This window comes from Ascaphus truei, unplaced genomic scaffold (assembly GCF_040206685.1).
Source record: "Ascaphus truei isolate aAscTru1 unplaced genomic scaffold, aAscTru1.hap1 HAP1_SCAFFOLD_1805, whole genome shotgun sequence".
NCBI classification, from domain to species: domain Eukaryota; kingdom Metazoa; phylum Chordata; class Amphibia; order Anura; family Ascaphidae; genus Ascaphus; species Ascaphus truei.
In genome coordinates, this window is record NW_027454705.1 from 1 (window position 1) to 64,187 (window position 64,187).

General features: G+C 51.2%; 1 protein-coding gene across 1 annotated transcript; it reads right to left on the minus strand.

Moving 5' to 3' along the window:
* Nucleotides 1–785: 785 nt before the first annotated feature.
* LOC142476955 (autophagy-related protein 2 homolog A-like) lies at nucleotides 786–56,066 on the minus strand (the record flags this gene model as incomplete). The annotated part of the gene is made up of 8 exons (XM_075582027.1): nucleotides 786–1,132; nucleotides 1,212–1,362; nucleotides 4,146–4,291; nucleotides 16,945–17,099; nucleotides 18,154–18,296; nucleotides 23,836–23,998; nucleotides 55,237–55,339; nucleotides 55,778–56,066. Coding segments are annotated over 8 exons (1,497 nt in total), but the record flags the coding sequence as incomplete, so codon positions are not given.
* Between the last annotated feature and the right edge of the window lie 8,121 nt (nucleotides 56,067–64,187).

Sequence of the window (64,187 nt, forward strand, 5' to 3'; positions counted from 1 at the left end):
AGACAGAGCAGCGTGGCGTCAGTGTGTCACATTGAGGGTTTCCAATCCACGGAGCAGTTACTGACACTGCCTCTATCCTGCCAGCCACGGAGCAGTTACTGACGCTGCCTGTATCCTGCCAGCCACGGAGCAGTTACTGACGCAGCCTGCATCTTGCCAGCCACGGAGCAGTTACTGACGCAGCCTGCATCTTGCCAGCCACGGAGCAGTTACTGACGCTGCCTGTATTCTGCCAGCCACGGAGCAGTTACTTACGCTGCCTGCATCCTGCCAGCCACGGAGCAGTTACTGACGCTGCCAGTATCCTGCCAGCCACGGAGCAGTTACTGACGCTGCCTGTATCCTGCTAGCCACGGAGCAGTTACTGACGCTGCCTGTATCCTGCTAGCCACGGAGCAGTTACTGACGCTGCCTGTATCCTGCTAGCCACGGAGCAGTTACTGACGCTGCCTGTATCCTGCCAGCCACGGAGCAGTTACTGATGCTGCCACTATCCTGCCAGCCGCGGAGCAGTTTCTGACACTGCCTGTATCCTGCCAGCCACGGAGCAGTTACTGACGCTGCCTGTATCCTGCTAGCCACGGAGCAGTTTCTGACACTGCCTGTATCCTGCCAGCCACGGAGCAGTTACTGATGCTGCCACTATCCTGCCAGAATGAAACGTTTGCTTGACACTGCAATCCATACTAGCTCCCGATCCAGAATGTCACATTAGCTTTACACTGCAATCTAGAATATCGCACCCGCTCCCGATCCAGAACCATGCTCCAGCATCACGCTCTGCTCTAGAATCTAGTTGCTCCGGACACCAGGATCCTACTTTCTCGTGGCCACCCAGTGTCCTGTTGGGTTCTAGATTCCGGCGCATTACGGGGGGGGAGCAGGGGGGTGGAGGTGGCGGTCGGGGGTGAACGGGGAAGGGAGGATGTGGGCAGCACCTTGACATTCCTCTCCAGGTCGAGATCAATTCGGACGGCCAGGGAGAGCATCTTGGGGCTCCTGTCTTTCCGGGCCCCCGAGAGCTGAGCGGAGACCCCCTCCTCAGACGTGTAGATGGTGGGGTCCAGGTGTGTGGGAGCCTGGTGGTCAGGCACTTCCAGTTTAGTGGGAGGCAAGCAGTCTGGTACGGTGGCTGCAAGAGACACAAGCGGGGGTCACATAGTGTGCGACACAGTGACAGGAGTCCCCCACAGGGTGACACACACACACACCTTTGTGGTAGAGGCACACGCCGTCAGACTCCATGCACAGGTAGCTCAGCTCCCCCTGCCCTCTGTATTTGGATACACTGAAGATGCTGCCATTTTCTATGTCCAGAACTATCTCACCGTGATTATCTTCCAGCCTCCTGCTTCCTTCCCCCTGCAGGGGAGAGAAGGAGATGTGAGGGGAGAGAGGAGGAGAGAGCGGTGTGGGGGGGAAGGGGGAGAGGGGGAGAGGAAGAGATGAGAGAGCGGGGGGGGGGGGGGAGTGAGAAGGGGGTGAGAGAGAGAGAAGGGGGAGAGAGAGGTGAGGGAGAGAGAGAGAGAAGGGGGGGGGGAGAGAGAGAGAGAGAGAGAAGGGGGGGAGAGAGAGAGAGAGAGAAGGGGGGGAGAGAGAGAGAGAGAAGGGGGGGGAGAGAGAGAGAGAGAAGGGGGGAGAGAGAGAGAGAGAGAGAGAGAGAGAGAAGGGGGGAGAGAGAAGGGGGGGGGGAGAGAGAAGGGGGGGGAGAGAGAGAGAAGGGGGGGAGAGAGAGAGAGAAGGGGGGGAGAGAGAGAGAGAGAAGGGGGGGAGAGAGAGAGAGAGAGAAGGGGGGAGAGAGAGAAAGAAGGGGGGGAGAGAGAGAGAAGGGGGGAGAGAGAGAGAGAAGGGGGGAGAGAGAGAGAAGGGGGGGGAGAGAGAGAGAAGGGGGGGAGAGGGAGAGAGAGAAGGGGGGGAGAGAGAGAAGGGGGGGAGAGAGAGAGAAGGGGGGAGAGAGAGAAGGGGGGAGAGAGAATGGGGGAGAGAGAGAAGGGGGGGAGAGAGAGAGAGAAGGGGGGAGAGAGAGAGAGAGAGAGAAGGGGGGGAGAGAGAGAGAGAGAAGGGGGAGAGAGAGAGAGAAGGGGGGAGAGAGAGAGAAGGGTGGAGAGAGAGAGAAGGGGGGGAGAGAGAGAGAAGGGGGAGAGAGAGAGAAGGGGGAGAGAGAGAGAGAAGGGGGGGAGAGAGAGAGAAGGGGGGGAGAGAGAGAGAAGGGGGGGAGAGAGAGAAGGGGGGGAGAGAGAGAAGGGGGGAGAGAGAGAGAAGGGGCGGAGGGAGAGAGAAGGGGCGGAGAGAGAGAGAAGGGGCGGAGAGAGGGGGGGGGAGAGAGAGAAAGGGGGGGAGAGAGAGAGAGAGAAGGGGGGAGAGAGAGAAGGGGGGGAGAGAGAGAGAATGGGGGAGAGAAAGAAGGGGGGGAGAGAAGAAGGGGGGAGAGAGAATGGGGGAGAGAGAGAGAGAAGGGGGGGAGAGAGAGAGAGAAGGGGGGAGAGAGAGAGAGAGAGAAGGGGGGGAGAGAGAGAGAGAAGGGGGGAGAGAGAGAGAGAAGGGTGGAGAGAGAGAGAAGGGTGGAGAGAGAGAGAAGGGGGGGAGAGAGAGAGAAGGGGGAGAGAGAGAGAAGGGGGAGAGAGAGAGAAGGGGGGGAGAGAGAGAGAAGGGGGGGAGAGAGAGAAGGGGGGGAGAGAGAGAAGGGGGGGGGGAGAGAAGGGGCGGAGAGAGAGAGAAGGGGCGGAGAGAGAGAGAAGGGGCGGAGAGAGAGAGAAGGGGCGGAGAGAGAGAGAAGGGGCGGAGAGAAGGGAGGGAGAGAGAGAGAAGGGGGGGAGAGAGAGAGAAGGGGGGGAGAGAGAGAAGGGGGGGAGAGAGAGAAGGGGGGAGAGAGAGAGAAGGGGCGGAGAGAGAGAGAAGGGGCGGAGAGAGAGAGAAGGGGCGGAGAGAGAGAGAAGGGGCGGAGAGAGGGGGGGGAGAGAGAGAAAGGGGGGGAGAGAGAGAGAGAGAAGGGGGGGAGAGAGAGAAGGGGGGGGGGAGAGAGAGAAGGGGGGAAGAGAGAGAGAGAGAGAAGGGGGAAGAGAGAGAGAGAAGGGGGGGAGAGAGAGAGAAGGGGGGAAGAGGGAGAGGGCGAGATAGAAGGAAACAGGGAGACGGGGGGAAATGTGCGGGGGGGGGGGGCAGGGGAAGGGGGGAGATAAACTAAGCAATAGAAAGGAAAATAAACTATCCAAAAATATCCAATACAGTGCGTGTGCATGTATGTACAGTGTGCGCATATGTATGTGCAGTGCGTGTGCGCGCATATGTATGTACAGTGCGTGTGCGCGCATATGTATGTACCGTGCGTGTGCGCGCATATGTATGTACCGTGCGTGTGCGCGCATATGTATGTACAGTGCGTGCATATGTACAGTGCGTGTGCGTGCATATGTATGTACAGTGCGTGCATATGTATGTACAGTGCGTGCATATGTATGTACAGTGCGTGCATATGTATGTACAGTGCGTGCATATGTATGTACAGTGCGTGCATATGTATGTACAGTGCGTGCATATGTATGTACAGTGCGTGCATATGTATGTACAGTGCGTGCATATGTATGTACAGTGCGTGCATATGTACAGTGCGTGTGCGTGCATATGTATGTACAGTGCGTGCATATGTATGTACAGTGCGTGCATATGTACAGTGCGTGTGCGTGCATATGTATTTACAGTGCGTGTGCGCGCATATGTATGTACCGTGCGTGTGCGCGCATATGTATGTACCGTGCGTGCATATGTATGTACAGTGCGTGCATATGCATATGTATGTACAGTGCGTGTGCGTGCATATGTATGTACAGTGCGAGTGCGTGCATATGTATGTACAGTGCGTGTGCGTGCATATGTATGTACAGTGCGTGTGCGTGCATATGTATGTAGAGTGCGTGTGCGTGCCATTGTATGTAGTGCGTGTGCGTGCATATGAATGTACAGTGCGTGTGCGTGCATATGTATGTACAGTGCGTGTGCGTGCATATGTATGTACAGTGCGTGAATATGTATGTAGAGAGCGTGTGCATGCATATGTATGTACAGTGCGTGTATATGTATGTACAGTACATGTGCGTGTATATGTACAGTGTGAACAGTATGTGTGCGTGCATATGCGCGCGCGTGACCTTTGCCTCGGTCCAGGCTGTGATCCGTCCCTGCAGGATGGTGACAGAGGCAGAGAGGAAGCTGTGACATCCCCGCGTCCCCTTCCTGTGCGTCCCAGCGTCATCCACAGAGTAGAAATGAGAATCTTCTTCCTCAGAATCCGAGTCTGGCAGAGAGGGGGGGACGTGAGAGACAGAGGGGGGAGGGGGGGGAAGTGAGAGAGAGGGGGGGGAAGTGAGAGAGGGGGGAGGGGCGGGGGGAGTGTGAGACAGGGGGGAGGGAGGGGAGTGTGAGACAAGGGGGAGGGGGGGGGAGTGTGAGACAGGGGGGAGGGGGGGGAGTGTGAGACAGGGGGGAGGGGGGGGGGAGTGTGAGACAGGGGGGAGGGGGGGGGGAGTGTGAGACAGGGGGGAGGGGGGGGGGGAGTGTGAGACAGGGGGAGGGGGGGGGGAGTGTGAGACAGGGGGGGGGGGAGTGTGAGACAGGGGGGAGGGGGGGGAGTGTGAGACAGGGGGGAGGGGGGGGGAGTGTGAGACAGAGGGGGGAGGGGGGTGTGAGAGGGGGAGGGGGGGGACTTGAGAGGAGGGAGGGGGGAACGTGAGAAAGGGGGAGAGGGTGGGGACGTGTGAGGGAGGGGGGGACGTGTGAAACAGAGGGGGAGAGAGGGGGGACGTGTGAGACAGAGTGGTGGACGTGAGACACAGAGAGGGGGATTGAGGGGAGGCGTGAGACAAGGAGAGGGGAGAGGGTAGAGGGGGGACATGAGCTACAGAGAGGGGGGGTGGACGTGAGCCACGGAAAGGGTGGACGTGAGCCACGGGGAGGGGGGGTGGCCGTGAGTCACGGAGAGGGGGGGTGGCCGCGAGCCACGGAGAGGAGAGTTGGCCGCGAGCCACGGAGAGGAGCGTTGGCCGCGAGCCACGGAGGGGGAGAGGAGGGTTGGCCGCGAGCCACGGAGAGGGTTGGCCGCGAGCCACGGAGAGGGTTGGCCGCGAGCCACGGAGAGGGGGAGAGGAGGGTTGGCCGTGAGCCACGGAGAGGGGGAGAGGAGAGTTGGCGCAAGCCACGGAGAGGGGGAGAGGAGAGTTGGCCGCAAGCCACGGAGAGGGGGAGAGGAGAGTTGGCCGCAAGCCACGGAGAGGGGGAGAGGAGAGTTGGCCGCGAGCCACGGAGAGGGGGAGAGGCCGCGAGCCACGGAGAGGGGGAGAGGACGCGAGCCACGGAGAGGGGGAGAGGACGCGAGCCACGGAGAGGGGGAGAGGACGCGAGCCACGGAGAGGGGGAGAGGCCGCGAGCCACGGAGAGGGGGAGAGGCCGCGAGCCACGGAGAGGGGGAGAGGCCGCGAGCCACGGAGAGGGGGAGAGGCCGCGAGCCACGGAGAGGGGGAGAGGACGCGAGCCACGGAGAGGGGGAGAGGACGCGAGCCACGGAGAGGACGCGAGCCACGGAGAGTGGGGACACGCAAGACACGGAGAGGGGGGGACACGCGAGACACGGAGAGGGGGGGACATGCGAGACACGGAGAGGGGGGGACACGCGACACGGAGAGGGGGGACACACGACACGGAGAGAGGGGGACACACGACACGGAGAGGGGGGACACGCGACACGGAGAGGGGGGGACACGCGACACGGAGAGGGGGGGACACGCAACACGGAGAGGGGGGGTGGGAGAGGTAGGGAGGAAGGGGGTGTGGGAGAGGGAGGGGGGGAGGGAGGGGGCAAGAGAGGGAGGGGGGGGTGAGGGAGGGAGAGAGGGGAGGGGGGGTGGGAGAGAGAGAGGGGGGTGGGAGAGAGAGAGGGGAGGGGGGTGGGAGAGAGAGAGAGGGGAGGGTGGGAGAGAGAGGGGGGGTGTAGAGGGAGAAAGGGGGTGGCCCGGTATTAAAGGGGTTGCACCCCATATGGCCATCCCCTGACCTCACCAGAGACAAGGGGTTAACTGGACTGCGGTCCAGGGATGTGGTTTGCACCTTGTTGTACCTTGAAAATGTATGTTCCCCTGTTCCCATGTTTCATTATAAGCATGTATTTTAATGTTTTAAAGTGCATTTCTGTATCTCCAGTTCTGGAGGTCGCAGAGAGTTCATATTTGACCAATATGTGGAGTCTCTGTAGGCATTAAAAATTGGCAAAGGTCGACCCACTGAGCCCACCAGAATGGAACTTATTAATATGTGTAGATATTAAAGTGTATATGTATTTTATTTTGGATCTGTTCTGAAAATGCAGACGCCATTTGCTAGGCTAATAAGTCATGAAGGGCAGACGGCCGAGTAGCCTAAGCACGGTGATCAAAAAGTAACTGCCTTGATTGTTTACCCAATGTCTAGGGCCAGGGTGGGCAACCCTGTCGCCATTCGCCACTTGTGGCGAATTGGCTGTTAAACTGTGGCGAACAGGGCCGCCGGGACACTCAACCCCCCCTTTCCCCTTCCGTGGTAAGGAGCGCGCTCCAGCGGTGTGACGCGCTCCTCTCCCTCCAACACCCCAGCCCGCTCCAGCAGGCGCGTGACGAGCGCTCCCTCCCCTGCGAGGCCGCTCTATGACGCGCTCCTCCCCACCCTCGAGCATGCTCCAGCGTGACGCGCTGACGGCCGCCCGCCACCACTGCCCCCCGTCTGCCTGCCACCACTGCTGCCCGCTGCTGCCGCCGCGATCTGGTAGGCATTGGTTGGTTGGGGTGCTTTCAAGGATGCTGGGGGAGATGAGGGGAGATGGTGCTTTCAAGGGTGCTGGGGGGAGATGAGGGGAGATGGTGCTTTCAAGGGTGCTGGGGGGAGATGAGGGGAGATGAAGGGTGCCAAGGGGAGATGAAGGGTGCAGGGGGGAGATCAAGGGTGCAGGGGGGAGATAGTTTGTAGTGTAGAACGTGAAAAGGGTGCAGGGGGGAGATGAAGGGTGCTGAGGGGAGATGAGGGGAGATGAAGGGTGCTGAGGGGAGATGAAGGGTGCAGGGGGAGATGAAGGGCTCGGTGTGTGTATGTGTGGCTCGGTGTGTGTGTGTGTGTGTATGTGTGGCTGGGTGTGTGTGTGTGTATGTGTGGCTGGGTGCGTGTGTGTATGTGTGGCTGGGTGTGTGTGTGTATGTGTGGCTGGGTGTGTGCGTGTGCGTGGCTGGGCATGTGTGTGGCTGGCTGGGCGTGTGTGTGCGGCTGGCTGGGCGTGTGTGTGTGGCTGGCTGGGCGTGTGTGTGGCTGGCTGGACGTGTGTAGCTGGCTGGACGTGTGTGCGGCTGGCTGGACGTGTGTGTGTGGCTGGCTGGGCGTGTGTGTGGCTGGCTGGGCGTGTGTGTGGCTGGCTGGACGTGTGTGTGGCTGGCTGGGCGTGTGTGTGGCTGGCTGGACGTGTGTGTGGCTGGCTGGGCGTATGTGTGGCTGGCTGGACGTGTGTGGCTGGCTGGACGTGTGTGTGTGGCTGGCTGGGCGTGTGTGTGGCTGGCTGGGCGTGTGTGTGGCTGGCTGGGCGTGTGTGTGGCTGGCTGGGCGTGTGTGTGTGTGTGGCTGGCTGGGCGTGTGTGTGGCTGCGTGCGGGCAGCTGGCAATGGCTGCTTGTATCTTTGTTATGTACCCAGTCACGTCCTGGCTGTGCCCCTGATCATGGATTTGGGAGGGAATGAAATGAGGAGGGTGAAATGAGATGATGGGGGGTGGTGGGGACAGAGAATATATAAATAACATACCACCCCACCGACTGTGTGTGTGTGTGTGTGTTTTCATCATTTGCGTCTGACGCAGTTGTTACTGAGTAGTCAAAGTGTTCATGTTTTAAATAAACTTGTTCAAACAATGTGTGTTTTAAATTTTCGCATGCGCAACATAATACCTAAATTCTTACATGGTGTGGCTATTTTCACATCTAATTCGCCACACCTGTGGCTACATTGAAAAATTGGTTGCCCACCCCTGGTCTAGGGATTAAGTATTAGTCAATCAACAAACTCTGCCAGTCTAATTGTTACCTGAGGGCATGGGTTAGTCTGTGTCTCCACATTAGAGAGTGGATACAGATAATTGTTCACCAATAGGCTGTGTTCAATGTTAAGAATAGGGTTGCACAGGTATATAAACTGTGTCAACCCTACAGTTTTTAGTTGTGCTTCTGATACCACCTTGAATGTCACTGGATTTCTGGAGTTGTGCTTCTGATATCATCTTGAATGTCACCGGACTGCTGGAGAATTGCTAGCGGATACTTCTCCATTCCCCAACCCTAAGTAAGTGTTACCTTCTTGTCTGTTAATTGTACTATATTGCTGTGTTCACCTTATTTAAGTAATAAATTATATTTTATTATATCTAAGCCTCGTTCAGTTCAACCCAGATATTTGGTGTTCATTATATCTTGTCATAAGCTACCGTGTATTTATAAAGGGTAATAAAACCGCTCATCCGTGTATATATACGTATGTGTATTGTAAGGGGCAACAGGTGCTCAGAGGGAAAAATCACTTGTATTACAGAGTAGATCCCAAGAGGATCAAAAAAGACTCCCTCATATGTCGAGCACTCAATGTTGGGGTGCAGTAGTAAGACTCACAGTGGTCTATCGGTTTAAATACCGTTGATAGGACAAAATTAGGCCCATCTTGACCGGAAATAGCTAAGAAAAATAATAAAGTTTTATTCAGATAATTTCAAATGGTAAGGTTAAAAACACATATAAAACATTCAAACATTAAAAAAAAAACATTATGAAGTGGTAAGGTGAGCAATAAATCAATTAATATCAATGTAATATATAGGGTTAATTGCTCTCCACAAACGTCTTATTGCAGAATATAAGTATTCCTAGACAAGCAGGTAAGTATCCCTTTAAGCCTATGCAGTGAAAATTCACGATGTGTATAATTTTAGGCAAGGTGGTATCAGAGATATAATGCGTGAACCTCTGTTACCAGGTGTATATTCCAGCTCAGGAATGGTAGGCAAACTGCCACACAGTCTATCATGCAGTACAACGGGTGCAAGGGGCTCTGCTCCAAAGGAGAGGAAGTATGAGATAAAGTATCTTCAATTCTATACTCTCTTGCCGCTGGTATAGTATGTATGCTTCATAGCCACCCAAAAGAGCAGTACGCCCCCACCACGGGCAAAAATAGACTTAGTATCACATTCAAATACACAATCAAATGTATCCTTCATGAATACAAGCCTGGCTGGAATCTCTCTGCTGCTGTCTCTACACGCAGACGCTGCCACTTCAGATGACGTCAATGTACTGCATTTTAGACTGTGTGTCAGTTTGCCTACCATTCCTGAGCTGGAATATACACCTGGTAACAGAGGTTCACGCATTATATCTCTGATACCACCTTGCCTAAAATTATACACATCGTGAATTTTCACTGTATAGGCTTAAAGGGATACTTACCTGCTTGTCTAGGAATATTTATATTCTGCAATAAGACGTTTGTGGAGAGCAATTAACCCTATATATTACATTGATACTAATTGATTGATTGCTCACCTTACCACTTCATAATGTTTTTTTTTTAATGTTTGAATGTTTTATATGTGTTTTTAACCTTACCATTTGAAATTATCTGAATAAAACGTTATTATTTTTCTTAGCTATTTCCGGTCAAGATGGGCCTAATTTTGTCCTATCAACGGTATTTAAACCGATAGACCACTGTGAGTCTTACTACTGCACCCCAACATTGAGTGCTCGACATATGAGGGAGTCTTTTTTGATCCTCTTGGGATCTACTCTGTAATACATAAGCTACCGTGACAAGCTCTATAATTAACTGGTGGCAGCGGCGGGATTGAACTGAACCTGTATTACAGTGTACGGTAATTACCCTGTAATATAGTGGGAACTCAAAGGGAATTGCGAGTTCCTGGGACTAAAGATATTGAACACACAGTAGTGCAACAGTTAACACAAGTTGTAACACCACCTCACTGCTGCGACCGTGAACCATGAGCGAGGCTGAAGGCTCATCCAACATGAGGACCTGAGCACAGCTAAAGGACAAGTGCCGTGAATATGGACTGCCCTATGAGCACCAGGAGGTCGCAGACATGGTTGACGCAATCGGTGACTATGAAGCCCGGCTTGCAGAGCCTCAGGATACAACTCAGCTTGCCCTTTTACAGCCACCCGGAGATCAGGGAAGGAACCCAGTGCCGGGGCGGCGGAATCTCGGGGAGGGAACGAGTGCACCTCCCGGGAGCAGTGCAACAGGAGGGGTACTGGTTGCTGCGGCTACCAGTCCGTTCACCCCTGAAATGTTGGCACTGATTACTGCGTGGGGAGACAGGAGGACACCGGAGGAGCGGCTGCAGTTTATCACTATAGCAGTGAACAGACCCGCTTATTGCCCCCCTGTCCAACCCAACAACAATGAACTTAAGCTGGACCAGCACAGTCTCACCAAGTTCATGGAAGGCACTGACCAGATTGACAGTTTCTTAAAGAACTTTGAAACGCAGTGCCGGCGGTACAAAGTGCTTCCCCAGCATAGGGTTGCACGTTTGGACCCCTTACTGTCCGGCTTGGCTAAGCAGACAATGATGGCGCTTCCAGATGAGTATGCTGATGACTATGACCACCTGAAAGAACTGTTATTGTTTCAGTACGGTTTTACACCTGAAGCCTACCGGGGGTAAATTCCGGCAGGAAGAGAGGCAGCCCCAGGAGTCCTATGTCACCTACGTGACCCGCATGGCTTTGTACGGGATACGCTGGGTGGAGGGCTATGAGGCATGGACTTACCAACGCCTGCTGGACCTCATCTTTCAGGAGCAGCTCATGGAGCAGTGCCCGCCGGCGGTGAGGGCTTGGACAAGAAGCCCAAGACTTACCAGGAGGCGGCGAGGCTTGCAGATGACTATGTGGCCAGCCGAGCCCTGATGACCGCCAAAACAGTAGCCAAGGCGGCGGTGGTGGCGGCACCGGCCAGAATGTCTGCCAATACCCCCCAATGGACTCAGAGGCCGCCTGCGGGCAGCAGTCCACCGAAAGCGGGGGAGCTCCGGCACGAGCGCCGGTGCTACAACTGCAACCGCCCTGGTCACATCAGACCAGATTGCCCGGAACCCCCTGCGTTCCGACGGACCCCATCAGGGGCAACGCACCCCAGCTGCGAAGCCGGTAGCCCGCGTGCGGGTGGCTTCCACCACAGACTCCGGACCCGGTCATGGAACTAACTCCCAGCGAGACGTCCCATGCAGCACCTGCCCGGTTTCATCGGTGCCTACAGCCAGGAGCAGAGGACATCTTAGCGCGGACCTGCAGCAGACGGACGGCCGGAGCAGACATCTCACCCCGGTCACAGTCGGTGACCGGCAAGCAGTCGGCTTGCTGGATTCAGGAGCTGCAGTGACCCTGGTCCGACCTGATATGGTCCGGCCAGAGGAATTGATCCCAGGCCCTGGGATACAGATCACTGTGGCTGACGGAGAGCCACGTTTCCTGCAAGGGGCCAGAATCTTTTTGGATTGGGGGGAGGGCCAGGGTGTGCGGGAGGTGGGGATTTTACCCGGTTTGGATGCCGATGTTCTTCTTGGCAACGATCTGGGACCGATGACCTGCACCTATGACCGAGTGCCCAAGCCCGCTGCAGTGGCGGCGGTTACCCGGAGCCAGACCGCGGCAATGGCGGCGGCGCCAGTCCCCCAGCCTTTGGGACCAACGTTAGATGAGGGCGCAGAGGAGCCCGGGGAGGTAAGCCAGGATCAGTTGCAACCACAGACTGACTTACTTTTCCCCCTCACCCTTCCCCTTTCTCCGGACAATGACATGACTGGAGGGTGGCCAGAATTAGGAGCCCAGTTTAGGGAGGCAGTGAAGACAGACCCTACCCTGGCTGGCGTGAGACTTCGGGCGTCCGAATCTCAGGCAGGGGAAGGCACTGAGCACTGCCTATGGCATAAGGGACTCCTGTATAGAGAAGAAGGGAACCCAGGGATAGAGGAGGGATTGACCGGTAAGCGACAGCTAGTAGTGCCCCAGGGGTACCGACAGCAACTGTTACGGGTAGCTCACTCTATTCCGTTAGCGGGACATCAGGGGGTCAGGAGAACGCGAGCCCGGTTATTACAGCGTTACTACTGGCCGGAGGCATCTCGAGATGTGGGCACTTTCTGCCGCTCTTGTGATGCCTGCCAGCGAGTGGGTAAGGCGGGCGACCGTGTGAAGGCACCCCTGAAACCCCTACCGATAATAGGGGAAACCTTCCAGAAAGTAGCGATGGACCTTGTAGGACCCCTTATGATTCCTAGCAGGTCAGGGAAGCGCTACATCCTCACGGTGGTGGATTTTGCCACCCGGTACCCTGAGGCAGTAGCGCTTGGCACCATAGATGCAAAGACAGTGGCAGCAGCTTTGCTGAACATTTTTTCTAGGGTAGGTTTCCCTAGTGAGATCCTAACCGATCAGGGGTCGCAGTTCATGAGTGAACTGTTACATTGTCTCTGGGATGCATGCGGTGTACAGCACCGGCGCACTTCCCCTTACCATCCCCAGACAAACGGATTATGTGAGCGGTTTAATGGTACCCTGAAGCAGATGCTTCGGACCTTTATAGAGGCGGAGGGGAAAGACTGGGAGATTCACCTGCAGCACTTGCTGTTTGCCTACCGAGAGGTACCGCAAGAATCTACAGGCTTTTCCCCCTTCGAGCTACTATATGGCCGCAGGGTACGTGGACCTCTGGACCTATTCCGTGAGGGATGGGAAGGGGAGGCTACTGCTACTGATGCTTCAGTGATCCAGTATGTGGTAGATCTCCGAGACCGGTTAGAGATGCTCATGGGGGTGGCCCAGGACCACCTCAGGGCCGCTCAGACCAGGCAAAAGCGATGGTATGACCAGCAGGCCCGTAGCAGAGAATTCATCCCAGGACAGCAGGTGCTTGTTCTCAAACCCACTCGGGAGAATAAGTTAATGGCTGCCTGGTCGAGACCGTACCCGGTCATCCGAAAGGTGAATGAGTGCAACTATGTTGTACAGGTAGCGCCTGAGAGGCACAAGACATATCACATTAACATGTTGAAAGAGTACAGAGCACCGAGTATGGGAGCAGTAATGGCCATTTGTTGCCCCCTGCTGGAGGATCCGGCGAGCAATGCTCTGCCTGATCTCCTAGGGGAGGCTAGGCAGGGACACACTGTGGAACAGGTGGAGATAGGGGCACAGTTGAGTGCTAGGCAGAAGGGAGAAGCCAGGGACATGATAGCTAAGTATGGGGCCCTCTTCACTGACATGCCAGGGACCACACATCTCACAAAACACCCAGTGCTCACAGGGGACCTGCGGCCTCTGCATAAGCACGCTTATAGAGTGTGAGCAGAGGTCAAGACCAGTATGGAAAGGGAGATAGAGGAGATGCTGACCCTAGGGGTAATTACTCCATCCCAGAGTCCTTGGGCAAGCCCGGTAGTCCTAGTTCCTAAGAAGGACAAGACCACCCGGTTTTGTGTGGACTACCGCTTGCTCAACGCTGGGACGGTGTCAGATGCCTACCCCATGCCCCGCATCGATGAGTTACTGGATGAACTCGCGGGGGCAAAGTATCTGACCACTATGGATTTGAGCAAAGGCTATTGGCAAATCCCTTTGACCCTGGAGGCTAGGGAGAAGTCAGCATTCATCACTCCAAGTGGCCTCTATGAGTTTTTAGTGATGCCATTTGGGATGAAGAATGCCCCGGCTACCTTCCAACGCCTGGTCAATAGGTTACTGGAAGGGATGCAGAGCTATGCCAGGGCTTACTTAGATGACATTGCTGTCTTTAGTAATTCCTGTGACTCCCACTTAGTACATGTAGCTGCGGGGCTAGATAGGATCAGGGAGGCTGGGCTTACCTTGAAATCCACTAAGTGTATGGTAGGGATGGCAGAGGTCCTGTACTTAGGGCACAGGGTGGGTGGAGGGCACCTCAAACCAGAGCAAGCCAAGGTAGAAGCCATAGTTCAGTGGCCTGTTCCAAAGACCAAGAAACAGGTCATGGCATTTTTGGGCACTGCAGGGTACTATAGGAAGTTTGTCCCACAGTACAGCGCCGTGGCCAAACCCCTGACTGATTTGACTAAGAAGCAACTGCCTGTGCTTATCACCTGGACTCCTGCCTGTGAAACTGTTTTCCAGGCACTGAAAACTGCGCTTGCTGGAGCCCCTATACTGGCTGCCCCAGACTATACCAAACATTTCCTCATACAGACTGATGCCTCGGACTATGGCATTGGGGCTGTGTTGAGCCAAGTGGGGGACGACTGTAGAGAGCACCCTGTGGTGTACCTCAGCCGAAAACTACTTCCCAGAGAGGTGGCCTATGCCACCATTGAGAAAGAGTGCTTCGCCATTGTGTGGGCACTCAAAAAACTCCAGCCCTATGTGTATGGAAGGGCTTTCACGGTCCTCACAGACCACAACCCCCTGAGTTGGCTGCAGAGGGCATCAGGGGGAGAATGCCAAGTTGCTAAGGTGGAGCTTGGCCTTGCAAGAGTTTGAGTTTACTATTCAGCACAAAAAGGGTAGTGAAAACAGCAATGCTGATGGACTTTCACGTCAGGACTATCCCTCTGAGACTGAGTTCGTTAAGGGTGCCAGCAGTGCCCCACTCCCCGTTAGAGCCAGTGGGCCACAGGTCACCCATTAAGAAGGGGAGGTGTAGAGGGAGAAAGGGGGTGGCCCGGTATTAAAGGGGTTGCACCCCATATGGCCATCCCGACCTCACCAGAGAGACAAGAGGTTAACTGGACTGCGGTCCAGGGATGTGGTTTGCACCTTGTTGTACCTTGAAAATGTATGTTCCCCTGTTCCCATGTTTCATTATAAGCATGTATATTAATGTTTTAAAGTGCATTTCTGTATCTCCAGTTCTGGAGGTCGCAGAGAGTTCATATTTGGCCAATATGTGGAGTCACTGTAGGCATTAAAAACTGGCAAAGGTCGACCCACTGAGCCCACCAGAATGGAACTTATTAATATGTGTAGATATTAAAGTGTATATGTATTTTATTTTGGATCTGTTCTGAAAATGCAGACGCCATTTGCTAGGCCAATAGGTCATGAAGGCCAGACGGCTCAGTAGCCTAAGCACGGTGATCAAAAAGTAACTGCCTTGATTGTTTACCCAATGTCTAGGGATTAAATATTACTCAATCAAAAAACTCTGCCAGTTTAATTGTTACCTGAGGGCATGGGTTAGTCTGTGTCTCCACATTGAGAGTGGATACAGATAATTGTTCACCAATAGGCTGTGCTCAATGTTACGAATAGGGTTGCACAGGTATATAAACTGTGTCAACCCTACAGTTTTTAGTTGTGCTTCTGATACCATCTTGAATGTCACTGGACTGCTGGAGAATTGCTAGTGGATACTTCTCCATCCCCCAACCCTAAGTAAGTGTTACCTTCTTGTCTGTTAATTGTACTATATTGCTGTGTTCACCTTATTTAAGGAATAAATTATATTTTAGTATATCTAAGCCTCGTTCAGTTCAACCCAGATATTTGGTGTTCATTATATCTTGTCATAAGCTACCGTGACAGGGGGTGGGAGAGAGAGAGAGGGGAGGGGGGGTGGGAGAGAGAGAGAGGGGAGGGGGGGGTGGGAGAGAGAGAGAGGGGAGGGGGGGGTGGGAGAGAGAAAGAGGGGGGGTGGGAGAGAGAGAGAGGGGAGGGGGGGGTGGGAGAGAGAGGGGAGGGGGGGGGGTGGGAGAGAAAGAGGGGAGGGGGGGTGGGAGAGAGAGAGAGAAGGGAGGGGGGGTGGGAGAGAGAGAGAAGGGAGGGGGGGTTGGAGAGAGAGAGAAGGGAGGGGGGTGGGAGAGAGAGAGAGGGGAGGAGGGGTGGGGAGAGAGAGAGAGGGGAGGGGGGGTGGGAGAGAGAGAGAGGGGAGGGGGGGTGGGAGAGAGAGAGGGGGGTGGGAGAGAGGGGGTGGGTGGGAGAGAGAGAGGGGGGGGAGGGAGGGGGGAGGGGGGTGGGAGGGGGGAGAGGGGGTGGGAGAGAGAGGGAGGGGGAAACGGAGGGCGGGGGGGGGGGGAAAGGAGGGAGGGGGGGGAAAGGAGGGTGGGGGGGGAAAGGAGGGCGGGGGGGGAAAGGAGGGTGGGGGGGGGAAAGGAGGGCGGGGGGGGAAAGGAGGGCGGGGGGGGGAAAGGAGGGCGGGGGGGGGAAAAGAGGGCGGGGGGGGAAAGAGGGCGGGGGGGGGGGAAACGGAGGGCGGGGGGGGGGGGGAAACGGAGGGCGGGGGGAAACGGAGGGCGGGGGGGGATAAACGGAGGGTGGGGGGGGATAAACGGAGGGCGGGGGGGGATAAACGGAGGGCGGGGGGGATAAACGGAGGGCGGGGGGATAAACGGAGGGCGGGGGGGGATAAACGGAGGGCGGGGGGGGATAAACGGAGGGCGGGGGGGGATAAACGGAGGGCGGGGGGGGATAAACGGAGGGCGGGGGGGGATAAACGGAGGGCGGGGGGGGATAAACGGAGGGCGGGGGGGGATAAACGGAGGGCGGGGGGGGATAAACGGAGGGCGGGGGGGGGAAACGGAGGGCGGGGGGGGAAACGGAGGGCGGGGGGGGGAAACGGAGGGCGGGGGGGGAAACGGAGGGCGGGGGGGGGAAACGGAGGGCGGGGGGGGGAAACGGAGGGCTGGGGGAGGAAACGGAGGGCGGGGGGGAAACGGGGGGGGGGAAACGGAGGGCGGGGGGGAAGCGGAAGGGCGGGGAAGCGGAAGGGGGGGAAGCGGAAGGGGGGGAGGTTATAGGAAGAGAGGAGGGTGAGTGAAAGGAGGAGGGGGAGAGGTTGGAGGGAGATGTTATAGGAAGAGAGGAGGGGAGAGTTGAGGGAGAGACACAGAACACACACTCACCCAGCCTGAATGCTGACTTGCACATGCGGAAGGCGTCCTGCTGATATGGAGGACGGATGAGCGACTCTCCAGGGCACATGGAGTCAGTGAGGAAGGAACCGCACACAGACCCCTCGCCGCTCACTGACTCCCACATCAAGAGGTCGTTACACACTCTGTGGGGAGCAAACGGACTCAGGCGAGGGCGAGGCGGGTGGCGAGGGGCCGGGCGAGGGGTGGGGCCGGGCGAGGGGACGGGCGAGGACGGGCGAGTGGTGGGGTCGGGCAAGTGGTGGGGTCGGGCGAGGGGTCAGGCACAAGCGGAGGGGTCAGTCGAAAGGGCGAGAGAAGGGGTCAGTCGAAAGGGCGAGAGAGAAGACGAGAAAGAGCAGAGAGAGCAGAGAGAGAGAGAAAGAGAAAGGCCTGGGACATAGTAAGTACTTTTGTGCTGCTGCTCGCTGTTGCTTGCTGCCCCCGCTCTACCAGGAGCTTTTTGCTGTCCTGGCAGAGGAGACAGCAAGCACGCTTGGGAGGCGGGTATCACTGTGTGTGTGTGTGTCACTTGGTAGCTGTCTGTGTGTGTGTGTGTGTGTGTCACTTTGAAATGGTCTGTGTGTCACTGGGGAACCTGTGTGTGTGTGTGTGTGTGTGTGTGTGTGTGTGTGTGTGTGTGTGTGTGTGTGTGTGTGTGTGTGTGTGTGTGTGTGTGTGTGTATATGTGTGTATGTGTGTGTGTATATTATATAATATTTTAAAAATTAAAAAAAAGACATGTGAGAATAAATTATTTATTAACATTGTGCAACTTTGATTGATACACACACACACACACACACACACACACACACACACACACACACACACACACACACACACACACACACACACACACACACACACAGCTCTGTGCTGCCTCTGTCTTGTCTGGTAGTTACAATGCCGGTCCGGCTGCATCCCCATTGGATGGGAGCGGTCACGTGACCGCTCCTCCGCTTCCCCGAGCGGCAAATTTCAAACTTGCCTGTCTCAGGGGAAGTTTCTCAGCCTCCGCACGCATCAGCAAGCATGCGGAGGGAGAAACTATAGCTGCGCTGGTAACAGATGAAGGGGCTTTGTGCATCTGTTCAGTGCGGCTCAGCCTGGCTCAGTGATGCTGAGTTCACTATGTCCTGGGCCAAAGAGAGAGCGAGAGAGAAAGCGAGAGAGAGAGAGAGCGCGCGCACTGGTTACCTGTTGTACAGACTCTCGTACATGTCCTTGCTGGGGAGAAAGATGTGAGCTCGAGGCAGTGTCACCTCCAGTGTATACTGTGAGGACGCAAGTGTCACCCGCTGGAAATCTGCCATCTCATCAGGATCAGCAGGGATCACCATCTGATAAGGGGAGAGGCCAGGAGAGAGTGAGAGGCAGAGAGTGAGAAGAGAGGCCAGGAGAGAAGAGAGGCCAGGAGAGAAGAGAGGCCAGGAGAGAAGAGAGGCCAGGAGAGAGGACGAGGCCAGGAGAGAGGAGAGGCCAGGAGAGAGGAGAGGCCAGGAGAGAGGAGAGGCCAGGAGAGTGGAGAGGCCAGGAGAGGAGAGGCCAGGAGAGCGCACAGAGAGGGCGAGGCGCAGAGAAGGCGAGGCGCAGAGAGGGCGAGGCGCAGAGAGGGCGAGGCGCAGAGATGCAGTGAGCGCAAGTGAGAGAGGCAGTGAGCGCGAGAGAGAGAGAGAGAGAGGCAGTGAGCGCGAGAGAGAGAGAGAGGCAGTGAGCGCGAGAGAGAGAGAGAGAGGCAGTGAGCGCGAGAGAGAGGCAGTGAGCGCGAGAGAGAGAGAGAGGCAGTGAGCGTGAGAGCGAGGCAGAGAGCGAGAGAGCGAGGCAGAGTGAGAGAGAGCGAGGCAGAGTGAGAGAGAGCGAGGCAGAGTGAGAGAGCGAGGCAGAGAGCGAGAGAGTGAGGCAAAGAGCGAGGCAGAGAGCGAGAGAGCGAGGCAGAGAGCGAGGCAGAGAGCGAGGCAGAGAGCGAGGCAGAGAGCGAGAGAGAGCGAGGCAGAGAGCGAGAGAGCGAGGCAGAGAGCGAGAGCGAGGCAGAGAGCGAGGCAGAGAGCGAGAGAGCGAGGCAAAGAGCGAGAGAGCGAGGCAGAGAGCGAGGCAGAGAGCGAGGCAGAGAGCGAGAGAGCGAGGCAGAGAGCGAGAGAGCAAGGCAGAGAGCGAGAGAGCGAGGCAGAGAGCGAGAGAGCGAGGCAGAGAGCGAAAGAGCGAGGCAGAAAGCGAGAGAGCGAGGCAGAGAGCGAGAGAGCGAGGCATAGAGCGAGAGAGCGAGGCAGAGAGCGAAGAGAGCGAGGCAGAGAGCGAGGCAGAGAGCGAGAGAGCGAGGCAGAGAGCGAGAGAGCGAGGCAGAGAGCGAGAGAGAGAGGCAGAGAGGGAGAGAGAGAGGCAGTGAGCGAGAGAGAGAGGCAGTGAGCGAGAGAGAGGCAGTGAGCGAGAGAGAGAGGCAGTGAGCGAGAGAGAGAGGCAGTGAGCGAGAGAGAGAGGCAGTGAGCGAGAGAGAGAGGCAGTGAGCGAGAGAGCGAGGCAGAGAGCGAGAGAGCGAAGCAGAGAGCGAGAGAGAGAGGCAGAGAGGGAGAGAGAGAGGCAGTGAGCGAGAGAGAGAGGCAGTGAGCGAGAGAGAGAGGCAGTGAGCGAGAGAGAGAGGCAGAGAGCGAGAGAGAGGCAGAGAGGGAGAGAGAGAGGCAGTGAGCGAGAGAGAGAGGTAGTGAGCGAGAGAGAGAGGCAGTGAGCGAGAGAGAGAGGCAGTGAGCGAGAGAGAGAGGCAGTGAGCGAGAGAGAGAGGCAGTGAGCGAGAGAGAGAGGCAGTGAGCGAGAGAGAGAGGCAGTGAGCGCGAGAGAGAGAGAGGCAGTGAGCGCGAGAGAGAGAGAGGCAGTGAGCACGAGAGAGAGAGAGGCAGTGAGCGCGAAAGAGAGAGAGAGAGGCAGTGAGCGTGAGAGCGAGGCAGAGAGCGAGAGAGCGAGGCAGAGTGAGAGAGAGCGAGGCAGAGTGAGAGAGAGCGAGGCAGAGTGAGAGAGAGCGAGGCAGAGAGCGAGAGAGCGAGGCAGAGAGCGAAGAGAGCGAGGCAGAGAGCGAGAGAGCGAGGCAGAGAGCGAGGCAAAGAGCGAGGCAGAGAGCGAGAGAGCGAGGCAGAGAGCGAGAGAGCGAGGCAGAGAGCGAGAGAGCGAGGCAAAGAGCGAGGCAGAGAGCGAGAGAGCGAGGCAGAGAGCGAGGCAGAGAGCAAGGCAGAGAGCGAGGCAGAGAGCGAGAGAGCGAGACAGAGAGCGAGAGAGCAAGGTAGAGAGCGAGAGAGCGAGGCAGAGAGCGAGGCAGAGAGCGAGAGAGCGAGGCAGAGAGGGAGAGAGAGAGGCAGTGAGCGAGAGAGAGAGGCAGTGAGCGAGAGAGAGAGGCAGTGAGCGAGAGAGAGGCAGTGAGCGAGAGAGAGAGGCAGTGAGCGAGAGAGAGAGAGGCAGTGAGCGAGAGAGGCAGTGAGCGAGAGAGAGAGGCAGTGAGCGAGAGAGGCAGTGAGCGAGAGAGAGAGGCGGTGAGCGAGAGAGAGAGGCAGTGAGCGAGAGAGGCAGTGAGCGAGAGAGGCAGTGAGCGAGAGAGAGAGACAGTGAGCGAGAGAGGCAGTGAGCGAGAGGCAGTCAGCGAGAGGCAGAGAGCGAGAGGCAGAGAGCGAGAGGCAGAGAGCGAGAGGCAGAGAGCGAGAGGCAGAGAGCGAGAGGCAGAGAGCGAGGCAGAGAGCGAGGCAGAGAGCGAGAGGCAGAGAGCGAGGCAGAGAGCGAGGCAGAGAGCGAGGCAGAGAGCGAGAGAGCGAGGCAGAGAGTGAGAGAGAGAGAAGCAGAGAGCGAGAGAGAGGCAGAGAGCGAGAGATATTTTGTTTTTCTATTTAAAAGAAAACACTGAGAACAACACTCGCGTCCTCTGTATATATAGAGAAGGTGTGCAAACACAAACACTGAGAACAACACTCGCTTCCTCTGTATATAGAGACGGTGTGCAAACACAAACACTGAGAACACTCGCTTCCTCTGTATATAGAGGTGTGCAAACACAAACACTGAGAACAACACACGCTTCCTCTGTATATAGAGAAGGTGTGCAAACACAAACACTGAGAACAACACTCGCTTCCTCTGTATATAGAGACGGCGTGCAAACACAAACACTGAGAACAACACTCGCGTCCTCTGTATATAGAGAAGATGTGCAAACACAAACACTGAGAACAACACTCGCTTCCTCTGTATATATAGAGAAGGTGTGCAAACACTGAGAACAACACTCGCTTCCTCTGTATATAGAGAAGGTGTGCAAACACAAACACTGAGAACAACACTCGCTTCCTCTGTATATAGAGAAGATGTGCAAACACAAACACTGAGAACAACACTCGCTTCCTCTGTGTATATATAGAGAAGGTGTGCAAACACTGAGAACAACACTCGCTTCCTCTGTATATAGAGAAGGTGTGCAAACACAAACACTGAGAACAACACTCGCTTCCTCATTATATAGAGAAGGTGTGCAAACACAAACACTGAGAACAACACTCGCTTCCTCTGTATATAGAGGTGTGCAAACACAAACACTGAGAACAACACACGCTTCCTCTGTATATAGAGAAGGTGTGCAAACACAAACACTGAGAACAACACTCGCTTCCTCTGTATATAGAGACGGCGTGCAAACACAAACACTGAGAACAACACTCGCGTCCTCTGTATATAGAGAAGTTGTGCAAACACAAACACTGAGAACAACACTCGCGTCCTCTGTATATAGAGAAGGTGTGCAAACACAAACACTGAGAACACTCGCTTCCTCTGTATATATAGAGAAGGTGTGCAAACACAAACACTGAGAACAACACTCGCTTCCTCTGTATATAGAGAAGGTGTGCAAACACAAACACTGAGAACAACACTCGCTTCCTCTGTATATAGAGAAGGTGTGCAAACACAAACACTGAGAACAACACTCGCTTCCTCTGTATATAGAGAAGGTGTGCAAACACAAAAACTGAGAACAACACTCGCTTCCTCTGAATATAGAGGTGTGTAAACACAAACACTGAGAAAAACACTCGCTTCCTCTGTATATATAGAGGTGTGTAAACACAAACACTGAGAACACTCGCTTCCTCTGTATATAGAGAAGGTGTGCAAACACAAAAACTGAGAACAACACTCGCTTCCTCTGTATATAGAGAAGGTGTGCAAACACAAACACTGAGAACAACACTCGCTTCCTCTGTATATAGAGAAGGTGTGTAAACACAAACACTGAGAACAACACTCGCTTCCTCTGTATATATAGAGAAGGTGTGCAAACACAAACACTGAGAACAACACTCGCTTCCTCTGTATATATAGAGAAGGTGTGCAAACACAAACACTGAGAACAACACTCGCTTCCTCTGTATATAGAGAAGGTGTGCAAACACAAACACTGAGAACAACACTCGCTTCCTCTGTATATAGAGGTGTGTAAACACAAATACTGAGAACAACACTCGCTTCCTCTGTATATAGAGAAGGTGTGTAAACACAAATACTGAGAACAACACTCGCTTCCACTGTATATAGAGGTGTGCAAACACAAACACTGAGAACAACACTCGCGTCCTCTGTATATAGAGGTGTGCAAACACAAACACTGAGAACAACACTCGCGTCCTCTGTATATAGAGGTGTGCAAACACAAACACTGAGAACAACACTCGCGTCCTCTGTATATAGAGGTGTGCAAACACAAACACTGAGAACAACACTCGCTTCCTCTGTATATAGAGAAGGTGTGCAAACACAAACACCGAGAACAACACTCGCTTCCTCTGTATATAGAGAAGGTGTGCAAACACAAACACTGAGAACAACACTCGCTTCCACTGTATATAGAGGTGTGCAAACACAAACACTGAGAACAACACTCGCTTCCTCTGTATATAGAGGTGTGCAAACACAAACACTGAGAACAACACTCGCTTCCTCTGTATATAGAGGTGTGCAAACACAAACACTGAGAACAACACTCGCGTCCTCTGTATATAGAGGTGTGCAAACACAAACACTGAGAACAACACTCGCTTCCTCTGTATATAGAGAAGGTGTGCAAACAAAAACACTGAGAACAACACTCGCTTCCACTGTATATAGAGGTGTGCAAACACAAACACTGAGAACAACACACGCTTCCTCTGTATATAGAGGTGTGCAAACACAAACACTGAGAACAACACTCGCTTCCTCTGTATATAGAGGTGTGCAAACACAAACACTGAGAACAACACTCGCGTCCTCTGTATATAGAGGTGTGCAAACACAAACACTGAGAACAACACTCGCTTCCTCTGTATATAGAGAAGGTGTGCAAACACAAACACTGAGAACAACACTCGCTTCCTCTGTATATAGAGAAGGTGTGCAAACACAAACACTGAGAACACTCGCTTCCTCTGTATATAGAGGTGTGCAAACACAAACACTGAGAACAACACTCGCTTCCTCTGTATATAGAGGTGTGTAAACACAAATACTGAGAACAACACTCGCTTCCTCTGTATATAGAGGTGTGCAAACACAAACACTGAGAACAACACTCGCTTCCTCTGTATATAGAGAAGGTGTGCAAACACAAACACTGAGAACAACACTCGCGTCCTCTGTATATAGAGGTGTGCAAACACAAACACTGAGAACAACACTCGCTTCCTCTGTATATAGAGAAGGTGTGCAAACACAAACACTGAGAACAACACTCGCTTCCTCTGTATATAGAGAAGGTGTGCAAACACAAACACTGAGAACAACACTCGCTTCCTCTGTATATAGAGGTGTGCAAACACAAACACTGAGAACAACACTCGCTTCCTCTGTATATAGAGGTGTGCATACACAAAGTCCCACCTCTTCTGTCTCATACATGGTCCTCTTGGAGGAGAAGGGGGAGGGCTCTTGCTGCTTCAGTTCGCAGGGACTCTCCACGGAAGGTAGGTGCAGCTCATCCATATTCTCATGGTTCAGGTCCCAGGGGGGCGCTCTATTCTGGGGGAGCAGGGTTACCAGGATGCTGGGGACGGAGAGAGAACGAACGCACTCTGTGAACGGTGTGTGTTCGTGGGGAACACTGCGTATATGTGTATTATACAGTGCGTGAGTGTGAGGCACACTGCGTGTACGTGTATTATACAGTGCGTGAGTGTGAGGCACACTGCATGTATGTGTATTATACAGTGCGTGAGTGTGCGGCACACTGCGTGTATGTGTATTATACAGTGCGTGAGCGTGCGGCACACTGCGTGTACGTGTATTATACAGTGCGTGAGCGTGCGGCACACTGCGTGTACGTGTATTATACAGTGCGCGAGTGTGAGGCACACTGCGTGTACGTGTATTATACAGTGCGTGAGCGTGCGGCACACTGCGTGTACGTGTATTATACAGTGCGTGAGCGTGCGGCACACTGCGTGTACGTGTATTATACAGTGCGCGAGTGTGAGGCACACTGCGTGTACGTGTATTATACAGTGCGTGAGTGTGAGGCACACTGCATGTATGTGTATTATACAGTATGTGAGTGTGAAGCACACTGCGTGTACGTGTATTAAACAGTGCGTGAGTGTGAAGCACACTGCGTGTACGTGTATTAAACAGTGCGAGTGTGAGGCACACTGCGTGTACGTGTATTATACAGTGCGAGTGTGAGGCACACTGCGTGTACGTGTATTATACAGTGCTTGAGTGTGAGGCACACTGCGTGTACGTGTATTATACAGTGCGTGAGCATGCGGCACACTGTGTTTACGTGTATTATAGTGTGTGAGTGTGAAGCACACTGCGTGTACGTGTATTATACAGTGCGAGTGTGAAGCACACTGCGTGTACGTGTATTAAACAGTGCGAGTGTGAAGCACACTGCGTGTACGTTTATTAAACAGTGCGAGTGTGAAGCACACTGCGTGTACGTTTATTAAACAGTGCGAGTGTGAGGCACACTGCGTGTACGTGTATTATACAGTGCGTGAGTGTGAGGCACACTGCGTGTACGTGTATTATACAGTGCGTGAGTGTGAGGCACACTGCGTGTACGTGTATTATACAGTGCGTGAGTGTGAGGCACACTGCGTGTACGTGTATTATACAGTGCGTGAATGTGAGGCACACTGCGTGTACATGTATTATACAGTGTGTGAATGTGGGGCACACTGCGTGTACGTGTATTATACAGTGCGTGAGCATGCGGCCCACTGCGTGTACGTGTATTATACAGTGCGTGAGTGAGGCACACTGCGTGTACGTGTATTATACAGTGCGTGAATGTGAGGCACACTGCGTGTACGTGTATTATACAGTGCGTGAATGTGCGGCACACTGCGTGTACGTGTATTATACAGTGCGTGAGCGTGTGGCACACTGCGTGTACGTGTATTATACAGTGCGTGAATGTGAGGCACACTGCGTGTACGTGTATTATACAGTGCGTGAATGTGAGGCACACTGCGTGTACATGTATTATACAGTGTGTGAATGTGGGGCACACTGCGTGTACGTGTATTATACAGTGCGTGAGCATGCGGCCCACTGCGTGTACGTGTATTATACAGTGCGTGAGTGAGGCACACTGCGTGTACGTGTATTATACAGTGCGTGAATGTGAGGCACACTGCGTGTACGTGTATTATACAGTGCGTGAATGTGCGGCACACTGCGTGTACGTGTATTATACAGTGCGTGAGCGTGTGGCACACTGCGTGTACGTGTATTATACAGTGCGTGAGTGTGAGGCACACTGCGTGTACGTGTATTATACAGTGTGTGAGTGTGCGGCACACTGCGTGTTCGTGTATTATACAGTGCGTGAATGTGAGGCACACTGCGTGTACGTGTATTATACAGTGCGTGAGTGAGGCACACTGCGTGTACGTGTATTATACAGTGCGTGAGTGTGGGGCACACTGCGTGTTCGTGTATTATACAGTGCGTGAATGTGAGGCACACTGCGTGTACGTGTATTATACAGTGCGTGAGTGTGGGGCACACTGCGTGTTCGTGTATTATACAGTGTGTGAATGTGGGGCACACTGCGTGTTCGTGTATTATACAGTGCGTGAATGTGAGGCACACTGCGTGTACGTGTATTATACAGTGCGTGAATGTGAGGCACACTGCGTGTACGTGTATTATACAGTGCGTGAGTGTGAGGCACACTGCGTGTACGTGTATTATACAGTGTGAGAATGTGAGGCACACTGCGTGTACGTGTATTATACAGTGCGTGAGTGTGAGGCACACTGTGTGTACATGTATTATACAGTGTGTGAGTGTGAGGCACACTGCGTGTACATGTATTATACAGTGCGTGAATGTGAGGCACACTGCGTGTACATGTATTATACAGTGCGTGAATGTGAGGCACACTGCGTGTATGTGTATTATACAGTGCGTGAGCGTGCGGCACACTGCGTGTACATGTATTATACAGTGAGTAAGCATGCGGCACACTGCGTGTACGTGTATTATACAGTGTGTGAATGTGAGGCACACTGCGTGTACGTGTATTATACAGTGCGTGAGTGTGAGGCACACTGCGTGTACGTGTATTATACAGTGCGTGAGTGTGAGGCACACTGCGTGTACATGTATTATACAGTGCGTGAGTGTGAGGCACACTGCGTGTACATGTATTATACAGTGTGTGAATGTGAGGCACACTGCGTGTACATGTATTATACAGTGCGTGAGTGTGAGGCACACTGCGTGTACGTGTATTATACAGTGTGTGAGCGTGCGGCACACTGCGTGTACGTGTATTATACAGTGTGTGAATGTGAGCCACACTGCGTGTACGTGTATTATACAGTGCGCGAGTGTGAGGCACCCTGCGTGTACGTGTATTATACAGTGCGTGAGCGTGCGGCACGCTGCGTGTACGTGTATTATACAGTGTGTGAATGTGAGGCACACTGCGTGTACGTGTATTATACAGTGTGTGAATGTGGGGCACACTGCGTGTACGTGTATTATACAGTGTGTGAATGTGCAGCACACTGCGTGTACGTGTATTATACAGTGCGTGAGCGTGCGGCACACTGCGTGTACGTGTATTATACAGTGCGTGAGTGTGAGGCACACTGCGTGTACGTGTATTATACAGTGCGTGAGTGTGAGGCACACTGCGTGTACGTGTATTATACAGTGTGTGAATGTGAGCCACACTGCGTGTACGTGTATTATACAGTGCGCGAGTGTGAGGCACACTGCGTGTACGTGTATTATACAGTGCGTGAGTGTGAGGCACACTGCGTGTACGTGTATTATACAGTGTGTGAATGTGAGGCACACTGCGTGTATGTGTATTATACAGTGCGCGAGTGTGAGGCACACTGCGTGTACGTGTATTATACAGTGCGTGAATGTGAGGCACACTGCGTGTACGTGTATTATACAGTGCGTGAGTGTGAGGCACACTGCGTGTACGTGTATTATACAGTGCGTGAATGTGAGGCACACTGCGTGTACGTGTATTATACAGTGCGTGAGCGTGCGGCACGCTGCGTGTACGTGTATTATACAGTGCGTGAGTGTGAGGCACACTGCGTGTACGTGTATTATACAGTGTGTGAATGTGGGGCACACTGTGTGTACATGTATTATACAGTGCGTGAGTGTGAGGCACACTGCGTGTACGTGTATTATACAGTGCGTGAGTGTGAGGCACACTGCGTGTACGTGTATTATACAGTGTGTGAATGTGAGGCACACTGCGTGTACGTGTATTATACAGTGCGTGAGCGTGCGGCACGCTGCGTGTACGTGTATTATACAGTGCGTGAATGTGCAGCACACTGCGTGTACGTGTATTATACAGTGCGTGAGCGTGCGGCACACTGCGTGTACGTGTATTATACAGTGTGTGAATGTGAGGCACACTGCGTGTACGTGTATTATACAGTGCGTGAGCGTGCGGCACACTGCGTGTACATGTATTATACAGTGCGTGAGTGTGAGGCACACTGCGTGTACGTGTATTATACAGTGCGTGAGCGTGCGGCACGCTGCGTGTACGTGTATTATACAGTGCGTGAATGTGCAGCACACTGCGTGTACGTGTATTATACAGTGCGTGAGCGTGCGGCACACTGCGTGTACATGTATTATACAGTGTGTGAATGTGAGGCACACTGCGTGTACGTGTATTATACAGTGCGTGAGTGTGAGGCACACTGCGTGTACGTGTATTATACAGTGCGTGAGCGTGCGGCACACTGCGTGTACATGTATTATACAGTGTGTGAATGTGAGGCACACTGCGTGTACGTGTATTATACAGTGCGTGAATGTGAGGCACACTGCGTGTACGTGTATTATACAGTGCGTGAGCGTGCGGCACACTGCGTGTACATGTATTATACAGTGCGTGAGTGTGAGGCACACTGCGTGTACGTGTATTATACAGTGCGTGAGCGTGCGGCACGCTGCGTGTACGTGTATTATACAGTGCGTGAATGTGCAGCACACTGCGTGTACGTGTATTATACAGTGCGTGAGCGTGCGGCACACTGCGTGTACATGTATTATACAGTGTGTGAATGTGAGGCACACTGCGTGTACGTGTATTATACAGTGCGTGAGTGTGAGGCACACTGCGTGCAAGTGTATTATACAGTGTGTGAGTGTGAGGCACACTGCGTGTACGTGTATTATACAGTGCGTGAGTGTGAGGCACACTGCGTGTACGTTTATTATACAGTGCGCGAGTGTGAGGCACACTGCGTGTACGTGTATTATACAGTGCGTGAGTGTGAGGCACACTGCGTGTACGTGTATTATACAGTGCGTAAGTGTGAGGCACACTGCGTGTACGTTTATTATACAGTGCGCGAGTGTGAGGCACACTGCGTGTACGTGTATTATACAGTGCGTGAGTGTGAGGCACACTGCATGTATGTGTATTATACAGTATGTGAGTGTGAAGCACACTGCGTGTACGTGTATTAAACAGTGCGAGTGTGAAGCACACTGCGTGTACGTGTATTATACAGTGCGTGAGTGTGAGGCACACTGCGTGTACGTGTATTATACAGTGCGTGAGTGTGAGGCACACTGCGTGTACGTGTATTATACAGTGCGTAAGTGTGAGGCACACTGCGTGTACGTTTATTATACAGTGCGCGAGTGTGAGGCACACTGCGTGTACGTGTATTATACAGTGCGTGAGTGTGAGGCACACTGCATGTATGTGTATTATACAGTATGTGAGTGTGAAGCACACTGCGTGTACGTGTATTAAACAGTGCGAGTGTGAAGCACACTGCGTGTACGTGTATTATACAGTGCGTGAGTGTGAGGCACACTGCGTGTACGTGTATTATACAGTGCGTAAGTGTGAGGCACACTGCGTGTACGTGTATTATACAGTGCGTGAGCGTGCGGCACACTGCGTGTACATGTATTATACAGTGCGTGAGCGTGCGGCACACTGCGTGTACGTGTATTATACAGTGCGTGAGTGTGAGGCACACTGCGTGTACGTGTATTATACAGTGCGTGAGAGGCACACTGCGTGTACGTGTATTATACAGTGCGTGAGTGTGAGGCACACTGCGTGTACGTGTATTATACAGTGCGTGAGCGTGCGGCACACTGCGTGTACGTGTATTATACAGTGTGTGAGCGTGCGGCACACTGCGTGTACGTGTATTATACAGTGCGTGAGTGTGAGGCACACTGCGTGTACGTGTATTATACAGTGTGTGAGTGTGAGGCACACTGCGTGTACGTGTATTATACAGTGCGTGAGTGTGAGGCACACTGCGTGTACGTGTATTATACAGTGCGTGAGAGGCACACTGCGTGTACGTGTATTATACAGTGCGTGAGTGTGAGGCACACTGCGTGTACGTGTATTATACAGTGCGTGAGCGTGCGGCACACTGCGTGTACATGTATTATACAGTGCGTGAGCGTGCGGCACACTGCGTGTACATGTATTATACAGTGCGTGAGTGTGAGGCACACTGCGTGTACGTGTATTATACAGTGCGTAAGTGTGAGGCACACTGCGTGTACGTGTATTATACAGTGTGTGAGCGTGCGGCACACTGCGTGTACATGTATTATACAGTGCGTGAGCGTGCGGCACACTGCGTGTACGTGTATTATACAGTGCGTGAGTGAGGCACACTGTGTGTACGTGTATTATACAGTGCTTGAGTGTGAGGCACACTGTGTGTACGTGTATTATACAGTGTGTGAGCGTGCGGCACACTGCGTGTACATGTATTATACAGTGCGTGAGCGTGCGGCACACTGCGTGTACGTGTATTATACAGTGCGTAAGTGTGAGGCACACTGCGTGTACGTGTATTATACAGTGCGTGAGCGTGCGGCACACTGTGTGTACGTGTATTATACAGTGCTTGAGTGTGAGGCACACTGTGTGTACGTGTATTATACAGTGCTTGAGTGTGAGGCACACTGCGTGTACGTGTATTATACAGTGCGTGAGCGTGCGGCACACTGCGTGTACATGTATTATAGTGTGTGAGTGTGAAGCACACTGCGTGTACGTGTATTAAACAGTGCGAGTGTGAAGCACACTGCGTGTACGTTTATTATACAGTGCGTGAGTGTGAGGCACACTGCGTGTACGTGTATTAAACAGTGCGAGTGTGAGGCACACTGCGTGTACGTGTATTATACAGTGCGTGAGTGTGAGGCACACTGCGTGTACGTGTATTATACAGTGCGTGAGTGTGAGGCACACTGCGTGTACGTGTATTATACAGTGCGTGAGCGTGCGGCACACTGCGTGTACGTGTATTATACAGTGCGTGAATGTGAGGCACACTGCGTGTACGTGTATTATACAGTGCGTGAGTGTGAGGCACACTGCGTGTACGTGTATTATACAGTGTGAGAATGTGAGGCACACTACGTGTACATGTATTATACAGTGCGTGAGTGTGAGGCACACTGCGTGTACGTGTATTATACACTGCGTGAGTGTGAGGCACACTGCGTGTACATGTATTATACAGTGTGTGAATGTGTGGCACACTGCGTGTACATGTATTATACAGTGTGTGAATGTGGGGCACACTGCGTGTACGTGTATTATACAGTGCGTGAGTGTGAGGCACACTGCGTGTACGTGTATTATACAGTGCGTGAGTGTGAGGCACACTGCGTGTACGTGTATTATACAGTGCGTAAGTGTGAGGCACACTGCGTGTACGTGTATTATACAGTGCGTGAGCGTGCGGCACACTGCGTGTACATGTATTATACAGTGCGTGAGCGTGCGGCACACTGCGTGTACGTGTATTATACAGTGCGTGAGTGTGAGGCACACTGCGTGTACGTGTATTATACAGTGCGTAAGTGTGAGGCACACTGCGTGTACGTGTATTATACAGTGCGTGAGTGTGAGGCACACTGCGTGTACGTGTATTATACAGTGCGTAAGTGTGAGGCACACTGCGTGTACGTGTATTATACAGTGTGTGAGCGTGCGGCACACTGCGTGTACGTGTATTATACAGTGCGTGAGCGTGCGGCACACTGCGTGTACATGTATTATACAGTGCGTGAGCGTGCGGCACACTGCGTGTACATGTATTATATAGTGCGTGAGTGTGAGGCACACTGCGTGTACGTGTATTATACAGTGTGTGAGTGTGAGGCACACTGCGTGTACGTGTATTATACAGTGCGTGAGTGTGAGGCACACTGCGTGTACGTGTATTATACAGTGCGTGAGCATGCGGCACACTGCGTGTACGTGTATTATACAGTGCGTGAGAGGCACACTGCGTGTACGTGTATTATACAGTGCGTAAGTGTGAGGCACACTGCGTGTACGTGTATTATACAGTGCGTGAGAGGCACACTGCGTGTACGTGTATTATACAGTGCGTAAGTGTGAGGCACACTGCGTGTACGTGTATTATACAGTGTGTGAATGTGAGGCACACTGCGTGTACATGTATTATACAGTGTGTGAGTGTGAGGCACACTGCGTGTATGTGTATTATACAGTGTGTGAATGTGAGGCACACTGCGTGTACATGTATTATACAGTGCGTGAGCGTGAGGCACACTGCGTGTACATGTATTATACAGTGTGTGAATGTGAGGCACACTGCGTGTACATGTATTATACAGTGCGTGAGCGTGCGGCACACTGCGTGTACATGTATTATACAGTGCGTGAGCGTGCGGCACACTGCGTGTACGTGTATTATACAGTGCGTAAGTGTGAGGCACACTGCGTGTACGTGTATTATACAGTGCGTGAGCGTGCGGCACACTGTGTGTACGTGTATTATACAGTGTGTGAGCGTGCGGCACACTGCGTGTACATGTATTATACAGTGCGTGAGCGTGCGGCACACTGCGTGTACGTGTATTATACAGTGCGTAAGTGTGAGGCACACTGCGTGTACGTGTATTATACAGTGCGTGAGCGTGCGGCACACTGTGTGTACGTGTATTATACAGTGCTTGAGTGTGAGGCACACTGTGTGTACGTGTATTATACAGTGCTTGAGTGTGAGGCACACTGCGTGTACGTGTATTATACAGTGTGTGAGCGTGCGGCACACTGCGTGTACATGTATTATACAGTGCGTGAGCGTGCGGCACACTGCGTGTACGTGTATTATACAGTGCGTAAGTGTGAGGCACACTGCGTGTACGTGTATTATACAGTGCGTGAGCGTGCGGCACACTGTGTGTACGTGTATTATACAGTGCTTGAGTGTGAGGCACACTGTGTGTACGTGTATTATACAGTGCTTGAGTGTGAGGCACACTGCGTGTACGTGTATTATACAGTGCGTGAGCGTGCGGCACACTGTGTGTACGTGTATTATAGTGTGTGAGTGTGAAGCACACTGCGTGTACGTGTATTAAACAGTGCGAGTGTGAAGCACACTGCGTGTACGTTTATTATACAGTGCGTGAGTGTGAGGCACACTGCGTGTACGTGTATTAAACAGTGCGAGTGTGAGGCACACTGCGTGTACGTGTATTATACAGTGCGTGAGTGTGAGGCACACTGCGTGTACGTGTATTATACAGTGCGTGAGTGTGAGGCACACTGCGTGTACGTGTATTATACAGTGCGTGAGCGTGCGGCACACTGCGTGTACGTGTATTATACAGTGCGTGAATGTGAGGCACACTGCGTGTACGTGTATTATACAGTGCGTGAGTGTGAGGCACACTGCGTGTACGTGTATTATACAGTGTGAGAATGTGAGGCACACTACGTGTACATGTATTATACAGTGCGTGAGTGTGAGGCACACTGCGTGTACGTGTATTATACAGTGCGTGAGTGTGAGGCACACTGTGTGTACGTGTATTATACAGTGCGTGAATGTGAGGCACACTGCGTGTACATGTATTATACAGTGTGTGAATGTGGGGCACACTGCGTGTACGTGTATTATACAGTGCGTGAGTGTGAGGCACACTGCGTGTACGTGTATTATACAGTGCGTGAGTGTGAGGCACACTGCGTGTACGTGTATTATACAGTGCGTGAATGTGAGGCACACTGCGTGTACATGTATTATACAGTGTGTGAATGTGGGGCACACTGCGTGTACGTGTATTATACAGTGCGTGAGCATGCGGCCCACTGCGTGTACGTGTATTATACAGTGTGTGAGTGAGGCACACTGCGTGTACGTGTATTATACAGTGCGTGAATGTGAGGCACACTGCGTGTACGTGTATTATACAGTGCGTGAATGTGAGGCACACTGCGTGTACGTGTATTATACAGTGCGTGAATGTGCGGCACACTGCGTGTACATGTATTATACAGTGCGTGAATGTGCGGCACACTGCGTGTACGTGTATTATACAGTGCGTGAGCGTGTGGCACACTGCGTGTACGTGTATTATACAGTGCGTGAGTGTGAGGCACACTGCGTGTACGTGTATTATACAGTGCGTGAATGTGAGGCACACTGCGTGTACGTGTATTATACAGTGCGTGAGTGTGAGGCACACTGTGTGTACGTGTATTATACAGTGCGTGAGTGTGAGGCACACTGCGTGTACGTGTATTATACAGTGCATGAGGCACACTGCGTGTACATGTATTATACAGTGCGTGAATGTGAGGCACCCTGCGTGTACATGTATTAAACAGTGTGTGAATGTGAGGTACACTGTGTGTACGTGTATTATACAGTGCGTGAGCGTGCGGCACACTGCGTGTACATGTATTATACAGTGAGTGAGCGTGCAGCACACTGCATGTACATGTATTATACAGCGCGTAAGCGTGCGGCACACTGCGTGTACGTGTATTATACAGTGCGTGAGTGTGAGGCACACTGCGTGTACATGTATTATACAGTGCGTGAGCGTGCGGCACACTGCGTGTACGTGTATTATACAGTGTGTGAATGTGAGGCACACTGCGTGTACATGTATTATACAGTGTGTGAATGTGGGGCACATTGCGTGTACATGTATTATACAGTGCGTGAATGTGAGGCACACTGCGTGTACGTGTATTATACAGTGCGTGAGTGTGAGGCACACTGCGTGTACGTGTATTATACAGTGCGTGAATGTGAGGCACACTGCGTGTACATGTATTATACAGTGTGTGAATGTGAGGCACACTGCGTGTACGTGTATTATACAGTGCGTGAGTGTGAGGCACACTGCGTGTACATGTATTATACAGTGCGTGAGAGGCACACTGCGTGTACGTGTATTATACAGTGCGTGAGCGTGCGGCACACTGCGTGTACATGTATTATACAGTGCGTGAGTGTGAGGCACACTGCGTGTACATGTATTATACAGTGTGTGAGTGTGAGGCACACTGCGTGTACATGTATTATACAGTGTGTGAGTGTGAGGCACACTGCGTGTACGTATATTATACAATGCGTGAGTGTGAGGCACACTGCGTGTACGTGTATTATACAGTGTGTGAATGTGGGGCACACTGCGTGTACGTGTATTATACAGTGCGTGAGCATGCGGCACACTGCGTGTACGTGTATTATACAGTGTGTGAATGTGGGGCACACTGCGTGTACGTGTATTATACAGTGCGTGAGTGTGAGGCACACTGCGTGTACGTGTATTATACAGTGCGTGAGTGTGAGGCACACTGCGTGTACGTGTATTATACAGTGCGTGAGTGTGAGGCACACTGCGTGTACGTGTATTATACAGTGCGTGAGCGTGCGGCACACTGTGTGTACGTGTATTATACAGTGTGTGAATGTGGGGCACACTGCGTGTACGTGTATTATACAGTGTATGAGTGTGAGGCACACTGCGTGTACGTGTATTATACAGTGCGTGAGTGTGCGGCACACTGTGTGTACATGTATTATACAGTGTGTGAGTGTGAGGCACACTGCGTGTACATGTATTATACAGTGTGTGAATGTGCGGCACACTGCGTGTACGTGTATTATACAGTGTGTGAGTGTGAGGCACACTGCGTGTACGTGTATTATACAGTGTGTGAGTGTGAGGCACACTGCGTGTACATGTATTATACAGTGTGTGAATGTGAGGCACACTGCGTGTACATGTATTATACAGTGCGTGAGCGTGCGGCACACTGCGTGTACGTGTATTATACAGTGCGTGAGTGTGAGGCACACTGCGTGTACGTGTATTATACAGTGCGTGAGCGTGCGGCACACTGTGTGTACGTGTATTATACAGTGTGTGAATGTGGGGCACACTGCGTGTACGTGTATTATACAGTGTATGAGTGTGAGGCACACTGCGTGTACATGTATTATACAGTGCGTGAGTGTGCGGCACACTGTGTGTACATGTATTATACAGTGTGTGAGTGTGAGGCACACTGCGTGTACATGTATTATACAGTGTGTGAATGTGCGGCACACTGCGTGTACGTGTATTATACAGTGTGTGAGTGTGAGGCACACTGCGTGTACGTGTATTATACAGTGTGTGAGGTACACTGCGTGTACATGTATTATACAGTGTGTGAATGTGAGGCACACTGCGTGTACGTGTATTATACAGTGCGTGAGCGTGCGGCACACTGCGTGTACGTGTATTATACAGTGCGTGAGTGTGAGGCACACTGCGTGTACGTGTATTATACAGTGCGTGAGTGTGAGGCACACTGCGTGTACGTGTATTATACAGTGCGTGAGTGTGAGGCACACTGCGTGTACATGTATTATACAGTGCGTGAGGCACACTGCGTGTACGTGTATTATACAGTGTGTGAATGTGAGGCACACTGCATGTACGTGTATTATACAGTGCGTGAGTGTGAGGCACACTGCGTGTACGTGTATTATACAGTGTGTGAATGTGAGGCACACTGCGTGTACGTGTATTATACAGTGTGTGAATGTGAGGCACATTGCGTGTACGTGTATTATACAGTGCTTCAGCGTGCGGCACACTGCGTGTACATGTATTATACAGTGCGTGAATGTGAGGCACACTGCGTGTACGTGTATTATACAGTGCGTGAGCGTGAGGCACACTGCGTGTACGTGTATTATACAGTGCGTGAGTGTGAGGCACACTGCGTGTACGTGTATTATACAGTGCGTGAGTGTGAGGCACACTGCGTGTACATGTATTATACAGTGTGTGAATGTGGGGCACACTGCGTGTACGTGTATTATACAGTGCGTGAGCGTGCGGCACACTGCGTGTACGTGTATTATACAGTGCGTGAGTGTGAGGCACACTGCGTGTACGTGTATTATACAGTGCGTGAGCGTGCGGCACACTGCGTGTAAGTGTATTATACATTGCGTGAGTGTGAGGCACAGTGCGTGTACGTGTATTATACAGTGTGTGAATGTGGGGCACACTGCGTGTACGTGTATTATACAGTGTGTGAGTGTGAGGCACACTGCGTGTACGTGTATTATACAGTGCGTGAGTGTGAGGCACACTGCGTGTACGTGTATTATACAGTGTGTGAGTGTGAGGCACACTGCGTGTACGTGTATTATACAGTGCGTGAGCGTGCGGCACACTGCGTGTACGTGTATTATACAGTGTGTGAATGTGAGGCACAGTGCGTGTACGTGTATTATACAGTGCGTGAGTGTGAGGCACACTGCGTGTACGTGTATTATACAGTGTGTGAATGTGAGGCACAGTGCGTGTACGTGTATTATACAGTGCGTGAGTGTGAGGCACACTGCGTGTACGTGTATTATACAGTGCGTGAGTGTGAGGCACACTGCGTGTACGTGTATTATACAGTGTGTGAATGTGAGGCACACTGCGTGTACGTGTATTATACAGTGTGTGAATGTGAGGCACATTGCGTGTACGTGTATTATACAGTGTGTGAGCGTGTGGCACACTGCGTGTACATGTATTATACAGTGCGTGAATGTGAGGCACACTGCGTGTACGTGTATTATACAGTGCGTGAGTGTGAGGCACACTGCGTGTACGTGTATTATACAGTGTGTGAATGTGTGGCACACTGCGTGTTCGTGTATTATACAGTGCGTGAATGTGCGGCACACTGCGTGTACATGTATTATACAGTGCGTGAATGTGCGGCACACTGCGTGTACGTGTATTATACAGTGCGTGAGCATGTGGCCCACTGCGTGTACGTGTATTATACAGTGCGTGAGTGAGGCACACTGCGTGTACGTGTATTATACAGTGCGTGAGCATGCGGCCCACTGCGTGTACGTGTATTATACAGTGCGTGAGTGTGAGGCACACTGCGTGTACGTGTATTATACAGTGTGTGAATGTGGGGCACACTGCGTGTACATGTATTATACAGTGTGTGAATGTGAGGCACACTGCGTGTACGTGTATTATACAGTGCGTGAGTGAGGCACACTGCGTGTACGTGTATTATACAGTGCGTGAGTGAGGCACACTGCGTGTACGTGTATTATACAGTGCGTGAGTGAGGCACACTGCGTGTACGTGTATTATACAGTGCGTGAGTGAGGCACACTGCGTGTACGTGTATTATACAGTGTGTGAATGTGAGGCACACTGTGTGTACGTTTATTATACAGTGCGTGAATGTGAGGCACACTGCGTGTACGTGTATTATACAGTGCGTGAGCATGCGGCCCACTGCGTGTACGTGTATTATACAGTGCGTGAGTGAGGCACACTGCGTGTACGTGTATTATACAGTGCGTGAGTGAGGCACACTGCGTGTACGTGTATTATACAGTGCGTGAGTGAGGCACACTGCGTGTATGTGTATTATACAGTGCGTGAATGTGAGGCACACTGCGTGTACGTGTATTATACAGTGCGTGAGTGTGCGGCACACTGCGTGTATGTGTATTATACAGTGCGTGAATGTGAGGCACACTGCGTGTATGTGTATTATACAGTGCGTGAGGCACACTGCGTGTACATGTATTATACAGTGCGTGAATGTGAGGCACCCTGCGTGTACATGTATTAAACAGTGCGTGAGTGTGAGGCACACTGCGTGTACGTGTATTATACAGTGCGTGAATGTGAGGCACCCTGCGTGTACATGTATTATACAGTGAGTGAGCGTGCAGCACACTGCGTGTACATGTATTATACAGTGTGTGAGTGTGAGGCACACTGCGTGTACGTGTATTATACAGTGTGTGAGCGTGCGGCACACTGCGTGTACATGTATTATACAGTGTGTGAGCGTGCGGCACACTGCGTGTACATGTATTATACAGTGTGTGAGTGTGAGGCACACTGCGTGTACGTGTATTATACAGTGTGTGAGCGTGCGGCACACTGCGTGTACGTGTATTATACAGTGTGTGAATGTGAGGCACACTGCGTGTACATGTATTATACAGTGTGTGAGTGTGAGGCACACTGCGTGTACGTGTATTATACAGTGTGTGAGCGTGCGGCACACTGCGTGTACGTGTATTATACAGTGTGTGAATGTGAGGCACACTGCGTGTACATGTATTATACAGTGTGTGAGTGTGAGGCACACTGCGTGTACGTGTATTATACAGTGTGTGAGCGTGCGGCACACTGCGTGTACGTGTATTATACAGTGCGTGAGTGTGAGGCACACTGCGTGTACGTGTATTATACAGTGTGTGAATGTGAGGCACACTGCGTGTACATGTATTATACAGTGTGTGAGTGTGAGGCACACTGCGTGTACGTGTATTATACAGTGTGTGAGCGTGCGGCACACTGCGTGTACGTGTATTATACAGTGTGTGAATGTGAGGCACACTGCGTGTACATGTATTATACAGTGTGTGAGTGTGAGGCACACTGCGTGTACGTGTATTATACAGTGTGTGAGCGTGCGGCACACTGCGTGTACGTGTATTATACAGTGTGTGAATGTGAGGCACACTGCGTGTACATGTATTATACAGTGTGTGAGTGTGAGGCACACTGCGTGTACGTGTATTATACAGTGTGTGAGCGTGCGGCACACTGCGTGTACGTGTATTATACAGTGCGTGAGTGTGCGGCACACTGCGTGTACGTGTATTATACAGTGCGTGAGCGTGCGGCACGCTGCGTGTACGTGTATTATACAGTGTGTGAGTGTGAGGCACACTGCGTGTACGTGTATTATACAGTGTGTGAGCGTGCGGCACACTGCGTGTACATGTATTATACAGTGTGTGAGTGTGAGGCACACTGCGTGTACGTGTATTATACAGTGCGTGAGTGTGAGGCACACTGCGTGTACGTGTATTATACAGTGCGTGAGTGTGAGGCACACTGCGTGTACGTGTATTATACAGTGTGTGAGCGTGCGGCACACTGCGTGTACGTGTATTATACAGTGCGTGAGCGTGCGGCACACTGCGTGTACGTGTATTATACAGTGTGTGAGTGTGAGGCACACTGCGTGTACGTGTATTATACAGTGTGTGAGCGTGCGGCACACTGCGTGTACATGTATTATACAGTGCGTGAGCGTGAGGCACACTGCGTGTACGTGTATTAAACAGTGCGTGAGTGTGAGGCACACTGCGTGTACGTGTATTATACAGTGTGTGAATGTGAGGCACACTGCGTGTACGTGTATTATACAGTGTGTGAATGTGGGGCACACTGCGTGTACGTGTATTATACAGTGCGTGAGTGTGAGGCACACTGCGTGTACGTGTATTATACAGTGCGTGAGAGGCACACTGCGTGTACATGTATTATACAGTGCGTGAGCGTGCGGCACACTGCGTGTACGTGTATTATACAGTGTGTGAATGTGAGGCACACTGCGTGTACGTGTATTATACAGTGCGTGAGTGTGAGGCACACTGCGTGTACGTGTATTATACAGTGTGTGAATGTGAGGCACACTGCGTGTACGTGTATTATACAGTGCGTGAGTGTGAGGCACACTGCATGTATGTGTATTATACAGTGCGTGAGAGGCACACTGCGTGTACATGTATTATACAGTGCGTGAGCGTGCGGCACACTGCGTGTACGTGTATTATACAGTGTGTGAATGTGAGGCACACTGCGTGTACGTGTATTATACAGTGCGTGAGTGTGAGGCACACTGCGTGTACGTGTATTATACAGTGCGTGAGTGTGAGGCACACTGCGTGTACGTGTATTATACAGTGCGTGAGTGTGAGGCACACTGCGTGTACGTGTATTATACAGTGCGTGAGTGTGAGGCACACTGCGTGTACGTGTATTATACAGTGCGTGAGTGTGAGGCACACTGCGTGTACGTGTATTATACACTGCGTGAGTGTGCGGCACACTGCGTGTACGTGTATTATACAGTGTGTGAATGTGAGGCACACTGCGTGTACGTGTATTATACAGTGCGTGAGTGTGAGGCACACTGCGTGTACGTGTATTATACAGTGCGTGAGCGTGCGGCACACTGCGTGTACGTGTATTATACAGTGCGTGAGCGTGCGGCACACTGCGTGTACGTGTATTATACAGTGCGTGAGTGTGAGGCACACTGCGTGTACGTGTATTATACAGTGCGTGAGTGTGAGGCACACTGCGTGTACGTGTATTATACAGTGCGTGAGCGTGCGGCACACTGCGTGTACGTGTATTATACAGTGCGTGAGTGTGAGGCACACTGCGTGTACGTGTATTATACAGTGTGTGAGTGTGAGGCACACTGCGTGTACGTGTATTATACAGTGCGTGAGTGTGAGGCACACTGCGTGTACGTGTATTATACAGTGCGTGAGTGTGAGGCACACTGCGTGTACGTGTATTATACAGTGTGTGAATGTGAGGCACACTGCGTGTACGTGTATTATACAGTGTGTGAGTGTGGGGCACACTGCGTGTATGTGTATTATACAGTGTGTGAGCGTGCGGCACACTGCGTGTACGTGTATTATACAGTGTGTGAATGTGAGGCACACTGCGTGTACGTGTATTATACAGTGCGTGAGTGTGAGGCACACTGCGTGTACGTGTATTATACAGTGTGTGAATGTGAGGCACACTGCGTGTACGTGTATTATACAGTGTGTGAATGTGAGGCACACTGCGTGTACGTGTATTATACAGTGCGTAAGTGTGAGGCACACTGCGTGTACGTGTATTATACAGTGTGTGAGTGTGAGGCACACTGCGTGTACGTGTATTATACAGTGTGTGAATGTGAGGCACACTGCGTGTACGTGTATTATACAGTGCGTGAGTGTGAGGCACACTGCGTGTACGTGTATTATACAGTGTGTGAATGTGAGGCACACTGCGTGTACGTGTATTATACAGTGTGTGAATGTGGGGCACACTGCGTGTACGTGTATTATACAGTGTGTGAGTGTGAGGCACACTGCGTGTACGTGTATTATACACTGCGTGAGTGTGAGGCACACTGCGTGTACGTGTATTATACAGTGTGTGAGTGTGAGGCACACTGCGTGTACGTGTATTATACAGTGCGTGAGCGTGCGGCACACTGCGTGTACGTGTATTATACAGTGCGTGAGCGTGCGGCACGCTGCGTGTACGTGTATTATACAGTGCGTGAGCGTGAGGCACACTGCGTGTACGTGTATTATACAGTGCGTGAGTGTGAGGCACACTGCGTGTACGTGTATTATACAGTGCGTGAGTGTGAGGCACACTGCGTGTACGTGTATTATACAGTGCGTGAGTGTGAGGCACACTGCGTGTACGTGTATTATACAGTGCGTGAGCGTGCGGCACACTGCGTGTACGTGTATTATACAGTGCGTGAGCGTGAGGCACACTGCGTGTACGTGTATTATACAGTGCGTGAGTGTGAGGCACACTGCGTGTACGTGTATTATACAGTGCGTGAGCGTGCGGCACACTGCGTGTACGTGTATTATACAGTGCGTGAGTGTGAGGCACACTGCGTGTACGTGTATTATACAGTGCGTGAGTGTGAGGCACACTGCGTGAACATGTATTATAGTGCGTGAATGTGAGGCACACTGCGTGTATGTGTATTATACAGTGCGTGAGTGTGAGGCACACTGCGTGTACGTGTATTATACAGTGCGTGAATGTGAGGCACACTGCGTGTATGTGTATTATACAGTGCGTGAATGTGAGGCACACTGCGTGTATGTGTATTATACAGTGCGTGAGTGTGAGGCACACTGCGTGTACGTGTATTATACAGTGCGTGAGTGTGAGGCACACTGCGTGTATGTGTATTATACAGTGCGTGAGTGTGAGGCACACTGCGTGTACGTGTATTATACAGTGCGTGAGCGTGAGGCACACTGCGTGTACGTGTATTATACAGTGCGTGAATGTGAGGCACACTGCGTGTATGTGTATTATACAGTGCGTGAGTGTGAGGCACACTGCGTGTACGTGTATTATACAGTGCGTGAATGTGAGGCACACTGCGTGTATGTGTATTATACAGTGCGTGAGTGTGAGGCACACTGCGTGTACGTGTATTATACAGTGCGTGAATGTGAGGCACACTGCGTGTATGTGTATTATACAGTGCGTGAGTGTGCGGCACACTGCGTGTACGTGTATTATACAGTGCGTGAGTGTGAGGCACACTGCGTGTACGTGTATTATACAGTGCGTGAATGTGAGGCACACTGCGTGTATGTGTATTATACAGTGCGTGAGTGTGAGGCACACTGCGTGTACGTGTATTATACAGTGCGTGAATGTGAGGCACACTGCGTGTATGTGTATTATACAGTGCGTGAGTGTGAGGCACACTGCGTGTACGTGTATTATACAGTGCGTGAATGTGAGGCACACTGCGTGTATGTGTATTATACAGTGCGTGAGTGTGCGGCACACTGCGTGTATGTGTATTATACAGTGCGTGAGTGTGCGGCACACTGCGTGTACGTGTATTATACAGTGTGTGAGCGTGCGGCACACTGTGTGTACGTGTATTATACAGTGCGTGAGTGTGAGGCACACTGCGTGTACGTGTATTATACAGTGCGTGAATGTGAGGCACACTGCGTGTATGTGTATTATACAGTGCGTGAGTGTGCGGCACACTGCGTGTACGTGTATTATACAGTGCGTGAGTGTGAGGCACACTGCGTGTATGTGTATTATACAGTGCGTGAATGTGAGGCACACTGTGTGTACGTGTATTATACAGTGCGTGAGCGTGCGGCACGCTGCGTGTACGTGTATTATACAGTGTGTGAATGTGAGGCACACTGTGTGTACGTGTATTATACAGTGCGTGAGCGTGCGGCACACTGCGTGTACGTGTATTATACAGTGCGTGAGTGTGAGGCACACTGCGTGTACGTGTATTATACACTGCGTGAGTGTGAGGCACACTGCGTGTACGTGTATTATACAGTGCGTGAGTGAGGCACACTGCGTGTACGTGTATTATACAGTGTGAGAATGTGAGGCACACTGCGTGTACGTGTATTATACAGTGCGTGAATGTGAGGCACACTGCGTGTACGTGTATTATACAGTGCGTGAGTGTGAGGCACACTGCGTGTACGTGTATTATACAGTGTGTGAGTGTGAGGCACACTGCGTGTACGTGTATTATACAGTGCGTGAGTGTGAGGCACACTGCGTGTACGTGTATTATACACTGCGTGAGTGTGAGGCACACTGCGTGTACGTGTATTATACAGTGCGTGAGTGAGGCACACTGCGTGTACGTGTATTATACAGTGTGAGAATGTGAGGCACACTGCGTGTACGTGTATTATACAGTGCGTGAATGTGAGGCACACTGCGTGTACGTGTATTATACAGTGCGTGAGTGTGAGGCACACTGCGTGTACGTGTATTATACACTGCGTGAGTGTGAGGCACACTGCGTGTACGTGTATTATACAGTGCGTGAGTGAGGCACACTGCGTGTACGTGTATTATACAGTGCGTGAGTGTGAGGCACACTGCGTGTACGTGTATTATACAGTGCGTGAGTGTGAGGCACACTGCGTGTACGTGTATTATACACTGCGTGAGTGTGAGGCACACTGCGTGTACGTGTATTATACAGTTCGTGAGTGAGGCACACTGCGTGTACGTGTATTATACAGTGTGAGAATGTGAGGCACACTGCGTGTACGTGTATTATACAGTGCGTGAATGTGAGGCACACTGCGTGTACGTGTATTATACAGTGCGTGAGTGTGAGGCACACTGCGTGTACGTGTATTATACAGTGTGAGAATGTGAGGCACACTGCGTGTACGTGTATTATACAGTGTGTGAGTGTGAGGCACACTGTGTGTACGTGTATTATACAGTGTGTGAATGTGAGGCACACTGCGTGTACGTGTATTATACAGTGTGTGAATGTGAGGCACACTGTGTGTACGTGTATTATACAGTGCGTGAGCGTGCGGCAAGCTGCGTGTGGCACGCTGCGTGTACGTGTATTATACAGTGTGTGAATGTGGGGCACACTGCGTGTACGTGTATTATACAGTGTGTGAATGTGAGGCACACTGCGTGTACGTGTATTATACAGTGTGTGAATGTGAGGCACACTGCGTGTACGTGTATTATACAGTGCGTGAATGTGCAGCACACTGCGTGTACGTGTATTATACAGTGTGTGAATGTGAGGCACACTGCGTGTACGTGTATTATACAGTGTGTGAATGTGAGGCACACTGTGTGTACGTGTATTATACAGTGCGTGAGCGTGCGGCACGCTGCGTGTGGCACGCTGCGTGTACGTGTATTATACAGTGTGTGAATGTGGGGCACACTGCGTGTACGTGTATTATACAGTGCGTGAATGTGAGGCACACTGTGTGTACGTGTATTATACAGTGCGTAAGCGTGCGGCACGCTGCGTGCGGCACACTGCGTGTACGTGTATTATACAGTGCGTGAGCGTGAGGCACACTGCGTGTACATGTATTATACAGTGCGTGAGCGTGAGGCACACTGCGTGTACATGTATTATACAGTGCGTGAGCGTGAGGCACACTGCGTGTACATGTATTATACAGTGCGTGAGCGTGAGGCACACTGCGTGTACATGTATTATACAGTGCGTGAGCGTGAGGCACACTGCGTGTACATGTATTATACAGTGCGTGAGCGTGAGGCACACTGCGTGTACGTGTATTATACAGTGCGTGAGCGTGAGGCACACTGCGTGTACATGTATTATACAGTGCGTGAGCGTGAGGCACACTGCGTGTACATGTATTATACAGTGCGTGAGCGTGCGGCACGCTGCGTGTACGTGTATTATACAGTGTGTGAATGTGGGGCACACTGCGTGTACGTGTATTATACAGTGTGTGAATGTGAGGCACACTGCGTGTACGTGTATTATACAGTGTGTGAATGTGAGGCACACTGCGTGTACGTGTATTATACAGTGCGTGAGCGTGCGGCACACTGCGTGTACGTGTATTATACAGTGCGTGAGTGTGAGGCACACTGCGTGTACGTGTATTATACAGTGCGTGAGTGTGAGGCACACTGCGTGAACATGTATTATACAGTGCGTGAGCGTGAGGCACACTGCGTGTACGTGTATTATACAGTGCGTGAATGTGAGGCACACTGCGTGTATGTGTATTATACAGTGCGTGAGTGTGAGGCACACTGCGTGTACGTGTATTATACAGTGCGTGAATGTGAGGCACACTGCGTGTATGTGTATTATACAGTGCGTGAGTGTGAGGCACACTGCGTGTACGTGTATTATACAGTGCGTGAATGTGAGGCACACTGCGTGTATGTGTATTATACAGTGCGTGAATGTGAGGCACACTGCGTGTATGTGTATTATACAGTGCGTGAGTGTGAGGCACACTGCGTGTACGTGTATTATACAGTGCGTGAGTGTGAGGCACACTGCGTGTATGTGTATTATACAGTGCGTGAGTGTGAGGCACACTGCGTGTACGTGTATTATACAGTGCGTGAGCGTGAGGCACACTGCGTGTACGTGTATTATACAGTGCGTGAATGTGAGGCACACTGCGTGTATGTGTATTATACAGTGCGTGAGCGTGCGGCACACTGCGTGTACGTGTATTATACAGTGCGTGAATGTGAGGCACACTGCGTGTATGTGTATTATACAGTGCGTGAGTGTGAGGCACACTGCGTGTACGTGTATTATACAGTGCGTGAATGTGAGGCACACTGCGTGTATGTGTATTATACAGTGCGTGAATGTGAGGCACACTGCGTGTATGTGTATTATACAGTGCGTGAGTGTGAGGCACACTGCGTGTACGTGTATTATACAGTGCGTGAGTGTGAGGCACACTGCGTGTATGTGTATTATACAGTGCGTGAGTGTGAGGCACACTGCGTGTACGTGTATTATACAGTGCGTGAGCGTGAGGCACACTGCGTGTACGTGTATTATACAGTGCGTGAATGTGAGGCACACTGCGTGTATGTGTATTATACAGTGCGTGAGTGTGAGGCACACTGCGTGTACGTGTATTATACAGTGCGTGAATGTGAGGCACACTGCGTGTATGTGTATTATACAGTGCGTGAGTGTGAGGCACACTGCGTGTATGTGTATTATACAGTGCGTGAATGTGAGGCACACTGTGTGTACGTGTATTATACAGTGCGTGAGTGTGAGGCACACTGCGTGTACGTGTATTATACAGTGCGTGAATGTGAGGCACACTGCGTGTATGTGTATTATACAGTGCGTGAGTGTGCGGCACACTGCGTGTACGTGTATTATACAGTGCGTGAATGTGAGGCACACTGCGTGTACGTGTATTATACAGTGCGTGAGTGTGAGGCACACTGCGTGTATGTGTATTATACAGTGCGTGAGTGTGAGGCACACTGCGTGTACGTGTATTATACAGTGCGTGAATGTGGGGCACACTGCGTGTACGTGTATTATACAGTGCGTGAGCGTGCGGCACACTGCGTGTATGTGTATTATACAGTGCGTGAGCGTGCGGCACACTGCGTGTACGTGTATTATACAGTGCGTGAGCGTGCGGCACGCTGCGTGTACGTGTATTATACAGTGCGTGAGCGTGCGGCACGCTGCGTGTACATGTATTATACAGTGCGTGAGTGTGCGGCACACTGCGTGTACATGTATTATACAGTGCGTGAGTGTGCGGCACGCTGCGTGTACGTGTATTATACAGTGCGTGAGTGTGCGGCACACTGCGTGTACGTGTATTATACAGTGCGTGAGCGTGCGGCACGCTGCGTGTACGTGTATTATACAGTGCGTGAGCGTGCGGCACGCTGCGTGTACGTGTATTATACAGTGCGTGAGTGTGCGGCACACTGCGTGTATGTGTATTATACAGTGCGTGAGCGTGCGGCACACTGCGTGTACGTGTATTATACAGTGCGTGAGCGTGCGGCACGCTGCGTGTACGTGTATTATACAGTGCGTGAGTGTGCGGCACGCTGCGTGTACGTGTATTATACAGTGCGTGAGTGTGAGGCACACTGCGTGTACGTGTATTATACAGTGTGTGAATGTGCGGCACACTGCGTGTACGTGTATTATACAGTGCGTGAGCGTGCGGCACACTGCGTGTACGTGTATTATACAGTGCGTGAATGTGAGGCACACTGTGTGTACGTGTATTATACAGTGCGTGAGCGTGCGGCACGCTGCGTGTACGTGTATTATACAGTGCGTGAATGTGAGGCACACTGCGTGTACATGTATTATACAGTGCGTGAATGTGAGGCACACTGCGTGTACGTGTATTATACAGTGCGTGAGTGTGAGGCACACTGCGTGTACGTGTATTATACAGTGTGTGAATGTGAGGCACACTGTGTGTACGTGTATTATACAGTGTGTGAGCGTGCGGCACACTGCGTGTACGTGTATTATACAGTGCGTGAATGTGAGGCACACTGCGTGTACATGTATTATACAGTACGTGAGTGTGAGGCACACTGCGTGTACGTGTATTATACAGTGCGTGAATGTGAGGCACACTGCGTGTACGTGTATTATACAGTGCGTGAGTGTGAGGCACACTGCGTGTACGTGTATTATACAGTGTGTGAATGTGAGGCACACTGTGTGTACGTGTATTATACAGTGCGTGAGCGTGTGGCACGCTGCGTGTACGTGTATTATACAGTGTGTGAATGTGGGGCACACTGCGTGTACGTGTATTATACAGTGCGTGAGTGTGAGGCACACTGCGTGTACGTGTATTATACAGTGCGTGAGTGAGGCACACTGCGTGTACGTGTATTATACAGTGCGTGAGTGTGGGGCACACTGCGTGTACGTGTATTATACAGTGCGTGAGCGTGAGGCACACTGCGTGTACATGTATTATACAGTGCGTGAGCGTGAGGCACACTGCGTGTACATGTATTATACAGTGCGTGAGCGTGCGGCACGCTGCGTGTACGTGTATTATACAGTGTGTGAATGTGGGGCACACTGCGTGTACGTGTATTATACAGTGTGTGAATGTGAGGCACACTGCGTGTGTGTGTATTATACAGTGCGTGAGTGTGAGGCACACTGCGTGTACATGTATTATACAGTGCGTGAGCGTGAGGCACACTGCGTGTACATGTATTATACAGTGCGTGAGCGTGCGGCACGCTGCGTGTACGTGTATTATACAGTGTGTGAATGTGGGGCACACTGCGTGTACGTGTATTATACAGTGTGTGAATGTGAGGCACACTGCGTGTACGTGTATTATACAGTGTGTGAATGTGAGGCACACTGCGTGTACGTGTATTATACAGTGCGTGAGTGTGAGGCACACTGCGTGTACGTGTATTATACAGTGCGTGAATGTGAGGCACACTGCGTGTACGTGTATTATACAGTGTGTGAGTGTGAGGCACACTGCGTGTACGTGTATTATACAGTGCGTGAGTGTGAGGCACACTGCGTGTACGTGTATTATACACTGCGTGAGTGTGAGGCACACTGCGTGTACGTGTATTATACAGTGCGTGAGTGAGGCACACTGCGTGTACGTGTATTATACAGTGTGAGAATGTGAGGCACACTGCGTGTACGTGTATTATACAGTGCGTGAATGTGAGGCACACTGCGTGTACGTGTATTATACAGTGCGTGAGTGTGAGGCACACTGCGTGTACGTGTATTATACACTGCGTGAGTGTGAGGCACACTGCGTGTACGTGTATTATACAGTGCGTGAGTGAGGCACACTGCGTGTACGTGTATTATACAGTGCGTGAGTGTGAGGCACACTGCGTGTACGTGTATTATACAGTGCGTGAGTGTGAGGCACACTGCGTGTACGTGTATTATACACTGCGTGAGTGTGAGGCACACTGCGTGTACGTGTATTATACAGTTCGTGAGTGAGGCACACTGCGTGTACGTGTATTATACAGTGCGTGAGTGTGAGGCACACTGCGTGTACGTGTATTATACAGTTCGTGAGTGAGGCACACTGCGTGTACGTGTATTATACAGTGTGAGAATGTGAGGCACACTGCGTGTACGTGTATTATACAGTGCGTGAATGTGAGGCACACTGCGTGTACGTGTATTATACAGTGCGTGAGTGTGAGGCACACTGCGTGTACGTGTATTATACAGTGTGAGAATGTGAGGCACACTGCGTGTACGTGTATTATACAGTGTGTGAGTGTGAGGCACACTGTGTGTACGTGTATTATACAGTGTGTGAATGTGAGGCACACTGCGTGTACGTGTATTATACAGTGTGTGAATGTGAGGCACACTGTGTGTACGTGTATTATACAGTGCGTGAGCGTGCGGCACGCTGCGTGTGGCACGCTGCGTGTACGTGTATTATACAGTGTGTGAATGTGGGGCACACTGCGTGTACGTGTATTATACAGTGTGTGAATGTGAGGCACACTGCGTGTACGTGTATTATACAGTGTGTGAATGTGAGGCACACTGCGTGTACGTGTATTATACAGTGCGTGAATGTGAGGCACACTGTGTGTACGTGTATTATACAGTGCGTGAGCGTGCGGCACGCTGCGTGTGGCACGCTGCGTGTACGTGTATTATACAGTGTGTGAATGTGGGGCACACTGCGTGTACGTGTATTATACAGTGCGTGAGCGTGAGGCACACTGCGTGTACATGTATTATACAGTGCGTGAGCGTGAGGCACACTGCGTGTACATGTATTATACAGTGCGTGAGCGTGAGGCACACTGCGTGTACATGTATTATACAGTGCGTGAGCGTGAGGCACACTGCGTGTACATGTATTATACAGTGCGTGAGCGTGAGGCACACTGCGTGTACATGTATTATACAGTGCGTGAGCGTGAGGCACACTGCGTGTACGTGTATTATACAGTGCGTGAGCGTGAGGCACACTGCGTGTACATGTATTATACAGTGCGTGAGCGTGAGGCACACTGCGTGTACATGTATTATACAGTGCGTGAGCGTGCGGCACGCTGCGTGTACGTGTATTATACAGTGTGTGAATGTGGGGCACACTGCGTGTACGTGTATTATACAGTGTGTGAATGTGAGGCACACTGCGTGTACGTGTATTATACAGTGTGTGAATGTGAGGCACACTGTGTGTACGTGTATTATACAGTGCGTGAGCGTGCGGCACACTGCGTGTACGTGTATTATACAGTGCGTGAATGTGAGGCACACTGCGTGTACGTGTATTATACAGTGCGTGAATGTGAGGCACACTGCGTGTACGTGTATTATACAGTGCGTGAGTGTGAGGCACACTGCGTGTACGTGTATTATACACTGCGTGAGTGTGAGGCACACTGCGTGTACGTGTATTATACAGTGCGTGAGTGAGGCACACTGCGTGTACGTGTATTATACAGTGTGAGAATGTGAGGCACACTGCGTGTACGTGTATTATACAGTGCGTGAGTGTGAGGCACACTGCGTGTACGTGTATTATACACTGCGTGAGTGTGAGGCACACTGCGTGTACGTGTATTATACAGTGCGTGAGTGAGGCACACTGCGTGTACGTGTATTATACAGTGTGAGAATGTGAGGCACACTGCGTGTACGTGTATTATACAGTGCGTGAGTGAGGCACACTGCGTGTACGTGTATTATACAGTGTGAGAATGTGAGGCACACTGCGTGTACGTGTATTATACAGTGCGTGAGTGTGAGGCACACTGCGTGTACGTGTATTATACAGTGTGTGAATGTGAGGCACACTGCGTGTACGTGTATTATACAGTGTGTGAATGTGAGGCACACTGTGTGTACGTGTATTATACAGTGCGTGAGCGTGCGGCACACTGCGTGTACGTGTATTATACAGTGCGTGAATGTGAGGCACACTGCGTGTACGTGTATTATACAGTGCGTGAGTGTGAGGCACACTGCGTGTACGTGTATTATACAGTGCGTGAGTGTGAGGCACACTGCGTGTACGTGTATTATACACTGCGTGAGTGTGAGGCACACTGCGTGTACGTGTATTATACAGTGCGTGAGTGAGGCACACTGCGTGTACGTGTATTATACAGTGTGAGAATGTGAGGCACACTGCGTGTACGTGTATTATACAGTGCGTGAGTGTGAGGCACACTGCGTGTACGTGTATTATACAGTGTGAGAATGTGAGGCACACTGCGTGTACGTGTATTATACAGTGTGTGAGTGTGAGGCACACTGTGTGTACGTGTATTATACAGTGCGTGAGTGTGAGGCACACTGCGTGTACATGTATTATACAGTGCGTGAGTGAGGCACACTGTGTGTACGTGTATTATACAGTGCGTGAGTGAGGCACACTGCGTGTACGTGTATTATACAGTGCGTGAGTGTGAGGCACACTGCGTGTACGTGTATTATACAGTGCGTGAGCGTGCGGCACACTGCGTGTACGTGTATTATACAGTGCGTGAGTGTGAGGCACACTGCGTGTACGTGTATTATACAGTGCGTGAGTGTGAGGCACACTGCGTGTACGTGTATTATACAGTGCGTGAGCGTGCGGCACACTGCGTGTACGTGTATTATACAGTGCGAGTGTGAGGCACACTGCGTGTACGTGTATTATACAGTGCGTGAGTGTGAGGCACACTGCGTGTACGTGTATTATACAGTGTGTGAATGTGAGGCACACTGCGTGTACATGTATTATACAGTGTGTGAATGTGGGGCACACTGCGTGTACATGTATTATACAGTGTGTGAATGTGAGGCACACTGCGTGTACGTGTATTATACAGTGTGTGAGTGTGAGGCACACTGCGTGTACGTGTATTATACAGTGTGTGAATGTGCGGCACACTGTGTGTACGTGTATTATACAGTGTGTGAGTGTGAGGCACACTGCGTGTACGTGTATTATACAGTGTGTGAGTGTGATGCACACTGCGTGTACATGTATTATACAGTGTGTGAATGTGAGGCACACTGCGTGTACGTGTATTATACAGTGTGTGAATGTGAGGCACATTGCGTGTACGTGTATTATACAGTGCGTGAGTGTGAGGCACACTGCGTGTACGTGTATTATACAGTGCGTGAGTGTGAGGCACACTGCGTGTACGTGTATTATACAGTGCGTGAGTGTGGGGCACACTGCGTGTACGTGTATTATACAGTGTGTGAGTGAGGCACACTGCGTGTACGTGTATTATACAGTGCATGAGGCACACTGCGTGTACATATATTATACAGTGCGTGAGCGTGTGGCACACTGCGTGTACGTGTATTATACAGTGCGTGAATGTGAGGCACACTGCGTGTATGTGAATTATACAGTGCGTGAGGCACACTGCGTGTACATGTATTATACAGTGTGTGAGCGTGCGGCACACTGCGTGTACGTGTATTATACAGTGCGTGAGCGTGCGGCACACTGCGTGTACGTGTATTATACAGTGCGTGAGCGTGCGGCACGCTGCGTGTACGTGTATTATACAGTGCGTGAGTGTGCGGCACACTGTGTGTACATGTATTATACAGTGCGTGAATGTGAGGCACACTGCGTGTACGTGTATTATACAGTGTGTGAATGTGAGGCACACTGCGTGTACGTGTATTATACAGTGCGTGAGTGTGAGGCACACTGCGTGTACATGTATTATACAGTGTGTGAGTGTGGGGCACACTGCGTGTACGTGTATTATACAGTGCGTGAGTGTGAGGCACACTGCGTGTACATGTATTATACAGTGCGTGAATGTGAGGCACACTGCGTGTACGTGTATTATACAGTGCGTGAGTGTGAGGCACACTGCGTGTACGTGTATTATACAGTGTGTGAATGTGAGGCACACTGCGTGTACGTGTATTATACAGTGCGTGAGTGTGAGGCACACTGCGTGTACGTGTATTATACAGTGTGTGAGTGTGAGGCACACTGCGTGTACGTGTATTATACAGTGCGTGAGTGTGAGGCACACTGCGTGTACATGTATTATACAGTGCGTGAATGTGAGGCACACTGCGTGTACGTGTATTATACAGTGTGTGAATGTGAGGCACACTGCGTGTACGTGTATTATACAGTGCGTGAGTGTGAGGCACACTGCGTGTACATGTATTATACAGTGTGTGAGTGTGGGGCACACTGCGTGTACGTGTATTATACAGTGTGTGAATGTGAGGCACACTGCGTGTACGTGTATTATACAGTGTGTGAATGTGAGGCACACTGCGTGTACGTGTATTATACAGTGTGTGAATGTGAGGCACACTCCGTGTACGTGTATTATACAGTGCGTGAGTGTGAGGCACACTGCGTGTACGTGTATTATACAGTGCGTGAGCGTGCGGCACACTGCGTGTACATGTATTATACAGTGCGTGAGTGTGAGGCACACTGCGTGTACGTGTATTATACAGTGTGTGAATGTGAGGCACACTGCGTGTACGTGTATTATACAGTGTGTGAATGTGGGGCACATTGCGTGTACGTGTATTATACAGTGCGTGAGTGTGAGGCACATTGCGTGTACGTGTATTATACAGTGTGTGAATGTGGGGCACATTGCGTGTACGTGTATTATACAGTGCGTGAGTGTGAGGCACAGTGCGTGTACATGTATTATACAGTGCGTGAATGTGAGGCACACTGCGTGTACGTGTATTATACAGTGCGTGAGTGTGAGGCACACTGCGTGTACGTGTATTATACAGTGCGTGAGTGTGGGGCACACTGCGTGTACGTGTATTATACAGTGCGTGAGTGTGAGGCACACTGCGTGTACGTGTATTATACAGTGCGTGAGTGTGAGGCACACTGCGTGTACGTGTATTATACAGTGTGTGAATGTGAGGCACACTGCGTGTACATGTATTATACAGTGTGTGAATGTGAGGCACACTGCGTGTACGTGTATTATACAGTGTGTGAATGTGGGGCACATTGCGTGTACGTGTATTATACAGTGCGTGAGTGTGAGGCACATTGCGTGTACGTGTATTATACAGTGTGTGAATGTGAGGCACACTGCGTGTACGTGTATTATACAGTGCGTGAGTGTGGGGCACACTGCGTGTGTGTGTATTATACAGTGCGTGAGTGTGAGGCACACTGCGTGTACGTGTATTATACAGTGCGTGAGTGTGAGGCACACTGCGTGTACGTGTATTATACAGTGCGTGAGTGTGAGGCACACTGCGTGTACGTGTATTATACAGTGCGTGAATGTGAGGCACACTGCGTGTACGTGTATTATACAGTGCGTGAGTGTGAGGCACACTGCGTGTACGTGTATTATACAGTGCGTGAGTGTGCGGCACACTGCGTGTACGTGTATTATACAGTGCGTGAATGTGAGGCACGCTGCGTGTACATGTATTATACAGTGCGTGAGTGTGCGGCACACTGCGTGTACGTGTATTATACTGTGCGTGAGCGTGCGGCACACTGCGTGTACGTGTATTATACAGTGCGTGAATGTGAGGCACACTGGGTGTTACACCCTCACCTTGGGAAGATGAATTTCTTGCCTCCCGCTCTGGCTGAGGGGTCTGTCCATTTGCTGATTCTGATACACGGGACACTCAGCTTGTCCCCGTCCCTGTATACTCCTAGGGACAGGTATTTCATCAGGTGATACTCGTCCTATTATGTGAAGACATCAAGACTGTCCCCTTCCCACTACAGGGAGACACCTTGACGCGAGCCATATGTCCCTTCTGTGACTTTCACGGTGTTAGCAGTGTTAGCGGCAGACTGGATGGTCCATCGCTACCTGCTGTCTGTCACTGTGTCACCCTGCGGGGGGAGGGACAGACTCCTACAGTAGCTCCCTTCTGTCTGTGTCACAGTGTTACCCTGCAGGGGGAGGGACAGACTCATAGCTCCCTTCTGTCTGTGTCACTGTGTCACCCTGCGGGGGGAGGGACAGACTCATAGCTCCCTTCTGTCTGTGTCACCCTGCGGGGGGAGGGACAGACTCATAGCTACCTTCTGTCTGTCACCCTGCTGGGGGGGGGGGGGGGGGGTTGGGGGTCCTTGTGTCTCACCGTGCAGGTCACTGAATGTAATCTCTATCTTGCTGGGCTCCTGAGACCCCGCTCTCCTCTGTGTGTGGAACTCCAGGTCCGCCACCTCCATCTCCAGACACTCGCTCCTCACCGCCTTCTCTGCCCATGGGCGCCGCTCTGTGCCCGGCCTCAGGTCTGGCACCGGGAACTGGAGACATACGTGGGCTTTAGAGGCCACCACCCGGATATCCGTGTCCTGCTCAGGAGCGGGCGTCACGTCGGTCTGAGGGGATAAAGGGAAGAGAGCTGGGCACACCGCCTGCCACCTCTAGGGCCGGGCACACCGCCTGGCACCTCTGGGGCCGGGCACACCGCCTGCCACCTCTAGGGCCGGGCACACCGCCTGCCACCTCTTGGGCCGGGCACACCGCTTGCCACCTCTAGGGCCGGGCACACCGCCTGGCACCTCTAGGGCCGGGCACACCGCCTGGCACCTCTAGGGCCGGGCACACCGCCAGGCACCTCTAGGGCCGGGCACACCGCCTGGCACCTCTAGGGCCGGGCACACCGCCTGGCACCTCTAGGGCCGGGCACACCGCCTGGCACCTCTAGGGCCGGGCACACCGCCTGGCACCTCTAGGGCCGGGCACGCCGCCTGGCACCTCTAGGGCCGGGCACGCCGCCTGGCACCTCTAGGGCCGGGCACACTGCCTGGCACCTCTAGGGCCAGTCACAGGGGCACACAGCCTGGCACCTCTAGGGCCGGGCACACAGCCTGGCACCTCTAGGGCCGGTCACAGGTGCACAGAGCCTGGCACCTCTAGGGCTGGGCACAGGGGCACAGAGCCTGGCACCTCTAGGGCTGGGCACAGAGGCACAGAGCCTGGCACCTCTAGGGCCGGTCACAGGGGCACACAGCCTGGCACCTCTAGGGCCGGTCACAGGGGCACACAGCCTGGCACCTCTAGGGCTGGGCACAGAGCCTGGCACCTCTAGGGCCGGTCACAGGGGCACACAGCCTGGCAACTCTAGGGCTGGGCACAGAGCCTGGCACCTCTAGGGCTGGGCACAGGGGCACAGAGCCTGGCACCTCTAGGGCTGGGCACAGGGGCACACAGCCTGGCACCTCTAGGGCTGGGCACAGGGGCACACAGCCTGGCACCTCTAGGGCTGGGCACAGGGGTACACAGCCTGGCACCTCTAGGGCTGGGCACAGGGGCACACAGCCTGGCACCTCTAGGGCTGGGCACAGGGGCACACAGCCTGGCACCTCTGGGACATATGCGGTGAAAAAGGACTCGGGCGCTAACTATGTGAAATGGGCTGGAGGTTGGGGATGTAAAATATTACTGTGCCGGTGGAGGCACAATGGTCCCCACGAATGTGATGACGTCTGGAATGGATCAGCCAAATGCTCTAACCCTAGAAGGATCTATCCATGATCCTTGATAAGAAAACGGTGAAACAGAAAAAGGGGGAGCAATTGGACAAATCAACGGCAAATATCTGCAGGAACCACAAGTGGTAATAAAGCTCACATCCCAGTCACACACAGACCTGTCAGAGTGGTAATAAAGCTCACATCTCAGTCACACACAGACCTGTCAGAGTGGTAATAAAGCTCACATCTCAGTCACACACAGACCTGTCAGAGTGGTAATAAAGCTCACATCTCAGTCACACACAGACCTGTCAGAGTGGTAATAAAGCTCACATCTCAGTCACACACAGACCTGTCAGAGTGGTAATAAAGCTCACATCTCAGTCACACGCAGACCTGTCAGAGTGGTAATAAAGCTCACATCCCAGTCACACACAGACCTGTCAGAGTGGTAATAAAGCTCACATCCCAGTCACACACAGACCTGTCAGAGTGGTAATAAAGCTCACATCTCAGTCACACACAGACCTGTCAGAGTGGTAATAAAGCTCACATCTCAGTCACACACAGACCTGTCAGAGTGGTAATAAAGCTCACATCCCAGTCACACACAGACCTGTCAGAGTGGTAATAAAGCTCACATCTCAGTCACACACAGACCTGTCAGAGTGGTAATAAAGCTCACATCTCAGTCACACACAGACCTGTCAGAGTGGTAATAAAGCTCACATCTCAGTCACACACAGACCTGTCAGAGTGGTAATAAAGCTCACATCTCAGTCACACACAGACCTGTCAGAGTGGTAATAAAGCTCACATCTCAGTCACACGCAGACCTGTCAGAGTGGTAATAAAGCTCACATCCCAGTCACACACAGACCTGTCAGAGTGGTAATAAAGCTCACATCCCAGTCACACACAGACCTGTCAGAGTGGTAATAAAGCTCACATCTCAGTCACACACAGACCTGTCAGAGTGGTAATAAAGCTCACATCTCAGTCACACACAGACCTGTCAGAGTGGTAATAAAGCTCACATCCCAGTCACACACAGACCTGTCAGAGTGGTAATAAAGCTCACATCTCAGTCACACACAGACCTGTCAGAGTGGTAATAAAGCTCACATCTCAGTCACACACAGACCTATCAGAGTGGTAATAAAGCTCACATCTCAGTCACACGCAGACCTGTCAGAGTGGTAATAAAGCTCACATCCCAGTCACACACAGACCTGTCAGAGTGGTAATAAAGCTCACATCTCAGTCACACACACAGACCTGTCAGAGTGGTAATAAAGCTCACATCCCAGTCACACACAGACCTGTCAGAGTGGTAATAAAGCTCACATCTCAGTCACACACAGACCTGTCAGAGTGGTAATAAAGCTCACATCTCAGTCACACACACACCTGTCAGAGTGGTAATAAAGCTCACATCTCAGTCACACACAGACCTGTCAGAGTGGTAATAAAGCTCACATCTCAGTCACACACAGACCTGTCAGAGTGGTAATAAAGCTCACACCTCAGTCACACACAGACCTGTCAGAGTGGTAATAAAGCTCACATCTCAGTCACACACAGACCTGTCAGAGTGGTAATAAAGCTCACATCTCAGTCACACACAGACCTGTCAGAGTGGTAATAAAGCTCACATCCCAGTCACACACAGACCTGTCAGAGTGGTAATAAAGCTCACATCTCAGTCACACACAGACCTGTCAGAGTGGTAATAAAGCTCACATCTCAGTCACACACAGACCTGTCAGAGTGGTAATAAAGCTCACATCTCAGTCACACACAGACCTGTCAGAGTGGTAATAAAGCTCACATCCCAGTCACACACAGACCTGTCAGAGTGGTAATAAAGCTCACATCTCAGTCACACACAGACCTGTCAGAGTGGTAATAAAGCTCACATCTCAGTCACACACACACCTGTCAGAGTGGTAATAAAGCTCACATCTCAGTCACACACAGACCTGTCAGAGTGGTAATAAAGCTCACATCTCAGTCACACACAGACCTGTCAGAGTGGTAATAAAGCTCACACCTCAGTCACACACAGACCTGTCAGAGTGGTAATAAAGCTCACATCTCAGTCACACACAGACCTGTCAGAGTGGTAATAAAGCTCACATCTCAGTCACACACAGACCTGTCAGAGTGGTAATAAAGCTCACATCCCAGTCACACACAGACCTGTCAGAGTGGTAATAAAGCTCACATCTCAGTCACACACAGACCTGTCAGAGTGGTAATAAAGCTCACATCTCAGTCACACACACACCTGTCAGAGTGTAATAAAGCTCACATCTCAGTCACACACAGACTGTCAGAGTGGTAATAAAGCTCACATCCCAAGTCACACACAGACCTGTCAGAGTGGTAATAAAGCTCACATCTCAGTCACACACAGACCTGTCAGAGTGGTAATAAAGCTCACATCTCAGTCACACACAGACCTGTCAGAGTGGTAATAAAGCTCACATCTCAGTCACACACAGACCTGTCAGAGTGGTAATAAAGCTCACATCCAGCACACACAGACCTGTCAGAGTGGTAATAGCTCACATCTCAGTCACACACAGACCTGTCAGAGTGGTAATAAAGCTCACATCTCAGTCACACACACACCTGTCAGAGTGGTAATAAAGCTCACATCTCAGTCACACACAGACCTGTCAGAGTGGTAATAAAGCTCACATCTCAGTCACACACAGACCTGTCAGAGTGGTAATAAAGCTCACACCTCAGTCACACACAGACCTGTCAGAGTGGTAATAAAGCTCACATCTCAGTCACACACAGACCTGTCAGAGTGGTAATAAAGCTCACATCTCAGTCACACACAGACCTGTCAGAGTGGTAATAAAGCTCACATCTCAGTCACACACAGACCTGTCAGAGTGGTAATAAAGCTCACATCTCAGTCACACACAGACCTGTCAGAGTGGTAATAAAGCTCACATCTCAGTCACACACAGACCTGTCAGAGTGCAGAGGAGGATGAAATATAATAGAAATAATACTTACACGGCCATGTGTAAGTACAGGGCCAATAGAAAGTTCTGTGAGGAAATCCTGTGAGGAGAAGTCCTCTGTTCCAAAGCACTGGCACTATTCAAGATTTCCCATGGACTGCACTGTCCCACTGTGCCCTGCCTCACAGCTCCCCCGAATCATCAAGGGGATAGATGAAGCGTATTTCAGATCAGCATAAACATTTATTAACACAATAGCAGCCAATGTACACCTCGCATGTATTAAAATGTCCGGAGCCGCTACACTGCAGACCGCCGGCACCCTCGCAGTAACAGGGCTCCCCTCCCGCGTCCGGTGGGAAGAAACTGCGCAGTTCAAAACTGGTGCTGATACAGGACTACGGAAGCCTCTCTGGGACACTTTTCCTCACGGTTGAGAGCCAACGCGTTTCGCCGACTGCGCGGCTTCGTCAGGCTCAATAGAAATACAACCAGGCTCCCCCCTAGTATATATAGTAATGTCAATCGGTCCAATTTGAGTCCTGTGTGTAAAAACCTTTGGGGATTGAGCCCGATCTTCAACGGACTGATGCGAATTCGCCACTGTGAATGGCTAAATCCAAAGATGACGTCACTGCTCTATGTAAACATAGGCTCCCTTGTCTACAAAGCAGTGACAAATCGTTCTGATAAGCAATTTATATATAAGATACAATATATTGCCTGGTCCCTTGAATAGGAAAATGTACAGTTGATAGCTATCCACAGTCAATCAAGGACGCATATCAACCTCATTAATACTCCCTAAAATGTGTACATAATAGAGACCTTTGTGCACTTGTTGGAATGCCCATCTGCAATCAAGAGGGGGCGATAGACACAGGCGTCTATGCCAGAGAGAAACTCATTGCATATACCAGTTAAAAACACTGGCACCAAAAGGACTTAATATCGATATAGATATTGTGCTTTTAGCTAAACACATGGTGCATCCTGCTGCCCCATGTATACCCTGCCTGCCCATGTATACCCTGCCTGCCCCCATGTATACCCTGCCTGCCCCATGTATACCCTGCCTGCCCCATGTATACCCTGCCTGCCCCATGGATACCCTGCTGCCCATGGATACCCTGCCTGCCCCATGGATACCTGCCTGCCCCATGGATACCCTGCCTGCCCCATGTATACCCTGCCTGCCCCATGTATACGCTGCTGCCCCATGTATACCCTGCCTGCCCATGTATACCCTGCCTGCCCCATGTATACCCTGCCTGCCCCATGGATACCCTGCCTGCCCCATGGATACCCTGCCTGCCCCATGTATACCTGCTTGCCCCATGTATACGCTGCTTGCCCCATGTATACCCTGCCTGCCCCAGTATACCCTGCCTGCCCATGTACCCTGCCTGCCCCATGTATACGGCTGCTTTGGCTGGTTGTATGAACATTATGAGAATGTTTAAATGTTAAGTTTTTGTACTAGCATGGAGTCTTTTGTTAGTATGGTGTTTTTATTTTGCCTGTACTTATAACATTTAGGGTTGTATTATTCAATGTTGGCGTAAATTGTATTTCGGTTTTTAATATGATGGTGTCTGTATTTTAAGGTTAAGTGTATACATTTCTGAGTATAAAGTTGTCTTTTTTTTTTATCCTAATAATTTTTTTTAATAAGTTTTTTAACAAGTTTTTCACAATGTTTACTAATTATTTTAAACATTCATTTTAATTAATAGTACTGTATGTGATTCATATTTCTATTTTCAAGTGCACAAGTCTCTATTATGTACACATTTTAGGAGTATTATGAGGTTGATATGCGTCCTTGATTGACTGTGGATAGCTATCAACTGTACATTTTCCCTATTCAAGGGACCAGGCAATATATTGTATCTTGTATATAAATTGCTTATCAGAACGATGTGTCACTGCTTTGTAGACAAGGGAGCCTATGTTTACATAGAGCAGTGACGTCATCTTTGGATTTAGCCAATCACAGTGGCGAATTCGCATCAGTCCGTTTGAAGATCGGGCTCAATCCCCCAAAGGTTTATACACACAGGACTCGAATTGGACCGATTGACATTACTATATATACTAGGGGGGAGCCTGGTTGTATTTCTATTGATGGACAGGGTGTAGGTTGAGATAACCCAAAAGAAATCCCATTTGCTCTCCCTTCTACTATAAATGGCTGGGAAGAATTCAATCCCTGGGTAAAAAACCCCATACACCATATGAAAGAGATATATATAAAAACAGTTTATTTAACACATATGCAAAGACAACTACAAATATTAAAGAAACGGAGTGGTGCAGGGAGTGGGTAGAGCAGTGTAGGTATATATAGTACGCTGTAATTAACAGCTGTAATTATTGTATGTATAACCTGTCTGTCATCTGCAACGGTACTAGCAGTATGTATTCAATCATGCACGCTGTGTAAGATATATTTTTAACACAGAAATACAAACACCTCCAGTTAAACTAGTAGTATCATCAATAGTATACAGAGGGCTTAGCATCTATGTCCCTTCCTGAGGGAATGTGCCGCACAATGTGCTGACTGGTTATTGGCTATAATGAAGGTGTAAATCCATCAGTCATGTATACAGTTACTGGCAGTTTGTACTTGACCAAGCACGCTGTGTTAACAGCTGAATCATACACTCAACTTGTACCTAGAGTGCACAGCCAACAGGCTGAACAGGTATATAGAGGCACAACAAAGCTACTAATCACCATAGGGGATAGGTATTATGTCTCCTGACCATGTTGTCAGATGACAAGCTCCCCCCCCCCCCCGCAAAGGAAAGCCACAAAGTCTGACGCACATGTATCCAACAAAAGGAACTGTGTATCACAAGTGCACCTATAACCAGGACAGTTGGCAGTGTGATCATGCAACTATTGCAAGTAGGGCTCAGCTGTATACGACCTGGTACATAGATGCTAAGCCCTCTGTATACTATTGATGATACTACTAGTTTAACTGGTGTTTGTATTCTGTGTTAAAAATATATCTTACACAGCGTGCATGATTGAATACATACTGCTAGTACCGTTGCAGATGACAGACAGGTTATACATACAATAATTACAGCTGCTTAATTACAGCGTACTATATATACCTACACTGCTCTACCCACTCCTGCACCCACTCCGTTTCTTTTAATATTTGTAGTTGTCTTTGCATATGTGTTAAATAAACTGTTTTTATATATATCTCTTTCATATGGTGTATGGGGTTTTTTACCCAGGGATTGAATTCTTCCAGCCATTTATAGTAGAAGGGAGTGCAAATAGGATTTCTTTTGGGTTATCTCAACCCTACACCCCTGTCCACTTATACTTATCTCCCGTATGCACCCCTATCTATATGTACATATCCTTGATAACCTTTTGGTGAGCGACATTACAACCCTATTCAGTGTATTTCTATTGAGCCTGACGAAGCCGCGCAGTCGGCAAAACGCGTTGCTCTCAACCGTGAGGAAAAGTGTCCCAGAGAGGCTTCCCGTAGTCCTGTATCAGCACCCGTTTTGAACTGCGCAGTTTCTTCCCACCGGACGCGGGAGGGGAGCCCTGTTACTGCGAGGGTGCCGGCGGTCTGCAGTGTAGCTGCTCCGGACATTTAATATATGCGAGTGTACATTGGCTGCTATTGTGTTAATAAATGTTTATGCTGATCTGAAATACGCTCCATCTATCCCCTTGATGATTCGGGGAGCTGTGAGGCAGGGCACAGTGGGACAGTGCAGTCCATGGGGAAATCTTGAAGTGTTCCAGTGCTTTGGAACAGAGGACTTCTCCTCACAGAATTTCCTCACAGAACTTTCTATTGGCCTGTACTTACACATGGCCGTGTAAGTATTATTTCTATTATATTTCATCCTCCTCTGCACTCTGACAGGTCTGTGTGTGGACTGAGATGTGAGCTTTATACCACTCTGACAGGTCTGTGTGTGACTGAGATGTGAGCTCTTATTACACTCTGACAGGTCTGCGTCGTGGACTGAGATGTGAGCTTTATTACCACTCTGACAGGTCTGTGTGTGACTGAGATGTGAGCTTTATTACCACT